Source organism: Pristiophorus japonicus, unplaced genomic scaffold (genome assembly GCF_044704955.1).
Source record: "Pristiophorus japonicus isolate sPriJap1 unplaced genomic scaffold, sPriJap1.hap1 HAP1_SCAFFOLD_1574, whole genome shotgun sequence".
NCBI classification, from domain to species: Eukaryota; Metazoa; Chordata; class Chondrichthyes; family Pristiophoridae; genus Pristiophorus; species Pristiophorus japonicus.
In genome coordinates, this window is record NW_027251251.1 from 1 (window position 1) to 57,124 (window position 57,124).

The 57,124-nt window shown below is 47.1% G+C and overlaps 1 protein-coding gene across 1 annotated transcript; it reads left to right on the plus strand.

Annotated features, from left to right (window-relative positions):
- Positions 1 to 8,328: 8,328 nt before the first annotated feature.
- On the plus strand, positions 8,329 to 38,509 carry LOC139243022 (polyamine-transporting ATPase 13A3-like; the record flags this gene model as incomplete). Its single annotated transcript, XM_070870610.1, has 8 exons — positions 8,329 to 8,401; positions 9,583 to 9,756; positions 20,294 to 20,485; positions 29,484 to 29,554; positions 29,784 to 29,864; positions 33,118 to 33,187; positions 34,946 to 35,067; positions 38,308 to 38,509. Coding segments are annotated over 8 exons (985 nt in total), but the record flags the coding sequence as incomplete, so codon positions are not given.
- Positions 38,510 to 57,124: the final 18,615 nt, after the last annotated feature.

Here is a 57,124-nt window from a genome sequence, read left to right on the forward strand (position 1 = left end):
ATTCCAGCGAATGTAGTTCTAGCCTGGCGCGCGTCGTGAGGCCATTAGGCCTGGGATAGGGGCGGCAGTACGCACACAGAGGCTGGGGGCAGGAGCTACTACGCGTGCGCGAAATCTCCAGTGTCCATGCGGAGAGCTGCTGGCACTGTTTTTCACGCAGGGCCCAATGAATGGTTACAGCACACAAGGAGGCTTTTTGGCCCGTCGAGCCTGTACCGGCTCTCTGCAAGAGCACTTCAGCGAGTCCCACTCCCCCGCCCTTTCCCCGTAGCCCTGCAAAAAATTTTCCTTCAGGTACTTATCCAATTTCCTTTTGAAAGCCACATTTGAATCTGCCTCCACCACCCTTTCAGGCAGGGACTTCCAGATCCTAACCACTCGCTGCATAAAAAGGTTTTCCCTCATGTTGACTTTGGTTCTTCTGCCAATCACCTAAAATCTGAATCCTCTGGTTCTCGACCCTTCTGCCAATGGGTTCAGTTTTTCTCTATCTACTCTGTCTCGACCCCTCACGATTTTGAACATCTCTATCAAATCTCTTCTCAGTCTTCTCTGCTTCAGGGAGAACAACCCCAGGTTCTCCAATCTATCCACATAACTAAAGTCCCTCATCCTTGGAACCATTCTTGTAAATCTTTTCAGCACCCACTCTTAAGGTCTTCACATCCTTCCTAAAGTGCGGTATCCAGAATTGGAGACAATACTCCAGCTGAGGCCGAACCGGTATTTTATAAAAGTTCATCATAACTTCCTTGCTTTTGTACTCTATGCCTCTGTTTATGAAGCTCAGGATCCTGTATGCTTTTTTAACCACTTTCACAACCTGCCCTGCCACATTCAACGATTTGTACACATATATCCCAAGGTCCCTCTGTTCCTACACCCACTTTAGAATTGTACCGCTTAGTTTATATTTCCTCTCCTCGTTCTTCCTACCAAAATGTATCACTTTGCACTTTTCTGAGTCAAATTTCATCTGCCACGCGACCGCCCATTCCACCAGCCTGTCTATGTCTTCTTGAAGTCTTATCACTATCCTCCTCACTGTTCATTATAATTCCAAGTTTTGTGTCATCTGCAGATTTTGAAATTGTGCCCTGTGCACCCAGGTCTAAGTCATTAATATATATCAAGAAAAGCAGTGGTCCTAGTACCTACCCATAAGGAACACCACAGTATACCTTCCTCCAGTCCGAAAAACAACTGTTCACCGCTACTCTGTTTTCTGTCACTTAGCCAATTTTGTATCCATGCTGCCACTGTCCCTTTTATTCCACAGGCTTCAATTTTGCTGGCAGGCCTATTATGTGGCACTTTATCAAATGCCTTTTAGAAGTCCATGTACACCACGTCAACCGCATTGCCCTTATCAACCCTCTCTGTTACCTCATCTGTGCCTTATAACCCATGTAATTTAAGTCATTAATAAATATAGTGAATGGTTGAGGCCCCAGTACAGATCCTTGTGGGACACCACTAGTTATTTCTTTCCAAGGAGCGTTCTAGTCAGTTTGTCATTTTTACGAAAAATACAGTTGCTTGTGTGTATTTTAATAATTTATTGGGAGCTGCTATGTTAGTTTGATTATCAACATTCGTAGTCCAAAATGTTGCAGTAATTAAAATGTACGTTATTTTACGAAAAGGAAAGTTGCAGTTGACTAAGTGCTATTCAATTATAAATGAAAATTCCAGTGTTATGGTTAGGCAGTGCTTTGACATTTTGATTCAAATAGTTTACTCTATGGGCTAGAAATTCGACAGATTTGCGACCGCCAGGGCAAAGTGATTTAAAAAAAATAAAAAAATTTGCGCTAAATCAGTGGCAGAACATTTTGCGCCCGGGCGGAAATTTCGGCAGTGGTTTTGCGCTGGTGCTAAAAGTTATCACCTGCCCGATTTTTTTTTTTAGCGTTTTTATGAAGTCAATCAGCATGCAAAGCTGCGCTATTGCCACGGGCGGTAAATTCGTCGATATCGCCAGTTTTATCGCCCACCCGGAAAAAACAGTCAGACCCAGGGCGCACCTGACGCTGACGGCGTCACCTTGAAAACGGAGCACAAGTTCAGTGCATCAAAGGATTTGGAGAAGGAAGGCTGCATTTCAAACAATGAAGTTTTATGTGAATTATAGGTCATTTTAAAGGATATTTAAGGACATTTAAAAAAAGAAAAATTGGGACTTTACTATGTCAGCCATTATTCCTGGCTGCTTTTTGTATGCAGCGTCAAGCTGGAAGAAGGCTTATTGATGAGCATTTTGAGCGTAATCGAAGAGCTCGCAGATATATGGGGAGGAGGCCTTACCCCGCCCCCCCCCACCAGTTTACAGGGAACAAATTTACAAGCAACAGCACCCATGCCTGCAGTTGGAAGGCTGCGCTTCTGAAAAGAGGTGGTCACAGAGATATGCCAGCTCATAAAGGCAGACTTGCAGCCTACCAGCAGCAACAGGACTGCTCTTCCCGTCGAGGTGAAGGTGACTGCAGCACTTGCCTTCTATGCCTCCAGCTCCTTTCAGGCATCAGCAGGGGGCATCTGCTCCACCTCGCAGTAATTTACATATCGCTACATTCGCCAGGTGACTACTGCACTGTACGCACGCTGGATGGAATTTATAAAGTTCTCCATGACCAAGGAGGTACACAATGAGAGGGTTATAGGTTTTGGATGAATTGCTGGCTTTCCCAGGGTTCAGACTGCCATTTACTGCATGTACATCACCCTGCGAGTACCTTTCATCAATCCAGAGGTTTAAAAAGGGATTCCATTCCCTGAACGTATAGATCATCTGCGACCTTACTCAGCACATTGGGCATTTACTGCCATGATTTCCAGGGAGCATCCATGATGCTTTCATCTTGCATGAGAGCAGCATTTTATGCCTCTTTGAGCATCAGCCACAAGGCCAGAGCTGGATGCTGGAGGACAAAGATTATGGCCTCGCCACCTGGCTCATGACCCCCTTCCGGAACCCTCAGACAGAAGCCGAGCATCGCTATAATGAGAGCCATGCAGCCACATGCAACATAGTTGAAAAGACAATTGGAGTGCTCAAGCAGCGCTACCGATGCCTGGACCACGCTGGAGGCTGCCTGCAATACACCCCTCAACAGGTCTGCGAGTTCATTGTGCTGTGCTGCATGCTACACAACTTGACCATCATGAGGGAACAGAATTTGCCATTGGGGACTGCAGGACCACCTTAGGAGAGAGGAGAGGAGAACGAGGAGCCTGGCGATGAACCCATGCCATCACCCCCACTACCACCACAGGGGAGGCCTTCTGGAACTTTTGCCACTTGGATCCATTGGAAAGGTTCGGCCTGGCTTCTGAGTGGCAAGCCTCTTGCTCTCAACCTCACCACTCGCAGGTGATATCGGTCTCGGTGTAACACTGGGAACTGTAGTGTCAAAGATTGAGACCATCAATTTCAATTGCACATGGGCATTGACTGCCTCGGTGGTTTCGTGGCTCGCACCAACAATCTGCGTCATGCCCTCCCTCATGTTCACAGTGCCACAATGCTTGTGGGAATACTACCAAAGACCTCCAGGAGCTGTCTGGTGAGCTGGATGCTCTCCCTGGACAGTCCCACCCGTTATATATGCAGACTATAGATAGTCACTGTATAGTTGCATAAACTAGAGACTTGTTTACCTGATGTACTATCAATAAGGTTTACACTGTGTATATACATGCTGGCACCACTAGAGGATGCAACTGATGGAGACCGGGATTTCCTGCTCTGGTGGCAGGGGCTGTATAAAAGGGGAGCCACCATGCGGCTGCCTCACTCTGGAGTTACAAATAAAGGACCAAGGTCACTCCAGTTTGAGTACAACACATTGCCTCATGGAGTCATTCATAGGTACATTACAGACATAACACTACCATGTTCAGCTGTGCGTCTGCCTATCTGTCAGCAGACCGGCTTTGCCAACTCACCCTCTGGAGAGACGGGATTCAACCCTAGTGGTGCATGCTGCACATCAGTTGTACCCGGGGCCTCGGATGGCTCAAAGTCCGAGAATGTTTCTTCCTCGGATGAGCTTAATGGCTGCAGCAAAAAGAGGTGTCGATTGCATCGGTCACCCCCACCCCCACCCCCACCCCCCCGGAATAGGTTGGTCAGTTTGCTCCTCCTGTGGAGGTTCCTCGTCCTTGGCATCGCTCTCGTCCCCCTCCTCCACCCCCACATGACGGACTGAGGTGGAGGCTTCCATTCGAGGATGTGGCGCATGCGACTCCTCATCTGGAAATAGAAAACAACAGACAAGTGGTTAGTAGCAGGGGAGGGGGCAGGGTGACATGAGTAAGGTCACAGAGCACATGCTCATTTGAAGGACCGCCACTCCTGCATTATATGTAGTCGAGAGACACTGCATCACATTGCCCGAACCCTAGTCCAGAGACATTGCATCACATTGCACGAACCCTTGTCCACAGACACTACATCACATTGCCTCAACCCAGCCCGGCGATTTTGCAGGACTTGCCCTCCGCTTCGAACGGGGGCACAGCGCCCCCACGGGTAGTTGACCTCCCTGAGGCACTGATCAGACCAGCCACTCTTTTCTCCAGATCTGTCAGGGGCATGGTTGTGGGTGGTCCGTCGCTGTTCCCGGCGGTTGTGGAACATCTTTTCCTGCAAAGATGACAATGGGAATGGTTACTAGAGGGCCCTTCTGCTCTTGTGGCACACACAGATAGCCATCAGAGCACTTATACCATACTGTCTGCATTTAATACAGTCCTCTGTTTAATGCCCCTGGAAGTTGCACATGGTTCATGAAGAAGACATCGAAGTGCAAAAACATTTTTTAAGATCTCAGAAAGTAGTCTTAATAATGTGTAACGATCATTCATGGCAAATAAGGTGCAACGCTTAGCGATACTAACATGTCAGATTTATAATTTTAAATAATGAAGGAGTGCATCAATAAAAATATTACTCTGAGGATCCTGCAATGGTCATTGCGGTACTGGATGTGGTCCTTCTGATATCGTCGACGAAAGACACCATCTCCGAAATGCTGGTCCAAAGATGCCTAAGAACTGCTGGGGAGGGGTTTATTTGCACCCCTCCTATTTAATTCCCCCATCTCCTCTCCACAGCTATGATTAGGGTCTCATTCGCTTCATTACTGAACTTCCTCACTCTCTGCCTGTTCCCCTCTCCTTCCATCGTGCTGCTATCTGTAAATGGCTGATTCAGCCCTGGGTGTACTGCGCATGTGTGGGCGCTCCCCGACAGCTGACCAGAAATGCAGGAAGAAAAAAAAAGACCAAAAAAAAGGAAAAACATTGTATGCGTGGAAAGTCCGTTTCTTTTTTCGATCGCAAATTTCGGCTCCAGGACACAAATTCAGTTGTGCAACAGCAGATTTATCACTGTTGCTATCACCAGACACCGTTTGGTGAATTTTGCTAGGTCCGGCGATAACGGTTTAAAAAAAAATTCAGCCGCGATTATTGCTCAAAAACAGGTGAAATAGCTAAAACCCGAACTTCTAGCCCTTATTCTTTTTCACTGCAAATTATTGCATAGCTGAGGATAAGAAGATATCTTGATCAAGGCTTTTGCCAGTGCTGCTCTTTTCGTAACTAACAGGAGGTGCATTTGAGTAGCCTGTTATGACTAATGTGGCAATTTTCCCTCTGTTCTGTCTCCACTTAGTGGCACTCAGCTGAGATTGAGAACCTCGTGTTAAAAATTGAGAGCAAGCCATGTTATATCACTGTGTGGCACATTCAACCTCATGACATCCAGGAAGTATACTCAAAAAGGAGTTAGATGAAGTCCTTACTACTAGGGGGGATCAAGGGGTATGGTAAGAAAGCAGGAATGGGGTACTGAAGTTGCATGTTCAGCCATGAACTCATTGAATGGCGGTGCAGGCTAGAAGGGCCGAATGGCCTATTCCTGCACCTATTTTCTATGTTTCTATACTCTATTTCAGGAAAATAATTATACCAAATATAAATTTAGCATGTTATAATTCCAATTATTGTGAAAACTTATTGTTTCACTTGGCAAATAATTATGTTGCGCAGTAGTTTGCCATGCAGATTTGAGAACGAAACCGCTAACAGCTGGTCACCTGGTCCTGAATTTCCTAACTTTGGCAAGTTCATGTCTATTTTGTCGCTGGCAATTTACACCAACGTTTCCTGTGGCCCTAATTTGACTATGCCGGAACATACATTCTGCATAATAAACCAGTGATTTAAATTTTGTTTGAAACATAACCAATGGAGCCTCACGGAGCTCGGGGAAAACATCAATCTTCAAGGTGAGGCTTGGATTTCATCGTAAATGACATACAGCTCTTTCTCATTTAAAAAAAAAGTTACTTAAAATCCTCAGTCGAGAGAGTTACCAGTATCTCAAAAACATCACCCTTCTCACAGATGACGACCCCACAGATTGATGGGAAATCTGGAAGGAAGGGCCCTGAGGACTTTGGAGTTCACCAGCTGCAATCTAGGGCTACTAGCGGGTCAAGCTTCAGATTTTGCAACACTGTTGAGCACTAACATCGCCTATGGAATGTTGGACCAATGCAGCAGGTGGCGGCCGAATTGTCGCATGCAGCAGATCCTCAGGCAGAGGACATTGAGGGTTTTCACCTTGATAGAAGCTCAGACTACAGTGCTTGAGGCCCTTGATGACAGATTGAGGGTTCTTTAAATCGTGGCTTCGAGTCTTGGGGTTAATTGAAACTTTGCAAGGTTTGATGGCTGCCATCATTTCAGTAACCCAGCTAATGAGTAATGCTGTCACTTCAGGCTGAAATGGAAAGGTGGCGGGTGTAGTTCACGTGCCTCTCCCTGACGATTCACTAGGCTGATTCCGGAGATGAGATATGATAGATTGAGTAGATTGGGTCTTTACTTTGTTGGAGTTCAGAAGGATGAGGGGTGATCTTATAGAAACATTTAAAATTATGAAAGGGATAGACAAGATAGAGGCAGAGAGGTTGCTTCCACTAGTTGGGGAGACTAGAACTCGGGGGCACAGCCTCAAAATATGGGGGAGCCAATTTAAAACTGAGTTGAGAAGGAATTTCTTCTCCCAGAGGGTTGTGAATCTGTGGAATTCTCTGCCCAAGGAAGCAGTTGAGGCTAGCTCATTGAATGTATTCCAATCACAGATAGATCGATTTTTAAGCAATAAGGGAATTAAGGGTTATGGGGAGCGGGCGGGTAAGTGGAGCTGAGGCCACGGCCAGATCAGCCATGATCTTGTTGAATGGCAGAGCAGGCTCGAGGGGCTAGATGGCCTACTCCTGTTCCTAATTCTTACGTTCTTATGTCAATGTTCAGATCTTCCCTCATGGCAAAGTTATGCAGTGCGCAGCAGATAACAACTGTCTTCACTAGCTTTTTCAGTGAGGATTGCAGGATATTCCCAGACACCTGAAGCGGCTCTTGAGAACCACAGTGGTCCTCTCGACTTCCTGTCTGCTAGCAGGATGGCATGGTCATATCTCTCCTCTATGTTCTGGGAGGTGTCGGCAGCCATGGAATCTAGGGGTATTCCATATCGCCAAGGATCTATCCTTCAACTCGCCTCAGCTGCCCACACATGTGTGCAATGGCTGATTCCGAACTATGCATCATGGCAGATCCTCGTGTGCCGGTCATTTTCCAGTAAATGTTGCTGCCGGGCGTCACAGAAACTCAGTGGATGAAAACTCTTTTTATTCATGTAATTCTCAGTGGGACCCTTGAATGTGATGTTCGAGCCATTGATCACCCTTTGCATTCGCGGGAAGCTGGATAAGCTGTAAAAAAAAATATTGTGCCATACTCTTTGCTCCATTACGGACATGAAAATTTGATGAAATCTGCAGCCCTTTTCAACAGGATCAGTGATTGTCTGAATACAGACTCTCACTACTCCCTGACTAATATTGCAAAAGCCAGGAAGGATCCAGCTACGAAGCTCCCGCACAGCTGACTCACCGGCTGTTAAATGGAGAAAACCACCCATGCACGTTATTTTGAATGGGCTGCCCACCCAAAAAAAAATTAAGCGAAGATTGATCCAGCGCCATATGAGTGAAGGGCCATAGTGACCTTAATTTCAAATTGTAACACCCTGCAGCATTTTGACATGGCTGGAGAACATCGTGGAGCATGTTGTAGAGTCGATGGACAGCTTTCATAAACCTCAGTTGTCGAGCACCTCCGACATTTCTTCATATGACAATTCAGCTTCTGTACTCTCCGGGGGTGGTGATGCCATCTGGGTTGGTGTCTTCGCTTGTGCCGTTTTATTCTCTGGGTCTTTTGCCTCTGCTGCTCCTTTTCCTCTTCCAGTGTTATGGCAAGCCAGGATAATGCCAACAGAAGGGTTAAAGAGGCCTGCAAAGTCGATTTGAAGATGCGGAGAGCAAGTACAGCCTATATGCTTCCTGGAACTACAGATTTGTGCCGAAATCAGGACTCTCTGCGCCAAGAATTCTGGTCCATTTCCCATGGGAATGGAGCCATGTTAATTAGCCATGAGCAACCCAGACACGAGACTCAATAACACGATGACCGGGTGTAAAAGAGCTAGGAGATTTGGCCGTAGAGTAAAACTGGGGATATATCATTTACACACAAATTTCCTCGATTTCTTAGACTGGAAATTGGCAGTGTGCCTCGATTACCTATCTTTTTGGATACAAAATCATTGGAAATTTCAGACCCTTTTTACAAATAATGTATTAACAACTTTTATTAATTGTACTATTGAAGTCATATTTTTTTAAGATTTCTTCTCCCATTCAACTCAATCATGTCATCTGACTCACTTTTAGCTATAATGGTAATGTAGTTCATAGGCCAAACGCAAAGTTTTCTTGCAAACATGTAATGCATACGAATTGTTGTGAAACTTAGTTTGGTAACAGAATCTGAGTAAACTGAGGAAGTATTCGGTGCTTTTATTAGAGTTCTCTGTAATCGGCAATAAAATCTTCTTAGACCTCTGTGCTCCGCCTATTCTGGCCTTTTGAACATCCTCTTTTAAATGCTCCACCATTGACTGTCGTGCCTTTTGCTGCCAAGGACCCAAAGCTCTCCACTTTTCTTTCCTCCTTTAAGATGCTCCTTAAAACCTACCTCTTTGACCAAGCTTTTGGTCATCTCCCCTGATGTCTCCTGATATGGCTCGGTGTCAAATTTTTGTTTTTATTGATAACACTCCTGTGAAGCGCCTTGGGATATTTTATTACGTTAAAGGCGCTATATAAATATATGTTCTCATAAATCAGATGTTGTTTGATTACTGGTAATTATGAATTACATCGATTAAGTATACTAACTGGTAAATACTTGTAATAAATTAATGATTTCCAGTGTGTTGTACTTTTAACATTTAATTTTATAACTTGACCCCTACAATTGAGAAAAGTTTGCACAATTTCTATTGTCATTATCCTGTGTTTGCTTTGCAAAATGACTGTAATCAATTATGTGACACATACAAACAAACCAATGACATGCTAATGTTTAAAATAGAATAACTTACTATATGAGCAAGGGTGAACCTTGTTACCAACTAATGACATTGCTTGTTTGTTGCAGGAGATTTATGGTTATAAGCGATGTCTTTGGAAGCTGATTCTGGTTGGAATTGGTGTTGTCTGCACTGGTGGTTTCCTTCTCCTGCTGCTTTACTGGATGCCTGAATGGAGTGTGAAGGCAACGTGCACCCAAACATCTCTTAAAGAGGCTGAAATTGTGCTGCTGAGGACCACAGTAAGTATATAACCAGTAAAAGTAAATTGTGGTCAGTGTATTTGGTTTGGTATTGGAGGAAATAGAATAACTATTTGCGGGATCTGTTTCAAAGGAAAACTCATGATAATTAAAGTTTTACTGCCATTAGAGGACTTTCCAAGTAGATACGGATAAAGAGCAATTTTTATTAGTGCCACATTTAGCTGCCAATATACTGATCTTGATGATTTGTGCAGCAGTGCAAGTTGTGGGAGTGAAGTTACATTGGGCTAGAATTTCCAAACAATCCGCCAGCGTCGGTGATTGCCACCCAAAATAATGCTAAGATTCCCAAAATTATTGCCGGCGAAAGATTCGCCCCAAAAAAGAAAAAAATCCACCCAGTGAAAAAAATGGATGTTACACCTCGATTCTCGGCGAAAAATTGGAATCTTGGGCCGATTGGGCGGTTCTTAAAAAAAAATGGGCGATAATTAATAAATTTACAAAAAATTTACCCCAAGGCTGCGAGTTGGGCCTAGGAGGAGAAAAACAAAATATTTTTTCAAAAAACATAAAATAAAAAATCATAACATTCTCAGGACCCTTTTCACTTAAATCACCAAGAGAATTTAAAAATAATTAGTAAAAAAACCAATTACTTACCTTTTTCTTGCGGGGCTACTTATCTACCACCCAACTCCGCTGATTCTCGTGGATGTGTTTTTTTCAACTTACCTATGAGTCACCGCTGAGCCAAAAATCGCGCCATGGCGATCTATGGGCGGTGCACGCCGGCGATCCGCTCTCCAGCGGTTCTTCGAAACCACCGGCGGAACTCAGCTGAGGAATTTTTTGTTGGCCCAGTTCTCGCCCAAACCGGGCAGTGGAGCACTGGAAATTCTAGCCCTTTGTCTCCTCGCTTCTCTATCAAGTGCCATCAGAAGGCTGTATTTACATGCATTCAGATACTTGCACAGAATTTGATTTGTTGGGTTAAGCTTGCTCACTATTTTGCAAATGAATTTAAAAGCAAAACAGCTCTCCCATCAGTAGAAAATAGGCAGTTTACAATTCTTAAAAAGAAGGCTTTGCCTGCTCTGTAGTTATACTTCAGTTGGAGCAACATGAAACTCAGGAGACAGAGACTGGGTTGTAAAAGATGGAGGAAAGGTGGCTGGTTGGGGAGCATTTGTGAAATCAATCTTCAAGATGATAAAAGTTAGCATTAGGGTTTTGACAATAGAGGAAGAGAGGATATGTATAAACAGGTTGTAAAGTCCTGTCCCCTCAGTACAGATTCACACGAGGCATGTAGTGAAGTCAAGGTCACTCTGGACCTGCACCTTTTATTTCACAGCTCTGGAATGTTGCACTTGCCTGAGACCTGTGCTTATATACCTGTCTCTTGCAAGTGCACCCCTGGTGGTAAGGTATGCTGGTGGTTACAGGTCATATCTTATTACAGTCATGTATAGCATGTTGGGATACAGTTATATATAATAATGTAAGATACATGACACAGGTAGTTTTGTGTAGGTGAAAAATTGTGATCTTTTGGATTGGCTGAATGAAAGATAAAATATTTGCTTCAGACTCGGTCAGAAACTCTTGATATTGCACACTGAGAGATTCAGTCTGAGGGGATAGCAAGGAAGATCCTCTGTGAATTGCCAGGGAGGTTGTAACACCACTGCAAACCACCTCGAAGGACTATGTCGAATTTGTATCTGAAATATCTCTTCCCTGAATGTTACTGTTTTATACTACAATCACCTTTTTCAATCTCAAATTACTGTAATTAGCTCTTCCTCAGGTGAGCATTTTACCTTCGATATTATCTGATTTCTTTCCATAATTACTCTAAATAATAACTTTTATTTATATAGCGCCTTTAACGTAGTAAAACGTCCCAAGACACTTCACAATAGTGTTACAAGACAAACAGATAAATTTGACACCGAGCCACAAAAGATGAAATTAAGGTAGATGACCAAAAGCTTGTTTAAAGAGGTAGGTTTTAAGGAGCGTCTTAAAGAAGGATAAAGAGGCGGAGAAGTTTAGGGAGGGAGTTCCAGAGCTTGGGGCCCAAACAGCTGAAGGCACGGCTACCGATGGTTGAGCAGTTATAATGAAGGATGTTCAAGAGGCCAGAATTTGAGGAGCGCCACCATCTTGGGTTGTGAGGCTGAAAAAGATTAGAGGTAGGGGGGGGGGCAAGGCCATGGAGTGATTTGAAACAACGATGAGAATTTTGAAAGCGAGGTGTTGTTTAACCGGAAGCCAATGTAGGTCAGGAAGGTGATGGGTGATCGTGAATTAAACGGAATTATGTTATGGTCGCTATTAGCTAGATCTCCTATCTTAATGCACTTCATACTTCATCCTATTTTATTTCCCAGAACCTGATCTAACACTGCCTTCTTCCCAGTTGGACTGGAGACACATTGATTAAGAAAGTTCTCCTGCATGTCAGAAATTTCTCTCCTTCCCTACCCTTAGCATTACATAAGAACATAAGAACATAAGAATTAGGAACAGGAGTAGGCCATCTAGCCCCTCGAGCCTGCTCTGCCATTCAACAAGATCATGGCTGATCTGGCCGTGGACTCAGCTCCACTTACCTGCCCGCTCCCCGTAACCCTTAATTCCCTTATTGGTTAAAAATCTATCTATCTGTGATTTGAATACATTCAATGAGCTAGCCTCAACTGCTTCCTTGGGCAGAGAATTCCACAGATTCACAACCCTCTGGGAGAAGAAATTACTTCTCAACTCGGTTTTAAATTGGCTCCCCCGTATTTTGAGGCTCTGCCCCCTAGTTCTAGTCTCCCCAAACAGTGGAAACAACCTCTCTGCCTCGATCTTGTCTATCCCTTTCATTATTTTAAATGTTTCTATAAGATCACCCCTCATCTTCTGAACTCCAACGAGTAAAGACCCAGTCTACTCAATCTAGCATCATAAGGTAAACATAGAAAATAGGTGCAGGAGTAGGCCATTCGGCCCTTCGAGCCTGCACCGCCATTCAATAAGATCATGGCTAATCGTTCACCTCAGTACCCCTTTCCTGCTTTCTCTCCATACCCCTTGATCCCTTTAGCCATAAGGGCCATATCTAACTCTCTCTTGAATATATCCAATGAATTGGCATCAACAACTCTCTGTGGTAGGGAATTCCACAAGTTAACAACTCTCTGAGTGAAGAAGTTTCTCCTCATCTCAGTCCTAAATGACTTAACCCTTATCCTTAGATAGAGTCCCCTGGTTCTGGACTTCCCCAACAACGGGAACATTCTTCCTGCATCTAACCTGTCCAGTCCCGTCAGAATTTTATATAGGTAACCCTCTCATCTCCGGAATCAGCCTAGTGAATCGTCTCTGTACCCCCTCCAAAGCTAGTATATCCTTCCTTAAGTAAGGTGACCAAAACTGCACGCAGTACTCCAGGTGCGGCCTCACCAATACCCTATACAGTTGCAGCAGGACCTCCCTGCTTTTGTACTCCATTCCTCTTGCAATGAAGGCGAACATTCCATTCGCCTTCCTGATTACCTGCTGCATCTGCAAACTAACTTTTTGGGATTTATGCACGAGGACCCCCAGGTCCCTTTGCACCGCAGCATGTTGTAATTTCTCCCCATTCAAATAATATTCCCTTTTACTGTTTTTTTTCCCCAAGATGGATGACCTCACATTTTCCGACATTGTATTCCACCTGCCAAACCTTAGCCCATTCGCTTAACCTATCTAAATCTCTTTGCAGCCTCTCTGTGTCCTCTACACAACCCGCTTTCCCACTAATCTTTGTGTCATCTGCAAATTTTGGTACACTACACTCTGTCCCCTCTTCCAGGTCATCTATGTATATTGTAAACAGTTGTGGTCCCCGCACTGATCCCTGTGGCACACCACTAACCACCGATTTCCAACCCGAAAAGGACCCATTTATCCCGACTCTCTGTTTTCTGTTCGCCAGCCAATTCTCGATCCATGCTAATACATTTCCTCTGATTCCGCGTACCTTTATCTTCTGCAGTAACCTTTTGTGTGGCAGCTTATCGAATGCCTTTTGGAAATCTAAATACACCACATCCATCGGTACACCTCTATCCACCATGCTTGTTATATCCTCAAAGAATTCCAGCAAATTAGTTAAACATGATTTCCCCTTCATGAATCCATGTTGCGTCTGCTTGATTGCACTATTCCTATCTCGATGTCCCGCTATTTCTTCCTTAATGATAGCTTCAAACATTTTCCCCACTACAGATGTTAAACTAACCGGCCTATAGTTACCTGCCTTTTGTCTGCCCCCTTTTTTAAACAGTGGCGTTACATTAGCTGCTTTCCAATCCGCTGGTACCGCCCCAGAGTCCAGAGAATTTTGGTAGATTCTAACGAATGCATCTGCTATAACTTCCGCCATCTCTTTTAATACCCTGGGATGCATTTCATCCGGACCAGGGGACTTGTCTACCTTGAGTCCCATTAGCCTGTCCAGCACTACCCCCCTAGTGATAGTGATTATCTCAAGGTCCTCCCTTCCCACATTCCTGTGACCAGCAATTTTTGCAATGGTTTTTGTGTCTTCCACTTTGAAGACCGAAGCAAAATAATTGTTTGAGGTCTCAGCCATTTCCACATTTCCCATTATTAAATCCCCCTTCTCATCTTTTAAGGGACCAACATTTACTTTAGTCACTCTTTTCCATTTTATATATCGGTAAAGGCTTTTACTATCTGTTTTACCCAGTCTATATTGGGGTAATTAAGGTCTCCTAATATTACTATATTTTTGTTACATGCCCTTGCAATTTTCCAACAAATTTGCTCATCTATCTATCTCATAGTTTAGAGCTCAATTTTAAAAAAACTTGCAGCAATGTATCTGTTCCCCCTCTGTTCCTTAACTCAAGCCAAATAGATTCAGTCCTAGAACCATCTAGTATATCTTTTCTATTTAGAACTCTAACATCAATACTGCCATGCTCACTTCTCTTTTTCCTTCTCTAACACTCCTGAATATTTTGGTAATATTAAGAACTTATTCCTGGCCTTGTTTGAGCCGTGTCTCTGTTAATGTAACCGCGTTATAATCCCATGTAGCAACTTGTGCCCGCAGCTTATAAAGCTTTCTTAGTTAAACTATGGACATTGATGTACATACAATTTCGTACCTCATTTTTACTTCGTTCCTCAACTGGTCCCTGACATTTATAATTTTACTGCTGTTTACATACCCCTCTGTCCTCTGATCTCATTGCTGATCCCGTCTGCTATTTTCTGGTTCCTGCCAAATTAGTTTAAACTCTACAACAGTATTAGTTAACCAGTTTTCAGTGGGAACATTGATCCCAGCTCTGTTCTGGTTCAAACCATCCATCTTGTACAGGTGCCCCATCCCCAGCACTGGTCCCAATGCCTCAGGAATATGAAACCCTCCTGCACCACTTCTCCAGCCAGGCATTTACCTGTGCTAACTTCCTGTTTCTATACTCGCTAGCACGCGGCACCGGGAGTAATCTTGAGATTACTACCTTTTTGAGGTCCTATTTTTAAAATCTTTTTCCTAGCTCCTGACTCTGCCTGAAGGACCTTGACATTTTGTCTTCCTTGGTCTATAGTCTTAATTTGTGAAAGACACATTTGAAAAATCTGTAATTTGCTGATTGTAATATCTCTATAATACCTTATAATTCCTATATGGATCTAGCATGCTCGCTACTAAATGCAATTGTTTTTATCAAATATCTTCGGATCTATACAACTTCTATCTATCATCTACCTTTAATTGTTACCTTCTTTATTGTTCCTTTTGGTTATCCTCAATTTATAGGACCCCCAATTTCTTAATACAACAGAAAGATGGAGAGAAATTAAAAAATACTGTCAAATGTCATAATAACAAGCATGTCCAAAAACACCTCTAGTTGGGAGAAATTTATTTTTTCTTTGAATTGCTCATTCTTCATACTAATCATTTTCTTTTGAAGATGGACACTTCACTACTTTACAAAGTCAGAGAGCAAATATATGCTTTGTAAAACTCTTTATCAATTTCACATAACAAAAGCACTTGAGTTGTGGAGCAGAAATTAGCCACATCCCCGTTTTTAGGACCAGGGCTTGAGATGGTGACATTTATTTTTAGAAACCCTAGGTGCCTGTTTTTTGAGAGCTTGATTTTTTTTTAGCATAGCTCTTCACCTGCTGTACTCATAAACCATAATCAATATAAGCCTTGATTTTATTTCAAAGACTGGGATCTAAGCAGGTCAATTTATTGATTCCTGTATAGTGTCTTGTTCTGCTGTCAATTATTTTTTATCACAGAGTGAGGTACTTAACTCCAGGCCGGACTGATTTGAAAAGTAGGGACCCAGTTCTATTAGAATCAACCCCTCAGTCGGATAATGTATTGTTTCTGTGTCCATCAGTGTACTCTGTATCTGGAGAACAGAACTTCAGTGCTTGAAATTAGCATTGGGCTTAATTTTATTGCAAAGAATAAAAATTTATTCCCAAAAGGTAGAAGTATAACATTTATCCTGTGCAATATTTGTGCTTTATATAATTGAAGGTTTAGTTCCTGTCACCCCTATGCTTTAAAAGCATCGATATATAAAAAAAATATTGCATTAAACATGCAATACTTGTAAACACAACTTTTTCTTTTTGTTTTGTTATGATTTTTGGTTATACTTTTGAGTGTATTTACCATTGTAAATTGCTAACATTTTCCATTCAATTTTGCTATGTCAGCCATCATGATGCAGTTGCAGGTTCGTGCCACTAGGTAACTGTGGAGCAAGTTTCTGAAGTCTCCCAACTCTGTCCATCTTGTATGTTAAAATTGTATTTATCAATGGGCAATGCTAGGTGAAATTTATTAGTGTAATTAATTTTGCTGATGGCACATATTTCCTCTTCACAAATCCTGACTTCCTGTGTAACAAGTTTACATTCTAAAATTATGTATAAACATTTCTAATGGTAACTCCAATGTTAAGTGACACCACTGACCTGTAATTATTACATATCATGATACTTTGTTGCATTTTTCCCCAGAATTACTAAAATGCTTTCTGAAAATCAAAAAGTCTAAATTTTTCTCTAACTAGAATTTCTGCTTTCTAAAATATGATTTTAAACAAAATAAAACATTCAAATAATTACATATTTCACAATTACATGATTACATTTTCCATTGTATTCTCTTTTATGCCATTTAATGCTTTCATGTAAGGCTTTACTTCAAGTTTTCAGCATCTTCCAAATGCCTGGGCCTCGACTTGATATTTTTACCCAGAGTTGTGACTTTATTATCTGAATGCAATTGTGCAGTCTGAGCAACTGCAGTGTATGCAATTTCCCAGGATGCATTTAGATAGTTGAACTGCTGGAATACTTTTCTTCAGCTTCTAGCAGTTTCCTGTCCCGTTGTTTCTCTAAATTATTTTAAGGGAAAATGGGCTAATTTCAAAAGCTTTATTCGGGAAAAGTTTATATTACATTTTTTAAACATAAAGATTGTGTGTGTGTAGGACAGTGAGGAAAAATTATAAAGTGTACTGATTATACTTGTGCTCTATACATTTCAGAAAGTGTATGAAGCAAAGAGAGTGTCTTTCCTCATCCTAATTTAATTTAATATTTCAAATATATATTTGGGATCTTTCAAATTAAAAAGCAAAGGAGTTGAATTTTGAAAGCAAACTTAAAAAGTTCCATCAGCTGCATTTTTATGATAGTAATTACAATATTTCTATTTTCATGCCAGAGAGGGACAGACAGACAGACAGGAAACAGGATCGAGATAACTAAACACAACCAGGAACTCGTCACAAAACACCAAATTTATTGTTTGCAGAGATGTCGTTCAATGCCACAAAAATCAGTGTTGCCAGAGACTGAATCCTGCACGGTATACGGTTTTCGGAACATTCCAGTTTTTGGAACTCCGGATTTCGGACACTCTATCTGTATTGCTACCAAGGAGCACGACGACCTCCAAAAACAGCTTAAAAAAAGAATCTGAATAAATGAGACCAGTGCTGACACCAGCAGAGATCCTTTATTTAAATTTTACTTCCTAATGGTCATACTTCTGGGAGCCAAGGAAAAGTTATGTTCTTTTAGAAAATGTGGCTTATGTATAATACTTTGATGGGGAAGCCATAACACAATGCTGCTATTTTGGTTATGCATTGTAGCAAGAAAATTCTCAGATATTAGTGAAGTCAATACATAGCTGTTTTTGAATGTTGGAGGGAAAGAATGATTGACTTTTATTTCTGGATGAGCAAAAATTTCCTCTAACTTAATATTGGGAAGACTGAAGCCATTGTCTTCGGTCCCCACCACAAACTCCTTCCCTTTCCCTGCCAAATGTCTGAGGATAAACCATACTGTTCGCAACCTTGGTGTCATATTTGACCCCAAGATGAACTGCCTACCACATATCATCGCCATCACTAAGACCACCTATTTCCCCCTCTGGAACATCACCCAACTCCACCCCTGCCTCAGCTCATTTGCTGCTGAAATCCCATCCATGCCTTTGTTACAGCTAGACTTGACAGGGGTCACAGTCTAAGGATAAGGGGTAAGCCATTTAGGATGAGGAGAAACTTCTTCACTCAGAGAATTGTGAACCTGTGTAATTCTCTACCACAGAAAGTTGTTGAGGCCAGTTCGTTTGATATATTCAAAAGGGTATTAGATGTGGCCCTTACGGCTAAAGGGATCAAGGGGTATGGAGAGAAAGCAGAAATAGGGTACTGAAGTTGCATGATCAGCCATGATCATATTGAAGGGCCGAATGGCCTACTCCTGCACCTATTTTCTATGCTTCTATTCCAATGCACTCCTGGCTGGCCTTCCATATTTTGCCCTCCGTAAACTTGAGGTCATCCAAAACTCTGCTGCCCGTGTGCTAAATGGCACTAAGTCTCATTCACCTATCACCTCTGTGCTTGCTGACCTACATTGGCTCTCGGTTAAGCAGTGCCTCAATTTATTTAAAAAAATTCTCATCCTTGTTTTCAAATCTCTCCATGGCCTCGCCCTTCCCTATCTCTAATCTCCTCCAGCGCCACAAACCTCTGAGATATCAGCGCTCCTCTAATTCTGGCCTCTTGCGCATCCCCAATTTTAATCACTCCACCATTGGTGGCCGTGCTTTCAGATGCCAATGCTGTAAGCTTTGAAATTCGTCCCTAAACCTCTCTGCTTCTCTACCTCTCTTTCCTCCTTTAAGACGCTCCTTAAAACCTACCTCTTTCACCAAGCTTTTGATCATCTGCCCTAATTTGTGGCTCTGTGTCAACATTTGTTTTATAACACTCCTGTGAAGTGCCTTGGAAGATTTTACTCTGTTAAAGGTACTATATAAATACAAGTTGTTATTGTTCAACTTCCATTTATCTCCCCAGCTAGGTGACTTGCGGCACCACCTGGCTGGGTGGGTAGGCAGCTACTCACCTCCAAATTTCTGGCAGTGCCATTCTGTTACTAGCTAATAGGAACTGAGCCAAGAAGCCTTGAGTGACTTGACCATAACACCTCATGGTGCAACATTTTATTGTATCAAATTGCTGTGGTGCTGAATTTTGGATTTGCGATATTTGATCTTGAAGTTGGAGATTTAACGTGTTTGAACTTCATGCTATGGTAAATAATGAAGAACAAACTTGCATTTCTATGGTGCCTGGCGCCTTTCATGACCGCAGGATGTCCCAAAACTTTACAGACAGAAAAGCATAACATGCCAGATTTTGCATTTCACGCTATACATCGTTAATTAGATTTGTTTGTGCATGTTTAGGTTTTTAAAATTTTTGCTAACAAAGTTGCTGGAAGTGCGAGTTGATAATGGTGCGGCGAGAGCAATAGTGCATCTGTAACCTTGGTGAACAACGGGACAAACATTGTATCTCCATAATCAATGAGGTTAAAGGATTGAGAAATAAACCGAGGAAACGCTGAGAAGGAGGGTGAATTAGAATGGGCGAATTCAATGTCAAATCAGATACAGAAAGAGAATTAAAGGGAGGGAAAGAGAGATTGGTTTAAGAGAGAGAAAAAAAAGACAAGGGAAAAGTAAGGATAAAAATTATTTAAAATTTGACATTTTTTAAATCTCCTAAAACAATTCACAACCTGAAGGAATGGGACTCCACATTTAATTGTTTACTTTCTGGGCAAGAAAGGTTGATTGGCAGTCATTAACAATTATCCAATTATCACATGGTTAAATGTACTTGAGCTTTTGGTTGCAAGACTTATTTTTCTGTGGCGAGTTTAATGACAATCAATGCGCAACATCAGCAGCTTCATGAAAATCACGCTCTCGCAAAGCTATCAGAGCGACGCAAATTGGCCAGAAACTGGTGACGATTCACAATTCACGGGGTTCTCTTCCTCTACAAGTTACTGGCCCATTTGCGCATTAATAATGGCGGACTTCTTTCAGACTTTATTTTTTCAGTAAAATCTGGCCGCAAAAGTTAATGTGTGTCAAAGCTTTAGTTTTTAGGTCAGAGTATTTGAATAATATCTTTTTTTGTTTCAGGATGAATTTAAGACATGGTTTCGGGCAAAGGTTTACACATTACTTTCTCCTGGGACAGATCCTATGGAGAATTTTGAATCCCGAATGAGTAAATCAGTGGAAAATGGACATGGAAACTACATTGCTGGGCATCCTGTTGACCACAACAAAAAGCTGCTGCTGGGAAAAATACCAGAGACTGAAGCAGTGCTAGTAAGAGATCGTAGAATCATATACATTATAGCACAGAAATAACCAGGCATCTTGTGCTGGTGCTAGCTCTTAAACTTCAGTTATCTACTCTAATCTAATTTCCTTGCCCTATTCTATAACCTTGTATATACCTTTTCAATACTTATAGAATTCTACTTTATGTGATGTTGTAGTCTCTGACTTAACAGTCTCTGAAGCATTCTATATTCTATTAATCCACTGTGGGAAAAGTTCTAATAACTATCCTATTTATCTTTCTAGTAAGAATCCTGAGGCTATGTCCTCTTATTGCTGATTAACCAACCAGTGGAACATTTTTTTGGTATTTACCCCCTCAAACTCTTTCTGAATTTTTGAAAATTTCTATTAGGTGTCTGGTGAGAAAACACAAATTTTCAAGACTTTCTTCATAGCTATAACTTCTTATTCCTGATATCTCACTAGTGAATCTTCACTGTACCCATTGGATGGCTCTGCTATCCTGCCTATAATGGAGTGCCCCAAACTGTGTGCAGTACTCCACACTGTAGCCTAACCTATGTCTCAAAAAAATTCAACATTACTTCCTTGGCTTTTATAATTAATGCCTGCATGTATAAATCCCAAAATTTCATTTGTCTTTTTTATGTTCTTTTTCTACTGGCATTCTCATCTTTAAAGATCTATGCACAGGTATCACCATTTCAAAATAATTTTGTTTCTCCACTCTGTTAAAAGTTATCATTTAGCATATATTTCCTTTTGTTATTTTTCCCAAAATGTACAACCTCTTGTTTCTTGGCATTGAAGTGCATCTTTTACCGGTTCAAGAATGAATGTTGACAAATACCTGTTCTTCAAAAAAAAGTGCCATGGAATAATTTATGCCCACCTGAAGAGGCAGACTAGGCCTTGATTTAACATCTGATTTGAAAGAAGACACCTCTGAAAATGCATCACTCTCAATACTGAAGTGCCAGCCTGGTTAGGTGTTGAAGTCCTGGAGTGAGATTTGAATGCACAACTTTCTGACTCAGATGAGAGTGCTACTACTAACCCAAGCTGACACTTCAGAGGTGAGAGAAGTATTAAGAATCACACAATAGTGGGGGGTGAGGGTTCAGCTCAGTGGAAATTAAAAAAGTCAAAGAGCAAGAAGGAGGCAATAGAGCAGGGTAGCGGTAGGGGAAATGGTAACCAGAGTGTGACAGGAAGGGACAGAATGCATAAAAATAAGGGTGTATCACAAAGTGGGGTCAAAGCAGGGAAAAATCGTAAAAAGACAAAATTAAAAGCTCTTTATCTGAATGCACACAGCATTCGTAACGAGATAGATGGTTGACGATAGATATAAATAGGTTTGATCTGATAGCCATTACAAAGACGTGGTTGCAAAGTGACCAAGACTGGAAACTGAATATTCAGGGGTATTTGACAATTTGGAAGGATAGACCTAAAGGAAAAGACATGGGGTAGCTCTGTTAATAAAGGATGAAATCAGTGCAGTAGTGAGAAATTATATTGGCTCAGAAGATCAAGATGTAGAATCAGTTTTGGGTGGAGATAAGAAATAATAAGGGGAAGAAGTCACTGGTAAGTGTAGTCTATCGGCCTCCTAACAGTAGCTACACTATTGGACGGACTATAAATCAAGAAATAATGGAGGTTTGTAAGAAAGATACCGCAATAACCATGGGCGATTTTAATCTTCATATTGATTGGACAAGTCAAATTGGCCAAGGAAGCCTTGAGGGAGAGTTCATAGAGTGTATACGTGATGATTTCCTTGAACAGTACGTTGCGGAACCAATCAGGTTGCAGGCTATCTTAGATCAGGTACTGTGTAATGAGAACAGGATTAATAAATTAACGAATTAACTGCGCAGATAGCAGTTAACGGGTATGATGTAATTGGCATCACGGAGACATGGCTCCAGGATGACCAAGGCTGGAAACTCAACATCCAGAGGTATTCAACACTTAGGAAGGATAGACAGAAAGGAAAAGGAGGCAGGGTGGCATTGCTGGTTAAAGAGGAAATTATTGCAAGAGTAAGAAAGGACATTAGCTTGGATGATGCGGAATCGGTATGGGTTAAACTGCAGAATACCATGGGGCAGAAAACACTAGTGGGAGTTGTGCACAGACCACCAAACAGTAGTAGTAAGGTTGGGGACAGCATCAAACAAATTAGGGATGCATGCAATAAAGGTACAGCAGTTATCATGGGTGACTTTAATCTACATATTGATTGGGCTAACCAAACTGGTAGCAATACGGTGGAGGAGGATTTCCTGGAGTGTATTAGGGATGGTTTTCTAGACCAATATGTCGAGGAACCAACCAGGGAGCTGGCCATCCTAGACTGGGTGATGTGTAATGAGAAAGGACTAATTAGCAATCCCTTGGGGAAGAGTGACCATAATATGGTAGAATTCTTTATTAGGATGGAGAGTGACACAGTTAATTCAGAAACTAGGGTCCTGAACTTAAGGAAAGGTAACTTCGACGGTATGAGGCATGAATTGGCTAGAATAGACTGGTAAACTGACGGTGGATAGGCAATGGCAAACATTTAAAGATCACATGGATGAACTCCAGCAATTGTACATCCCTGTCTGGAGTAAAAATAAAACAGGGAAGGTGGCTCAACCGTGGCTAACAAGGGAAATTAAGGATAGTGTTAGATCCAAGGAAGAGGCATATAAATTGGCCAGAAAAAGCAGCAGACCTGAGGACTGGGAGAAATTTAGAATTCAGCAGAGGAGGACAAAGGGTTTAATTAAGAGGGGGAAAATAGAGTATGAGAAGAAGCTTGCCGGGAACATAAAAACTGACTGCAAAAGCTTCTATAGATATGTGAAGAGAAAAAGATTAGTGAAGACAAACGTAGGTCCCTTGCAGTCAGATTCAGGTGAATTTATAACTGGGAACAAAGAAATGGCAGACCAATTGAACAAATACTTTGGTTCTGTCTTCACGAAGGAAGACACAAATAAACTTCCGGAAGTACTAGGGGACCGAGGGTCGAGTGAGAAGGAGGAACTGAAGGATATCCTTATTAGGCGAGAAATTGTGTTAGGGAAATTGATGGGATTGAAGGCCGATAAATCCCCGGGGCCTCATAGTCTGCATCCCAGAGTACTTAAGGAAGTGGCCCTAGAAATAGTGGATGCATTGGTGATCATTTTCCAACAGTCTGTCGAGTTGGAATCAGTTCCTATGGACTGAAGGGTAGCTAATGTAACACCACTTTTTATAAAGTGAGGGAGAGAGAAAGCGGGTAATTATAGACCGGTTAGTCTGACATCAGTGGTGGGGAAAATGTTGGAATCAGTTATTAAGGATGAAATAGCAGCGCATTTGGAAAGCAGTGACAGGATCGGTCCATGTCAGCATGGATTTATGAAAGGGAAATCGTGCTTGAAAAATCTGGAATTTTTTGAGGATGTAACTACTAGAGTGGACAAGGGAGAACCAGTGGATGTGGTGTATTTGGACTTTCAAAAGGCTTTTGACAAGGTCCCACACAAGTGATTGGTGTGCAAAATCAAAGCACATGGTATTGGGGGTAATATACTGACGTGGATAGAGAACTGGTTGGCAGACAGGAAGCAGAGAATCAGAATGGCAGGCAGTGACTAGTGGAGTGCCGCAGGACTCAGTGCTGGGACCCCAGCTCTTTACAATATACATCAATGATTTGGATGAAGGAACTGAGTGTAATATCTCCAAGATGACACTAAACTGGGTGGCGGTGTGAGCTGTGAGGGGGACGCTAAAAGGCTGCAGGGTGACTTAGACAGGTTAGGTGAGTGGGCAAATGCATGGCAGATGCAGTATAATGTGGATAAATGTGAGGTTATCAACTTTGGGGGCAAAGACACAAAGACAGAATATTCTCTAAATGGTAGCAGATTAGGAAAAGGGGAGGTGCAACGAGACCTGGATGTCATGGTTCACCAGTCATTGAAAGTTGGCATTCAGGTAAAGAAGGCAAATGGTATGTTAGCCTTCATAGCTAGGGGATTTGAGTATAGGAGCAGGGAGGCCTCACCTGGAATATTGTGTTCAGTTTTGGTCTCCTAATCTGAGGAAGGATGTTTTTACTATTGAGAGAGTGCAGCGAAGGTTCACCAGACTGATTCCCGGGATGGCTGGACTGACGTACGAGGAGAGACTGGATCAACTGGGCCTTTATACATTGGAGTTTAGAAGAATGAGAGGGGATCTCATAGAAACATGCAAGATTCTGATGGGACGGGACAGGTTAGATGCGGGAAGAATGTTCCCGATGATGGGGAAGTCCGTAACCAAGGGACACAGTCTTAGGATAAGGGGTAGGCCATTTAGGATTGAGATGAGGAGAAACTTCTTCACTCAGAGTTGTTAACCTGTGGAATTCCCTGCCGCAGAGCATTGTTGATGCAGTTCATTGGATATATTCAAGAGGGAGTTAGATATGGCCCTTACGGCTCAGGGGATCAAGGGGTATGGAGAGAAAGCAGGAAAGAGGTACTGAGGCCATGATCTTGAATGGTGGTGCAGGCTCGAAGGGCCGAATGGCCTACTCCTGCACCTATTTTCTATGTTTCTATTATCTCATAATAAAGGATTCTCTAGGAAAGAAAGAACATAGCATGGTTGAATTTCAAATTCAGTTGGCAGGTGAGAAAGTTGGATCTCAAAGCAGTGTCCTGATGTTAAATAAAAGAGACTACAAAGGCAGAGTTGGCTAAAGTGGACTGGGAAAATAGATTAAAGTGTAAGACGGTTGATAAGCAGTGGCAGACGTTTAAGGAGATATTTCATAACTCTCAACAAAAATATATTCTAGTGAGAAGGAAAGACTTTAAGGGAAGGGAGAACCATCTGTGGCTAACTAAAGAAGTAAAGGATGGTATCAAATTGAAAACAATGGCGTACAAAGTGGCCAAAATTAGTGGGAGGCCAGAGGATTAGGAAATTTTAAAAACCAGCAAAGGAAGACTAAAAAAATAATAGAGGGGGAAGATGGATTATGAGAGTAAACGAGCAAGAAATATAAAAACACATGGTAAAAGTTTCGACAGGTATATAAAAAGGAAGAGAGTAGCTAAAGTAAACGTTCATCCCTTAGAAACTGGGGAAATAATAATGGGGAACAGGGAAATGGCAGAGACTTTGAACAAATATTTTGTATCGGTCTTCATGGTAGAAGACACCAAAAACATTCCAATAATGGATAAGCAAGGGGTTAAAGGAAGGGAGGAAGTTAAAACAATCACTATCACTAAAGAAAAAGTACTCGGTAAAATAATGGGTCTAACCCTGGATCTGGTGGCTTGCATCCTCAGGTCTTAAAAGAAGTGGCTGCAGATAGTCGATGCATTGGTTGTAAAATTCCCTGGATTCTGGAGAGGTCCCAGCGGATTGGAAAACCGCAAATGTAATGCTTCTATTTAAAAAAGGAGGCAGACTGAAAGCAGGAAACTATAGACCAGTTAGCCTAACATCTGTCATTGGGAAAATGCTGGAGTCCATTATTAAGGAAGCAGTAGTAGGACATTTGGAAAAGCAAAATACAGTCAAGCAGAGTCAGCATAGTTTTATGAAAGGGAAATCATGTTTGACAAATTTGCTGGAGTTCTTTGAGGATGTAACGAGCAGGGTAGATAAGGGGGAACCGGTGTATTTTGATTTACAGAAGGCATTCACTCAGGTGCCACATAAAAGGTTACTGCACAAGATAAAAGCTCATGGGGTTGGGGGTAATATATTGGTATGGATAGTGGATTGGCTAACTAATGAAAAACAGAGAGTCGAGATAAATGGGTAATTTTCCGGTTGGCAAGCGGTAACTAGTGGGGTGCCACAGGGATCAGTGCTGGGGCCTCAACTATTTACAATCTATTAATGACATGGATGAAGGGACCAAGTGTAATGTAGCCAAGTTTGCTGATGATACAAAGACGGGTGGAAAAGCAAGTTGTGAGGAGGACAAAACAAATCTGCAAAGGAATATAGACAGGCTAATTGAGTGGGCAAACATTAGGCAGATGGAGTATAATGTAGGAAAGTGTGAGGTTATTCACTTTGGCAGGAAAAATAAAAAAAGCAAATTATTATTTAAATGGACAAAAATTACAATGTACTGCAGTACAGAGGGACCTGGGGGTCCTTGTGCATGAAACACAAAAAGTTAGTATGCAGGTACAGCAAGTAATCAGGAAGGCAAATAGAATGTTGGCCTTTATTGCAAAGGGGATGGAGTATAAAAGTAGGGAAGTCCTGCTACAACTGTACAGGGTATTGGTGAGGCCACACCTAGAATACTGCATACAGTTTTGGTCTCCTTATTTAAGGCGGGATATACTTGCATTGGAGGCAGTTCAGAGAAGGATCACTCGGTTGATTCCTGAGATGATGGGGTTGATTTGTGAAGAAAGGTTGAGCAGGTTGTGCCTATACTCATTGGAGTTTAGAAGAATGAGAGGTGATTTTATTGAAACATATAAGATACTGAGGGGGCTCGATAAGATAGATGCAGAAGAGGATCTTTCAGCTCATGGGGAATCTAGAACTAGGGGACATAGGGCCCAAGTTTCCACATGATTTGCGGCTGATTTTTAGGAGCAACTGGTGGAGAACGGACTATCTTAGAAATCGCAATTCTCCACATTTTTTTTTCTGCAGTTCTAGTCAGGTAGAACAGTTCTACTTTGGAACAGAATTTTTTTCTTCAAAAGGGGGCGTGTCCGGCCACTGACGCCTGATTTGAAAGTTTCCACAGTGAAAACGTACTCCAAACTAAAGTAGAATGGAGCAAGTGAAGATTTTTGTAGAACTGAAAAAATCTGTTCTACACATTAAAAAATCAGGCGCAGGTTACAAATCAGGCGTCCAGAATGAGGTGGGGGGGAGGGGAACTCATTAAATTCTACAATAAATCCTTATTTATACTTATACAATTATTGTACAAATAAATCCAACCTGAATAAACATTTATAAGCAAAGAAAAGATTAAACCATCTTCCTACCTGTGTGAAAGTGCTTCAGCCAGGGAGAATGCTGCAGCAAGCCTCACAAAACGAGGCAGCCGTTACCGAACGCGGACGGGAGGGAGGGGAGGAGGGAGCCGACCGAACGCAGGGTGGGGGGGAGCCGACCGAACGCGGGGAGGGGGGGGAGAGCCGACCAAATGCGTGGAGGGGGGGGGAGAGCCGACCGAACGCGGGGGGGCGGAGCCGACCGAACGCGGGGGGGGGGGGGGGGAGGGAGCCAACCGAACGCGGGGTGGGGGGAGAGCCGACCGAACGCGGGGAGGGTGGGGGGGGGGAGGGAGCCGACCGAACGCGGGGTGGGGGGAGCCGACCGAACGCGGGGTGGGGGGAGAGCCGACCGAACGCGGGGGGGGGGAGAAGCCGACCGAACGTTGTGGGGGGGGGGGGAGCCGACCGAACGCTGTGGGGGGGGGGGAGCCGACCGAACGCGGGAGGGAGAGAGCCGACCGAACGCGGGGGGGTGGGGGGGGAGGGAAAGGAGCCGACCGAACGCGGGAGGGAGAGAGCCAACCGAACGCGGCGGGGGGAGAGGGAAGGGAGCCGACCGAACGCAGGGCGGGGGGGAAGGGAGGGAGCCGACCGAACGCGGGGGGGGGGGGGGGGGAGCCGACCGAACGCGGGAGGGAGAGAGCCGACCGAACGCGGGGGGCGGGGTGGAGGGAAGGGAGCCGACCGAACGCGGGAGGGAGAGAGCCGACCGAACGCGGGGCGGGGGGTGGGGGAAGGGAGCCGACCGAACGCGGGAGGGAGAGAGCCGACCGAACGCGGCGGGGGGGAGAGGGAAGGGAGCCGACCGAACGCAGGGCGGGGGGGAAGGGAGGGAGCCGACCGAACGCGGGGGGGGCGCGAAAGAGAGAAGGCTGCAGGAAGCCTCAAAAATTGAGGAGCCATTTCCCGACGGCAAAAGGGGGAGGTCGTCGGGAAACGGCTGGCTCAACTTTCTGAGGCTTCCTGCAGCCTTCTCACTGCTGCAAGAAGCCTCAGTGCTGATGTGCTGATGGCAATGTACTTTTATAAAAAAATGTTCAAAAACTAAACAGCTACAAAGAACTACAAAAATGGCCGAGTGCCAATGTTTTTTTCACACTGCCCGTGCGCGAACGCTCCAACGCGCACGCGCAGCGTTGCCGGCAGGAAAAAAACTAATTTAAATAGTACCCGCCCCCTCCCACTTACAAAATTGGTGCGAGTGTAGGCTCCGCCCCCCTGGGCGCCGCGCCAGGCAGACAAGGAGCTGCAAAGCGCTCGAGAATCGCGAGTTTTTTTTTAGGCGCCGTTTTAGGCGCGAAAAACGGGCGCCCAGCTCGGAGGGGCGCCCGTTTTTTTTCGTGTGGAAACTTGGGCCCATAGTTTCAGAATAAGGGGTCGCCTATTTAGAATTCGATGAGGAGGAATTTCTTCTCTGAGTGTCGTAAATCTGTGGAATTCTCTGTCCCAGTGAGCTGTGGAGGCTGTGTCATTGAATATATTTATGATGGAGGTAGACAGATTTTTGAGCGATTAAGAGAGTGAAGGGTTATGGGGAGCGGGCAGGGAAGTGGAGCTGAGCCCAAGATCAGATCAACCATGATCTTATTAAATGGCAGAGCAGGCTCGAAGGGCCAAATGTCCTACTCCTGCTCCTATTTATTATGTTCTTATGCTATGACAAGTTTTTATTGTGTCCTATCCAGGAGTATAAGAAAGCTATTTGGATACAGAAACAGCATTGAAGTCACAGAGGGAACTTTAATCATCAAACAATTAGATTAATGTAAAACCGAGGGTAAAGGAGGAGGAGAGTACCAAAAGTTAAAAATGCCTATTGGATATGTATGTTTTATTTAATTTGTATAGGAACAACCCCAACAGCTTAACAATGTGTACTTTTAATGCTGCACTATTATGCATTTTATGTTGGGTATAGTTGGTTATTTTATTATTCATTTTAACACTTTATTGAATTTAATGTCAATATTCTTACTGTTGCTTTTCAGGTTCGTTATTTTGTACATTGCAGTGTAACATACTTCTGGAACAACTTCTTACAAAATTTTAAAGACCTAAAGTAAGATCATTTAACTTTTAAAAGGCCAATCTAAAAGTCTTATTGTACATCAATTGTACATATGACAACCGTTTTAATTGGTTTAGTAAATTAAAATCTGACCTCTTTAAAATGAAATCTTTGTCACATGACTGCAGCATGAATAATTTTATGTTTTGTTCATGAATGTTTAATAATAAATACATTAACCATAGAAAATTGTGATATTCTTCCTTTTTTAATTTCCCAGGGGACTGACTGAGGGTGTTTCATGGTCTGCTATTCATAACCATCACAGTAAAGGACTGAGTAAAGAGCTGGAGGAATATCGGTAAAGCATTATTAAATCTGTTCATAAATTTGCTCTTCTGCATTGTTCATCTTTAACATATTCAACAATTGGATTTACAATTAGTTTGATTTCCTTTAGTATTTTTTTAACACACCTGTGATTTGTCTTTACATGTTAACATTAGTAATCAGTAATTAGTTATGACCGGTTGCAGTTTCACTATTTACTTCATAGACTACTTTGAAACATCTTTATTACATTTTACATTAGTTACACTGTGTTGTCTCTTCCAGGAGGTTTTTACTATGTGTTAGCTTAGGTTAGAAAAGTAATTACAGCTGCCTCTTTTTAAACATGCAGCACCATATCTCCTCAGAGGCTACACTGTCAGCAGGTGTACACATACCAATTTACAAGCACCTCTTTCTGGCTTATGACCTGAATTAGACTATTGAAACTTGATTGATTTATGAAGATAGGCAAAAAAGTAATTCTATTCTACAGATTTGAGCACATTGGCAGACTTACATTTTTGCACCTTTGCACTTGAGACAGTGTTTCCCCTAGGTTATTATCCTGATTTTTTTTTGTAGTTCTTCATTTATTTGTGTTCATACTGTTTTATTTTTATAAAGCTATAATATTTTTTAGGTAATTGGTGTATTTTTTGAAACGATTTAATTTGTCCCTGTGAGCACAGCTCTCTGCTGGAAGCCTGGGATTGTGTGGTTATCTCCATAGTCTTTTGACACTACAGTGTTACGCAAGTAATCCTTTTTTCCTGCACCATATAAAGTACTGCCCTTCCAGCTTGGTTCAGTTGGTAGAACTCCTCCTCCTAAATCAGTAGATTGTGAGCTTAAACTCGACTGCAGAATTGACTACATAATCTATATGACACCTCAGTGCAGTACTTAGGAAGTGGGGGGGAATGAAGGGTAGAAACTTGCAAGCAATAATGTTAAGGTGCATTTTGGTCTGTAATTTAAAAAAAATTGTGTTGAATCAACTCCAACAACTTAATGTGTACTTTTTCAGAGGTGTTGTTTTTGAGATGAGGCCTATTCTGACAGTTCAATCGCTATAAAAGAGCCATGGCATTATTTGAAGAGTAGGTGCCCAGGCCAATATTCCTCTCCCTCAAAAAACACTATGAAAAACAGATGAACTGGCCATTCATTTCATTTGCTGTTTGTGGAACTTTTGCTGTGCACAAATTCAAATTGGGTGTTGCATTTGCCTGCATAACAACAGTGATTGCACTTCTAAAGTAAATTCACTAGTTATACAAAGCTTTGGAATGTCATGAGGACATAAAACGATATATAAAATGCAAATTATTTGTTTTGTTACAAGTGACTTTCCCCCATTATTGACATTTGGACACCCTCTGCTGCCATTTTCATGTGGAAAATTACCTTGGATTTTTTTTTTCTCAGTTTGTATTTCTAATTGTCAGAGGATTCAGGCTATGAACATTTTAAGTATGGCCAACATTTCTGATTCTCCTGTTTCTGAAGCTTTTTGCAGCATAGCATGGCTTTCTGGACCATCTGAGGTGTTCTGGGAGGAATCACTCCCAACTTTGCGGCAGTTCTGGGAGATGGATTCAAATCAGCTTGAGGTGGCAAGTCCAGACATGTGTGATGCAGCTACTCAAGGTCTGGCCAAGCACAATATGCTGCAACTTAACTGGTCAACTTTTTCCTGTGTTTTCAAAGGGAGCGTATTTATTGGAAACATAGAAGTTAATGTTATATGTAGGCCGAGTGCTGGCTGGCTGGCACAGCTCTAGTCAGTAGCCTATCAGTATTTATTGAATGTTTGATTCCATCTCTCTTCCCCAGAGCTTCATGTGCAATTGCAGTTATGATGTTAGTGTTCATCAGATATTTCTCTCGTGAATGCTTAAGTGCCCAATATATAGTCGTGTATTGTTACCCAGGTGTTTAACAGATATCCTCAATACTGTAATTAACTTACTGGAATTAACACAAGTCCTCTTGTCCTCCCCTATTCTTTGTATAGTGGAAGAATACACACTCTATTAGATCTTGTGACTTCAGATATATTAAAAGTGAAAATTAAACAGTAGCAGAAAATCAATACAGCAGATTTTAGTTGATATATAACTAAGCCACCTTGGGGACAAAAATAATATGGTTCAATGTTAATGAGCAAGGCATTGAAGATGTGTTTACACAATGAACAGGGACAATAGTTACTTATTTAGTCTCCGGCTTCCTCTAAACATCCGCATATATTATTGTTGGGATAATCTATTCATTTGAGCCCAGCATGGTGTATCCGCCAATGGTCCACTTTTGTGTGGTTGAGGGGATGCTGGTTTCATTGATGGGCAAGTCACTGAATGGGTTAGAGATTGGAGAGACAGCCCACCCACTTCTATGGTCCGAAGTAACAAAAAGAAGAGAAAAAGCCATGTTGGAGATCGGTCAGTCACTCGGTCTTCTTGGGTCTGGGAGCTCAGTGCTGGTCTGAAGCAGAAGGCTGACCAGGAAAAGTTAAGTTAGCCCACTAACTTAGGAAAATGATTCACAAGAAGTTAAGTGACGTGAGTTTTCATTATAACGTTTACTCTGGTATATTCACCTCCTGTATGCAAAATAAAGTAGCTTAATGATTCGTATCTGGCCTCATCTCACTGAAGTGTGTTCAGTCTGCATACTGAAATATTGGAGAAGTACACAAGGGCAGAAATGAAAGACACAATATCCAGTTTAGATCATAAGGAGGCACTGTTGTTATGTTCTCTGGTTATGCTATTATATGGTTAGATATTAGGCAGTATGGCCTGAATGCAAGTCATACGGCGGGGTGACCCGACTGCTGAACCCAAGAGAATATCAAAAGCAGACCAATGTTTTGCAGTCCATTACATACATTCACCATCCTTTGCATAAAGTAGCAGTCTAAACTGTTTTTTCACTCTCCTATGTTTGAGACTATACCCTCATACATGGGTACAAGGATAATTAGCAAATATACAAATATATTCCTTAACATATATAGATTAAACCCATACAGAAGAAACCCCAAGTTGAAAAATTAGGTTTATTGCACCCGTGGTGAGCAAATAGCGTCTCTTTTTCTTTAAGAAAATTGAAAGTATGCACTTCAAAAATGTTTGTAAACCAAATTGGTCATTAATTCTTAAAAATGAGCACAATATGGCCAGGTAGGAAATTGTGGCTGTGTACAAGTTGGAGAGTTTATGGAACATTGCTTATTATTATACTAAATTGTATGGTTGACTTTTATTTCTATGCAGAAAACTGTTTTTTGGTGTGAATGAAGTTGAAGTCAAAGTGCCTTCAGTATTTACACTCCTAATTAAAGAGGTGAGTATTTCAAAAAAATTTGCTGTAATGGGGACTTGTCCATTGATTTCCATTCCCCCAGCCCCCCAGTCATTAATACTTTTAAGAAATCCCAATGTGGTAGATAGATTGTTTGCTTATGATTGTATAGAAACATGGGAAGCGGAGTAGGCTATTCTGCCCATCTCTGCTCTGCTCTGCCATTTCAGTTAGGTATGGCAGCTCTTGCTATTTAACCTAATTTCCCTGCATTTTCTCCATATTCTTAATGTCCTTACTTTCTAAGTAAGTATCTTTCTACTTTTTAAATACCTTGTTGACTTTGCATATTTGGCCTTCTGGGACAATGCATTCCATGGCTATCAGCACTCACCGTTTTTCTGGAGTCAGTCGAGCAGCAATTTCCGGTGTCCGCACATACGCAGTTGAACCTGGAAATCAGGAAGTTGCTGTCCGAGTTGCCCTGCTCCTCCAGAACAGCAACATCGGTACCTCACCAAGTGATTCATCATTAAAATATGAAGGACGTAAAGTTGCAGTACTTATCCACTAGATACCCACTACACACCAGAAAAAGTTGGGGCTTGTCCATTTAAGTGTAAGTGAATTTTTAACACCGTGATAAGTCTTAATTACAGCAAACAACTTCTGTAGCACTGAAAATGTACAATTACAAATGGAGTCTCATTCCTTCAGATTTTAATTACAGTTGGAGAATTAAAAAAAATATATTTTTGACTTACTTTCTGTCTCTTTTATCTCTCTTAATCCCATCTTTCTTTCCCTCTCTTTATTTCCCTTGCTGTACATGATTTTATGTTGAATCTAACTTGCACTTCCTGGTTTAGAGTCTGCATGCCTCAGCAAGGATTCTGCAATCTGATTGGTTGAAGAGGTACATAGTTGCTTTCCCTGTTCACACTGGTCCCACGTCCCCTGTAGAGCGTGCCGCGCTGTATCAGACTCCCGATGACTGTAGGTTACCGCTCAAAAGCCCACGATATGTCTGTGGGCAGCTGTAAGCATAAAAACACTGTTCATTCACCGCTGACCACAAAATCGAGGCCAATATCTTCTCTCTCAATTTTTCATAGTAATTCTAACCATAGCCTAACCAGTGTTTTTTGTAAGTTCATCATATTTTTATTCTTGTCCTCTATGACCCTATTTATTAAACCCCAAATTCTCTTGGCCTTTTTATGGCTATATCTACTTGTGCTTGCATTTTCAGTTGCACTTGACCCTCTAGATCTCTCTCCACCCTTCAATGTCTTTCCATTGAGCATATAATCCCATTCCTTGTATTTTTTTCTCCCAAAATGTATTACCTCACATTTAGTCATGTCAAATTGCATCTACCACCTTCTGCTCATTCCACTAACATATCTGTCTTCCTGAAGTCTTTTACAGTCCACTTTACTGTTTGACAAACTGCTTACTTTGAGTTGTCAGCACATTTTGAAATCATGTTCCCTATACCCAAGTCCAAATCATCTTTTATAGAGTGAAAACAAATGTGAGGACAACACAGAACCTCGGGGCACGCAACTTCCAAGTCTTCTCAGTCTGAGCAACATCCATTTACTTCAAAGTCTTTGTTTCCTGTCTATCAACTAACTTTATATCCATGGTGCTACATTTCCCCTTATACCAAATGCCTGATGAGCCTCTTATGAGACACCTTATCGAACACCTTCTGAAGATCCAAATACATTACAACAATAACTTGCATGTATGCAGCGCCTTTAACGTGGGAAAATGTCCTATGGCGCTTCACAGGAGCGGAATCAGACAGAAATTGACACCATGCCAAAGAAGAAGGTATTAGAATGGGTAGCTGAAACCTTGGTCAAAGAGCTAGGTTTTGAGAAGCATTTTAAAGCCGGTGGAAAGGTGATGAGGTTTAGTGCGGGAATTACAGAGCTTGGGGCTTAAATGACTGAAGACACTGCCCCCAGTGGTAGGGCGAAGTGAGTGGGGGATGCACAAGAGTGCAGAGTTGGAGGAACGCAGAGTTCTTGGAGGGTTGTAAGGCTGGAGGAGGATACAAACATAGGGTTGTAAGGCCATAAAGGGTTTTGAGCATAACTCAGCATGCGCTGGTGATGGGTGAGCGGGACCTGGCATTGGTTAGGTTACTGGCAGCAGAGTTTTGGATGATCTCAAGTTTATGGAGTGGATGATGGAAGGCCAATCAGGAGGGCACTATAATCGTCCAGTTGGAATCTAATAATATAGATGGGGTGGAGTCAGCTTGGAGTACCGATGAACTAATGTCCAAGTTTGGAAACGGGTGTGGAGGGCGAGTGAGACCAGGAACTGTTTGAGGGGCAGAGTATTAGTGGGTGCACTGCTCATGGAAAATGGATAGCCAAGGAGACATGGAGACTCGACCATGAACCAGCATAGGTTGATCCAGGAATCGAGCGGAGGTGAGAAGTGGCCTTGGTGATTAGTAGTGCACATGAACGGATCCAGTATAGCAGTGGAATGGTGAATGTAATTAACGACAATTGAAAGCAGGCGTAAAACAGCAGCAAAAAGATCATTTGGCAACAGTGGAGCAGAAACCAGAACGGGATGGGAACCAGCAGAAACAGATCAGAACTAATGTGAAAAATTCCCAGCAGAGGAGCAGAAAACTGAGGATGCAGCAAGTCAGATACTAGAATCAAGATGACTCAGCAGAGAATACAGTCTCTGTAGAAATGGGCAGCAAAGTTGGAGATCAGTACATTGTATGGAAGCAGTGAAGAAATGCACTGGCCCAGGAGAAAGTGGATTTCTGTCCAGAACCCATGCAGCAGCAGACAAAGCTAAGAAATCGGCAGTGCACTGAATTAGTCAGAAGCTCAGCAGGTAACTGCAGTAGGTGGGGAATACCTTAAAACCTGAAATGACTAAGTAGTAAAGCAGAGTCACAGCCCCTGAGTCTTGCAGTGTAGTCCTGATGGCAGAGAAATCTAGGAATTGGGAAGTTAAATTTGAGCAGAGTTCCAGCTAGCTGTTAAATAGAGTACAGTGAAAACAAAAAACAAGCAGGGTCAGGGAATTGGGCAATGAGCCCTGCACAGGTAGCTTGAACTTGTAGTTTGGGCTAAAATGCATCCACAATGAGAACCAGGGAATCTTATGCAATGGAAGAGAGGAGATTGAAGGAGAGAGAACAAAGGAAGGCAATGGATAAGGTTAGAGTTCAGGGGAGAGGAGCTTAGTCAAGAGCTGCCAGGCCAGGAGCCATCTACCTTTCTATATACCTTTATCCAATTAGTCACCGCTTCAAAACAAATAAGTTTGTCAAATATGAGCGACCCGAAATTCAGTACCGCTGGAAAGTTGGTGCTCCCCCCCACCTTTTTGTGACCATTAGCGGCAAAATGTTTTTGTGGCTGGGCCACCCCATATTCAGCTCCAAAAGTGAACAAATGGGTTCCAGCGCCAATGAACCCTTCCAAAGTGGATTTTTCAGCGGTGTGGCTGTCTTAATTTGAGCGTTATCATCACTGAGAAATTCAACATGCAGGTAAGGGTTTCTAACAAGCCAGCTGCTCAAAGGCCAGGGTTTGCAGCAAGGCCCTGAGGTTGGAAGGATGGCTGGTGTAAGAGGTGCAAGGAGAGCCAACAGGTTTACTGATAGAGCTGGAGACACTGATGGACAGTGTGGAGAATAAAAGAATACTTTTTCCTGACGTGGGGAGACCTGGCAGACCGCCAGTACATAATGCATGGAGGGAGATTGCAGGGGAGGTGTCAGGCACCTCCATATATGTGAGGACGCATCCTCCCAGGAGGGTGCTGGCCAGTCTGCACCCGGCCCTTCCAGGCCCAGAGGTGTTCCAGACCATCTTAGAGGGCAGCTTTTGGTCCCAGACAACAACCACAGCAGCCTTCCCAGACTCATGTTGCAGCCACAGGGATGACAGTTCGGCGTAGTGTCAGGGTAGTCACGCATAACAGGTATTATAGAGAGATGCACATGGGTAAAAAATGACAACACTATTATATTGTTCTTTATGGTCTGTTTTTGCATTGAGTTGAATAAATTGATAAATCTTTATTTTTGGCACATCTATCTGGCCAGGTGTTTCATCTGGGAGTGAGCAATTCTGCATTAAGGCACTCATTGTGATGGCCATTGAAAGTGAGAGCTGAAGGGTCATGTGTGAATGGGGTTATCTGAAGTGAGCAACTATGAGACGCAGCTGCACCTCCCTGCCAGGGTTGCGGTGGGGACGTCGCCTCCTAGCTCTGGGGCGACGGGGATCCTCCTCCTCCTGCTGTGTCTCCTCATCCTCATCCACGACGACCACCACGACGCCGCAGCCAACCGCAATCCCGAATCAGGCCGATGAAGACGGCGAGCACACTGGTCTGGCGCAGAATGAATAAATCATGGCTGCTGCCTGGGTACCTCGCATCAACTGCCAGGATCCGACGCTGGTGGTCACATACGAGCTGCACGTTCACAAAGATCTCGGGATGATGATGTGGCACCCTCAGCCCAACGTGTGTGCAGTCAATGGCACCCGGCACCCTCGGGAATCCTGCCATTCGGGCAAATCTGGCCTGCCGCTCCACCTGTTTGTCCATTGACATCAGGAAGGATATATACTGGACCCTTCTCCTGCACAGTGCATCTGTGACCTGCCGGATGCATCGATGTGTCGAGAATTGTGAGACGTTGCCAATGTCTGCAGTGGCAGACTGGAAAGAACCCGTCGCGTAAAATTTCAAGGCAATGGTGACCTTGATCTCCATGGTGAGGGCGGTCCTGAGGCGTGTTTGAGGCTGCAGGTTCTTTCTTAGGACAATTCAGAGCTCCCTCAGTACTTCTGTCCAAAGTCGTAGCCTTCGCAGGCATTGCTCATCAGTGAGCTGGAGGAAGGCGAACTGAGGTCTGTAGACCCTTTTGAGGGTATGGCCTCCTTCCCCCACGTCTGCATTGGCCACCTCCAGCTGGCCATCCCTGGTCCTCCTCATTCTCAGGCTCCTGTGGAAGCTCTTGCTGGAAAGGCTTCACCCAGTATTTGGAGGGAGTGGGCAGCATCCCTCTACCTTCCTCTTGATGCCATCTACCTCCTGGCCACTTTCTCTAGCTGCAGGTCTGTGCACATCTGCACGCCCTTCTCTTGGTTGTGCAGCCATGACTGCTGCCTCCCTTGTCCGCTGTCTCTCTGCACGACGCTGATGGCGACGCCTTCTCCAGCGTGCCGCCCTGCTTCTGACCAGGTGTACGAGGTGTCGCCCTCCCAACACTCCTCCCATCCTCAGGGTGAACCCTGCAAGCAGGTCTCTGCAGCCCACAATGAGGCCTACAAGCCTCCACTAAACATCCAGAAGTGAAAGTTCTACAAAAGTCTGTCAAAACCTCTGAGCAGCAGTCAGCAGGTTTAATGAAGCCAAAACAATTACTCCAACTTATTTCACTTTAAATTCAAATCAAAACTTTATGAAACTATTTTCTTGCTAAAGGGCCCCGATCGCGACAACACTCCGGCGGTGTCGCATTCAAGCACCGACTTGAATACCTCGCGGGGCACTGCCTGAAGAAGTCCTACATTTTTATAGGTGGCCGTTTTCCAGTGGCCCGGCCGCTGCTTCCCTCACCGCACGAAAATCTTCCTTTACTCCGGCTTCACCCCACTGTTTCTGGCGGAAGTGAGCACTGCTGAAACCCCCCGCCCCAAGCAGAATATGGCTCGGGGAGGGAAAACTAGCCGACTGATTTTTTTTCGATCGGCTGCCCAAAACCCACGGTAGCTGTCTCTTTGGGGACGGTGAATTTCGACCCCGAGTTGATTGTCCTTAATTGATATTAGATTAACTGATCTGTAGTCACTCAGTTTATGCTTCTCTCCTTTCTTGAGCAAGCGTGTTGGATTGGCTATTCTCTAGTCCCTATGGATAATTTGTATTATTGAGGTTTGCAAATTTGTGGCCAGAGCCATTAGTAGCCTCAGGTGTATGCCATCAGTGCAACATAATTAAAAAAAAAACATTCTCGGGATATTGGCATCGCTAGCAACATCAGCATTTATTGCCCATCCCTTTAGACGGTGATGGTGGGCCACCTTCTTGAACCATTGCAGTCCATTGAAGGAACTCCCATGATGCTGTTGGGTAGCGAGTTCCAGGATTGTGACCCAACGGTGATATTTTCCAAGTTGAGATAGGGTGTGACTTGGAGGGGACCTTGGAGGCAATGATGTTACTATGGACCCTGCTATCCTTGTTCTTCTAGGTGGTGAAGGTCATAGATTTGGGAGATGTTATCAGAGAAGCCTTGGCGAGTTTCTGCAGTGCATCATGTTGATAGTACACATTATAACTGCAGTGGTCGATGATTGAGGTGGTGGATGGGTGGCTGATCAAGTGGACTGCTTTGTCCTGGATGGTGGTGAGCTTATCTGGTATTGCTGCAGTTGCACGCATCCAAGCAAGTGGAGCATATTCCATCACACTTTCTTGTAGAGAGACTAGACAGATTGGAGAGGCTTTGGGGAGTCAAGATGTGAACCACTTGCCACCGAATAGCCAGCCTCTGACCTGCCCTAGTAGCCACGGCATTTACGCGACTGGTCCAGTTGAGTTTTACTGGTGACCCCCAGGATGTTGGATAATGCCATTGAATATCAAGGGGGGACGGTTAGACACTCTCTTGTTGGAGATGGTCATTTCCTGGAACTTGTGTGGCAAAATGTTACTTGCCACTTATCAGCCCATGTTGTTCTGGTCTTGTTGCATGTGGACATGTATTGCTTCATGATCTGAGGGATTGCAAATTGAGCTGAACATTGTTATCAGCAAACAGTACCACTTTCTGAACTTGTGATGGAAGAAGGTCATTGATGAAGCAGCTGAAGATAGTTGGGGCTAGGATGCTGTCCTGAGGAACTCTTGGAGCTATGTCCTGGGGCTGAGATGATTGGCCTCCAACAACCACAACCACCTTCCTTTGTGCTGGAGAATTTTCCCACTGATCTCCATCAACTTCAGTTTTAATAGGGCTCCTTGGTGCCACACTCTATCAAATTCAGCCTTCAAAACCAATTCCTGTTCTACAGTTACTTCTAGCTAATATTCTGTATCCTTGTCCAGTACACTTACGTTCTCAATTTCACCATGGTTTGGAAAAATGGATGCAAAATATTTATTTAGTTTCTCTTTCATACCTTCATCCTCTGCTATTAGACTGCCTCCTTCATCCCTGAGCAGTCTTACCCTCTCTTTAACTACAAAAATAATAGCTTGCATTTATATAACGCCTTTAATGTAGAAAAATGTCTAAAGACACTTCAGGTAGGCATAATTTTAAAAAAAGGATACTGATCCTAAGGAGACAATATTATGAAAAGTGACCAAACGTTTGGTCAGAGGTGGGTCTTAAGGAGAGCCTTAAAGGAGGAAAGGAAGCTGAAGAAGCAGAGGGGTTTCGGGGGAAATTCTATAGCATAGGACCAAGGTGACAGAGGAGAGGACATAGCTTCTAATAGTGTAGCAAAGGGAAGGGCGATGCACAAGAAGTCAGAGCCAGAGGAGTGCCTTGTGGGGAGAGAGCAGAGTTTGTGCCAGGGGCCGAAGTTGATGTATTTGATCTTCCCAATGTTTAGTTGGAGAAAATTCTGGCTCATCCAAGACTGGATGTCAGACTAGCTGTCTGTAACACCACCAAGGCAGGAGAGGTTGAAAGGGATGGCAGAGGTAGAATTGGATGTTGCTGGTGTATTTATGGAAGCTAACCCTATATCTGCAGATGCTGTCGCCAAGGGATAGCATGTACATGAGGAAAAGGAAGGGGCCCAAGGACCGATCCTCAAGCGACTCTGGAGGTAATGGTGTGGGGGTAGGAAGAGAAGCCTATGTTGGAGATTGGATAGATAAGAATGATACCAGGTGAGGGTACTCTCGCTGAGCTGCACGATAGATGGCTTTGGAGGGGGATGGTGTGATTGACCATGTCAAAATCTACAGAGAGGATGAAGAGGGATAGTGCACCACAATCACAGTCACAGAGGATATCATTTGCAACATTAATTAGTGCTGTGTTGGGGATAGAAATGAAAACATAAGTGTGGGAAAGATGGGCATAGATTTGGAGAACAACATGTTCAAGGTCTTTGGAGAGAAAAGGTAGATTGGAGATAGGGTGGGTTTTCTTCAGGGTAGTGTTGGTGTTGAAAGAAGAGGACATTAACTGAGGAATGGGGAATCATTTACAGTGTCCGCTACCATGGGATCGGTAGCAAAGTTCGGTGGTCAATGGTTTAGTGAGAGTAGGGTCATAGGAACAGGAGGGGTCTAATAGATGGGATGATCTCAGAGAAGGTATGATGGGAGATAACAGAAATTAGAGAAAGATAGGGATCCAGGGTTGGAAACTTGCGGGAGGTTTGACTTGGTGGGCAAGAGGAAGGGGATGGGGCAGGTAGAAGCCGAGCCAGTTGAATGGATAGTTTCAGTCTTGGTGACAAAGAATCCCATGAGCTCCTTGCACCTGTTGTTAGAAGTATGTTTTAGAGGGGGCAGGAGAAAGGGATTCAAGGAGACGGATGGTACTGGAGAAAAGAAGTTGGGGCTATCTTTGCTCTCCAGGATGATGCAAAAACAATTGTATATTAACTCTTAGAGAGTGAAGGTGGGGATCATTATCAGTGGAAACAACCAGGATGAGAGAGAGTAAAAGTTTTTCTGGCAACAAATGTATCAAAGTTGAAGGTGAAGGAGTGGTTGAGCAAATTGACAGCTCCAAAAATATTGGAATCTGGTTAAAATAGAAGGCCAAAGGCTAGGCAGTTGGAAGTTTGAAAGTGATGTTGCAAGTGATTTGTAAAGAATTTGGAATTGACTCTGTTTTTGCATTGTGCATCAATTGTTTCAACAATTGCAACACAGTCAAGTCTAGATTCACACGAGGTATCAAGTGGCCTTCCCACAGAAAGCATGGGTGTATGGCAAAATGTCTGAACTTTTATTTCATTTTAAATCCAAAGGTATCTTTAGTGCTGGTGAATTAGGCCTTTTTTATAAGTTGCATCTAAGCAGAAAAATGTTGAGGTGTGAAAAAGCTAAGTAGTGAACTACCATCACGGCTGATACTAGTACAACTGCAGACTAAAGAAAGCAGCTGCAATATTGGCAACTGCCGTGATTCTATTGCGAGAGATGCGATTTCGCCGTGAAATAAAGCAAGAGGATAACTAAACAAAGATTAGGGCCTATTGGAGACCAAAAAGGTAACGTGTGTGTGGAGGCGTAAGAAGTGGGTATGGTTCTTAATGAATGCTTTGCATCTGTCTTCACAAAAGAGAGAGACGATGCAGATACTGCAGTTGAGGAGGAGTGTGAAATATTAGATGAGATAAACCTAGTGAGAGAGGAAGTATTAAGGGGTTTAGCATCTTTGATGCTCGGATGAAATGTATCTCAGGTTGTTAAGAGAAGTAAGGGAAGATAGCGGAGGCTCTGACCATCATTTTCCATTCCTCTCTGGCTACAGGTGTGGTGCTGTAGAACTGCTAATGTACCATTGTTGGAAAAGGGGATAGACCAAGTAATTACAGGCCAGTTAGCCTAACCTTGGTGGTGGGAAAATTGTTGGTAAAAATTCTCAGGGGGCAGTATTTATTTTCATTTAGAAAGGCACGGATTAATTGACGACAGTTAGCATAGATTTATTAAGGGAAGGTCGTGTCTGACTAATTTGATTACATTTTTTGAGAAGGTAACAGGAGGGTCGATGAGGGTAGCACATTTGATGTAGTCTTCTTGGATTTTAGCAAAGCTTTTGACAAGGTCCCACATGGCAGACTATTCAGAAAAGTAATAGCCCATGGGATCCAAGAGAAAGTGGAAAATTGGATCCATAATTGGTTCAGTGGCAGGAAGCAAAGGAAAATGGATGATGGGTGCTTTTATGACTGAACATAAGAACATAAGAACATAAGAATTAGGAACAGGAGTAGGCCATCTAGCCCCTCGCGCCTGCTCCGCCATTCAATAAGATCATGGCTGATCTGGTCGTGGACTCAGTTCCACTTACCCGCCCTCTCCCCGTAACCCTTAATTCCCTTATTGGTTAAAAATCTATCTATCTTTGACTTGAAAACATTCAATGAGCCAGCCTCAACTGCTTCCTTGGGCAGAGAATTCCACAGATTCACAATCCCTCTGGGAGAAGAAATTCTTTCTCAACTCGGTTTTAAATTGGCTCCTCCGTATTTTGAGGCTGTGCCCCCTAGTTCTAGTCTCCCCCACCAATGGAAACAACCTCTCTGCCTCTATCTTGTCTAACCCTTTCATGATTTTAAATGTTTCTATAAGATCACCCCTCATCCTTCTGAACTCCAAGGAATAAAGACCCAGTCTACTCAATCTATCATCATAAGGTAACCCCCTCATTTCTCGAATCAGCCGAGTGAATCGTCTCTGTACCCCTTCCAAAGCTAGTATATGCTTCCTTAAGTAAGGTGACCAAAACTGCACGCAGTACTCCAGGTGCGGCCTTACCAATACCCGATACAGTTGCAGCAACACCTCCCTGCTTTTGTACTCCATCCCTTTCACAATGAAGGCCAACATTCCATTTGCCTTCCTGATTACCTGCTGCACCTGCAAACTAACCTTTTGGGATTCATGCACAAGGACCCCCAGGTCCCTCTGCACCACAGCATTTTGTAATTTCTCCCCATTCAAATAATATTCCCTTTTACTGTTTTTTTTCCCAAGGTGGATGACCTCACACTTTCCGACATTGTATTCCATCTGCCAAACCTTAGCCCATTCGCTTAACCTATCCAAATCTCCTTGCAGCCTCTCTGAGTCCTCTACACAACCCGCTTTCCCACTAATCTTAGTATCATCTGCAAATTTTGTTGCACTACACTCTGTCCCCTCTTCCAGGTCATCTATGTATATTACAAACAGTTGTGGTCCCAGCACTGATCCCTGTGGCACACCACTAACCACTGATTTCCAACCGGAAAAGGACCCATTTATCCCGACTCTCTGCTTTCTGTTCGCTAGCCAATTCTCTATCCATGCTATAATACATTTCCTCTGACTCCGCGTACCTTTATCTTCTGCATTAACCTTTTGTGTGGTATCTTATCGAATGCCTTTTGGAAATCTAAATACACCACATCCATCGGTACACCTCTATCCACCATGCTCGTTATATCCTCAAAGAATTCCAGTAAGTTAGTTAAACATGATTTCCCTTTCATGAATCCATACTGCGTCTGCTTGATTGCACTATTCCTATCCAGATGTCCCGCTATTTCTTCCTTAATGATAGTTTCAAGCATTTTCCCCACTACAGATGTTAAACTAACCGGCCTATAGTTACCTGCCTTTTGCCTGCCCCCTTTTTTAAACAGAGGCGTTACATTAGCTGCTCTCCAATCCGCTGGTACCTCCCCAGAGTCCAGAGAATTTTGGTAGATTATAACACATGCATCTGCTATAACTTCCGCCATCTCTTTTAATACCCTGGGATGCATTTCATCAGGACCAGGGGACTTGTCTACCTTGAGTCCCATTAGTCTGTCCAGCACTACCTCCCGAGTGATAGTGATCATCTCAAGGTCCTCCCTTCCCACATTCCTATGACCAGCAATTTTTGGCATGGTTTTTGTGTCTTCCACTGTGAAGACGAAAGCAAAATAATTGTTTAAGGTCTCAGCCATTTCCACATTTCCCATTATTAAATCCCCCTTTTCATCTTCTAAGGGACCAACATTTACTTTAGTCACTCTTTTCCATTTTATATATCTGTAAAAGCTTTTACTATCTGTTTTTATGTTTTGCGCAAGTTTACCTTCGTAATCTATCTTCCCTTTCTTTATTGTTTTTTTTAAATTTTCCCAATCCTCTAGTTTCCCACTAACCTTGGCCACCTTATACGCATTGGTCTTTGATTTGATACTTTCCTTTATTTCCTTGGTTATCCACGGCTGGTTATCTCTTCTCTTGCCGCCCTTCTGTTTCACTGGAATATATTTTTGTTGCGCATTATGAAAGAGCTCCTTAAAAGTCCTTCATCTGTGCTATCCTGTGATTCGTACCCTGACTAGCACGTGGCACTGGTAGCAATCCCGAGATTACTACTTTTGAAGTCCTACTTTTTAATTTAACTCCTAGCTCCTTAAATTCGTCTCGTAGGACCTTATCCCTTTTTTTTAAACCTATGTCGTTGGTACCAATGTGCACCATGACAACTGGCTGTTCTCCCTCCCTTTTCAGAATGTCCTGCACTCGCTCGGAGACATCCTTGACCCTTGCACCAGGGAGGCAACATACCATCCTGGAGTCTCGATTGCGGCCGCAGAAACGCCTATCTATTCCCCTTATGATTGAATCCCCTATCACTATCGCTCTCCCACTCTTTTTTATGCCCACCTGTACAACAGAGCCAGCCACGGTGCCATGAACTTGGCTGCTGTTGCTCTCCCCTAATGAGTCATCTCCCTCAACAGCACTCAAAACAGTGTATCTGTTTTGCAGGGGGATGACCAGATGGGACCCCTGCACTACCTTCTTTGTACTACTCTTCCTGCTGGTCTTCCATTCCCTAGCTGGCTGTGGATCCTTCTCATGCGGTAAGACCAGCTCACTACACGTGCCACTTATGTCATTCTCAGCATCGTGGATGCTCCAGAGTGAATCCACCCTCGGCTCCAATTCCATAACGCGGTCCATCAGGAGATGGAGGCGGATACACTTCTTACACACGTAGTCGTCAGGGACACCAGAAGTGTCCCTGAGTTCCCACATGGCACAGGAGGAACATATCATGTGACCGAGCTCTCCTGCCATGCCTTAACCCTTAGATACACTTAAATTGGTAATAATAATGTTACAGTTTACTTACTGATATAAAAATAAAAAGAAAAGCTACTCACCAATCACCAGCCAATCACTTACCCCATTGGCTGTGACGTCACCTTTTGATTCCTTTCTACTTCTTTTTTGCTTTCTCTCCCGCTGTAGCTGCACCGGTCGCCTTTTATAGGCCGCTCCGACGCTGCTCCCACCTCTCGCCAACTGCCGCTGACTCTCGAGCTCCCGCTGGGCTTTTTATAGGCCGCTCCGACGCTGCTCCCACCTCTCGAAAGGCTGTTTTCTAGTGGGGTTCCATTCTAGGGGGCCAAGTTTCAGGTGGAGTTGCTCCAATTTTCTAGGAACAACTAGTTTAGTTTGGAGTATCTTAGAAATCGCAATTCTCAGCACTTAGTTTGCTCCAGTTCTAGTGAGTTAGTTTAGGTTCATTTTAGTTCAGGTATTTTTTTTCAAAAGGGGGTGTGTCCAGCCACTTCGGCCTGTTTTGCAAGTTTCGGCAGCGAAAACTTACTTCAAACTAACTTAGAATGGAGTAAGTGTCCACTTTTGTAAGTTCTGAAAAACCTTACCTAGAGATAAGTTTAGTGCAGGCACAGCCAGAGCTGGGGGTGGGGCGGGAGCATTAAACACAAAGGACACATCAACCTCGCAACAAGGATGGGAGGGGGGAATGGAAGTTAGAGGATTTTCCATAAACACCTTCACAACAACATTAAAGAAGCAAAATGCATTTAAAGCAATAAGCACAAAACAAAACAGTACCTTTACGAAGCACAAAAAGTAATAAGCAATTAATTAATAAAAAATAGAAGGAACCCTGCACCTAAAGCACCAAGACCAAAGTAATAAGCAACCAATCAATAAAAAATAAAAAAATAGAAGTCCAATCTTTATGTGAAGGGAAGGTGTTTCTGTCAGTGTCTCTGTCAGTGTCTCTCTCTTTCTCTCTCTATCTGACAGTGAGGGGTGAAGGTGGGGGTTTTGTGGGGTGGGGGCGTGTGTGGGGAGGGCTGAACCGGGGGGTGTGTATGTGTGTTTTTGTGTGTGTGGGTGGGGCGGGGTGTGTGTGTGTGGCGGGGTGTATGTGTGTGTGTGTGTGTGGAGGAGGTGTGGGTGTGGTGGGGGGGGTGGTGTGTGTGGGAGGGGGGTGTGTGTGTATGGTGTGGGAGGGGGGTGTGTGTGTATGGTGTGGGAGGGGGGTGTGTGTGTGGGGGGGAGGGGTGTGTGTGTATGTGTGTGTGGGGGAGGGGTGTGTGTGTATGTGTGTGTGGGGGAGGGGTGTGTGTGTATGTGTGTGTGGGGGAGGGGTGTGTGTGTATGTATGTGTGGGGGGGGCGCGTGTGTGTGTGTGGGGGGGGGCGCGTGTGTGTGTGTGGGGGGGGGGGTGTGTGGGGGTGTGTGTGTGTGGGGGGGGGTTTGGGGTGTGTATGGGGGGGGTTGGGGTGTGTGTGGGGGGGGGTTGGGGTGTATGTGTGTGTGTGGGGGGGGGGGTTTGTGTGGGGGGGGGTTTGTGTGGGGGGGGTTGGTGTGTGTGTGGGGGCGGGGTTGGTGTGTGTGTGGGGGCGGGGTTGGTGTGTGTGTGGGGGCGGGGTGTGTGTGTGTTTGGGGGCGGGGTGTGGGTGTGTGTGTGTGCGGGGTGGGGAGGTGTGAGTGTGTGTGTGTGGGGTGTGTGTGTGGGGGGTGTGTGTGTGTGGGGCAGGGAGTTGGGTTGTGTGTGTGCAGGGTGGGGGTGGGTGTGTGTGTGGTGTGGGGGGCTGGTGTGTGTGTGGGGGGGTGGTGTGTGGGGGGGAGGGGTTGGTGTATGTGTGTGTGGGGGGGTGTTGGTGTATGTGTGTGTGGGGGGGTGTTGGTGTATGTGTGTGTGGGGGGGGGGGTTGGTGTATGTGTGTGTGGGGGGGGGGGGTTGGTGTATGTGTGTGTGGGGGGGGGGGTTGGTGTGTGTGTGGGGGGGGGGTTGGTGTGTGTGTGGGGGGGGGGTTGGTGTGTGGGGGGGGGGGTTGGTGTGTGGGGGGGGGGGGTTGGTGTGTGTGTGGGGGGGGTTGGGGTGTGTGTGGGGGGGGGGTTGGTGTGTGTGTGGGGGGGGGTTGGTGTGTGTGTGGGGGGGGGTTGGTGTGTGTGTGGGGGGGGGGGTTGGTGTGTGTGTGGGGGGGGGGGTTGGTGTGTGGGGGGCGGGGTTGGTGTGTGTGTGGGGGGTTGGTGTGTGTGTGTGTGGGGTAGGGGGTTGGTGTGTGTGTGTGTGGGGTGGGGGGTTGGTGTGTGTGTGTGTGGGGTGGGGGGTTGGTGTGTGTGTGTGTGGGGTGGGGGGTTGGTGTGTGTGTGTGGGGTGGGGGGTTGGTGTGTGTGTGTGGGGTGGGGGGTTGGTGTGTGTGTGTGGGGTGGGGGGTTGGTGTGTGTGTGTGGGGTGGGGGGTTGGTGTGTGTGGGGTGGGGGGTTGGTGTGTGTGTGTGGGGTGGGGGGTTGGTGTGTGTGTGTGGGGTGGGGGGTTGGTGTGTGTGTGTGTGTGGGTTGGGGGGTTGGTGTGTGTGTGTGTGGGGTGGGGGGTTGGTGTGTGTGTGTGTGTGGGGTGGGGGGTTGGTGTGTGTGTGTGTGTGTGGGTGGGGGTGGTGTGTGTGTGTGTGTGGGGTGGGGGGTTGGTGTGTGTGTGTGTGTGGGGTGGGGGGTTGGTGTGTGTGTGTGTGGGGTGGGGGGTTGGTGTGTGTGTGTGTGGGGTGGGGGGTTGGTGTGTGTGTGTGTGGGGTGGGGGGTTGGTGTGTGTGTGTGTGGGGTGGGGGGTTGGTGTGTGTGTGTGTGGGGTGGGGGGTTGGTGTGTGTGCGTGTGTGTGTGGGGTGGGGGGTTGGTGCGTGTGTGTGTGGGGTGGGGGGTTGGTGTGTGTGTGTGTGGGGTGGGGGGTTGGTGTGTGTGTGTGTGGGGTGGGGGGTTGGTGTGTGTGTGTGTGGGTGGGGGCTTGGTGTGTGTGTGTGTGGGGTGGGGGGTGGTGTGTGTGTGTGTGGGGTGGGGGGTTGGTGTGTGTGTGTGTGGGGTGGGGGGTTGGTGTGTGTGTGTGGGGGGTTGGTGTGTGTGTGGGGGGTTGGTGGTGTGTGGGGGGGTTGGTGTGTGTGTGGGGGGGTTGGTGTGTGTGTGTGTGTGGCGGGGTGGGGGGTTGGTGTGTGTGTGTGTGTGGCGGGGTGGGGGGTTGGTGTGTGTGGGGGTGGGGGTTGGTGTGGGTGGGGGTTGGTGTGTGTGGGGGTGGGGGGGGTGTTGGTGTGTGTGTGGGGAGGGGAGTGTGTGTGGGGGTGGGGGGGGTGTGGTGTGTGTGTGTGTGTGTGGGGTGAGTGTGGGGGGGGACGCTTGGGGTGTGTGTGTGGGGGGGGGGTTGTGTGTGGGGGGGGGTTGGTGTGTGGGGGGGGTGGTGTGTGGGGGTGGGGGGGTTGGTGTGGGGGTTGGTTGATGTGTGTGCGGACGGTCACTTGGTTGATGTGTGTGCGGACGGTCACTTGGTGTGTGTGTGTGTGTGGGGGGGGGGGGCACTTGGTGTGTGTGTGTGTATGGGGGGGGGTTGGTGTGTGTGTGGGGTGGGGGTTGGTGTGTGTGTGGGGTGGGGGTTGGTGTGTGTATGGGGGGGGGTTGGTGTGTGTGTGGGGTGGGGGTTGGTGTGTGTGTGGGGTGGGGGTTGGTGTGTGTGTGGGGTGGGGGTTGGTGTGTGTGTGGGGTGGGGTGGGGGTTGGTGTGTGGGTGGGGTGGGGGTTGGTGTGTGTGTGGGGTGGGGGTTGGTGTGTGTATGGGGGGGGGTTGGTGTGTGTGTGGGGTGGGGGTTGGTGTGTGTGTGGGGTGGGGGTTGGTGTGTGTGTGGGGTGGGGGTTGGTGTGTGTGTGGGGTGGGGGTTGGTGTGTGTGTGGGGTGGGGGTTGGTGTGTGTGTGGGGTGGGGGTTGGTGTGTGTGTGGGGTGGGGGTTGGTGTGTGTGTGGGGTGGGGGTTGGTGTGTGTGTGGGGTGGGGGTTGGTGTGTGTGTGGGGTGGGGGTTGGTGTGTGTGTGGGGTGGGGGTTGGTGTGTGTGTGGGGTGGGGGTTGGTGTGTGTGTGGGGTGGGGGTTGGTGTGTGTGTGGGGTGGGGGTTGGTGTGTGTGTGGGGTGGGGGTTGGTGTGTGTATGGGGGGGGTTGGTGTGTGTGTGGGGTGGGGGTTGGTGTGTGTGGGGTGGGGGTTGGTGTGTGTGTGGGGGGGGGTTGGTGTGTGTGGGGGGGGGTTGGTGTGTGTGGGGGGGGGTTGGTGTGTTTGTGTGTGGGGGGGTTGGTGTGTGTGGGGGGGTTGGTGTGTGTGTGTGGGGGGGTTGGTGTGTGTGTGTGGAGGGGTTGGTGTGTGTGGGAGGGGTTGGTGTGTGGGGGGGGGGTTGGTTGTGGGGGGTGTTGATGTGTGTGGGGGGGGGTTGGTTGTGGGGGGTGTTGATGTGTGTGGGGGGGGGGTTGGGGTGTGGGGGGGGGGTTGGTGTGTGTGGGGAGGGGTTGTGTGTGTGTGGGGGGGGGGGTGGTGTGTTTGTGGTGGGGGGTTGGTGTGTGTGTGGGGGGGGTTGGTGTGTGTGTGGGGGGGTGGTTGGTGTGTGTGTGGGGGGGTGGTTGGTGTGTGTGTGGGGGGGTGGTTGGTGTGTGTGTGGGGGGGTGGTTGGTGTGTGTGGGGGGGTGGTTGGTGTGTGTGGGGGGGTGGTTGTTGTGTGTGGGGGGGTGGTTGTTGTGTGTGTGGGGGGGGTTGGTGTGTGTGTGGGGGGGGTTGGTGTGTGTGTTTGTGGGGGGGGTGGTGTGTGTGTTTGTGGGGGGGGTTGGTGTGTGTGTGTGTGGGGGGGGTTGGTGTGTGTGTGTGTGTGTGGGGGGGGTTGGTGTGTGTGTGGGGGGTGGTTGGTGTGTGTGTGGGGAGGGGGTGGTGTTGGTGTGTGGGGGGGTGTTGGTGTGTGGGAGGGGTTGGTATTGGTGTGTGGGGTGTGTGTGTGTGTGTGTGGGGGGCGGAGTTGTGTTGTGTGTATGTGCAGGATGGGGGTGGGGTGTGGGGGGGGGTGGGTGTGTGTGTGGTGTGGGGGGGTGGGTGTGTGTGTGTGGGAGGGTGGTGTGTGTATGTGGGGGAGGGGTGTTTGGGTGTGTGTGGGGGGTTGGGTGTTGGGTGTGTGTGGTGGGCGGGCGGGGTTGGGTGTGTTGGGGGGGGGTGGGTGTGTGTGTGGGGGGTGGGGTTGGTGTGTTGGGGGCGGGGTTGGTGTGTGTGTGGGGGAGGAGTGTGTGGGTATGTGTGTGTGCGTGTGGCGGGTCTGGGTGTGTGTGTGGCGGGGGTGTGTGTGTGTGTGTGGCGTGTGTGTGTGTGGGGGGTGGTGTGTGTGTGGTGGGGGGGGGGTGTGTGTGTGGTGTGGGGGGGGAGTTGGTGTGTGTGGTGGGGGGATGGGGTTGGTGTGTGGTGGGGGGATGGGGTTGGTGTGTGTTGGGGATGGGGTTGGTGTGTGTGGGTATGTGTGTGTGTGTGGGGGGGGCGTGTGTGTGTCGGGGGTCTGTGTGTGTGTGTCGGGGGTCTGTGTGTGTGTGTCGGGGGTCTGTGTGTGTGTCGGGGGCGTGTGTGTGGGGGGGGGGGTTGGTGTGTGTGTGGGGTGGGGGGTTGGTGTGTGTGTGGGGTGGGGGGTTGGTTTGTGTGTGGGGTGGGGGGTTGGTTTGTGTGTGGGGTGGGGGGTTGGTTTGTGTGTGGGGTTGGTGTGTGTGTGTGTGGAGTGGGGGTGTTTGTGTGTGTGGGGGTTGTTTGTGTGTGTGTGTGGGGTGGGGGGTGTTTGTGTGTGTGTGTGTGGGGTGGGGGGTGTTGGTGTGTGTGTGTGGGCGGTGTTGGTGTGTGTGTGTGGGGGTTGGTGTGTGTGGGGGTGGGGGTTGTTGGTATTGTGTGGGGAGGGGGGTGTGTGGGGGGTGGCTGGTGTGTGTTGGGGTGGGGGTTGGTGTTGGGGGGCGGGTTGGTATGTGTGTGGGGGGGGGTGTGTGTGGGGTGGGGGTTGATGTGGGGGTGGGGGGGGTTGGTGTGTGTGTGGGGGGGGTTGGTATGTGTGTGGGGGGGTTGGTGTGTGTGGGGGGGGTTGGTTGGTGTGTGTGGGGGGGTGTTGGTGTGTGGGGGGGGGTTGGTGTGTGGGGGGGGGTTGGTGTGTGGGGGGGGGAGTTGGGGTTGGGGGGGGAGTTGGGGTTGGTGTGGGGGGGGGGGTTGGTGAGTGTGTGGGGTGGGGGGTTGGTGTGTGTGTGAGTGTGTGGGGTGGGGGGGTTGGTGTGTGTGTGTGTGTGGGGTGGGGGGGGTTGGTGTGTGTGTGTGTGGGGTGGGGGGGGTTGGTGTGTGTGTGTGTGTGGGGTGGGGGGGGTGGTGTGTGTGAGTGTGTGGCGTGGGGGGGGTTGGTGTGTGTGAGTGTGTGGGGTGGGGGGGGTTGGTGTGTGTGAGTGTGTGGGGTGGGGGGTTGGTGTGTGTGAGTGTGTGGGGTGGGGGGTTGGTGTGTGTGAGTGTGTGGGGTGGGGGGTTGGTGTGTGTGAGTGTGTGGGGTGGGGGGTTGGTGTGTGTGAGTGTGTGGGGTGGGGGGTTGGTGTGTGTGAGTGTGTGGGGTGGGGGGTTGGTGTGTGTGTGTGTGTGGGGTGGGGGGTTGGTGTGTGTGTGTGTGGGGTGGGGGGGTTGGTGTGTGTGTGTGTGGGGTGGGGGGTTGGTGTGTGTGGGGGTGGGGGTTGGTTGGTGTGTGTGGGGGTGGGGGTTGGTGTGTGTGTGCGGGGGGGGCGCTTGGTGTGTGTGTGGTGGGGGGGGTGTGTGTCTGGTGGGGGGGTGTGTGTCTGGTGGGGGGGTGTGTGTGTGGTGGGGGGGTGTGTGTGTGGTGGGGGTGTGTGTGTGTGTGGGGGGGGGGTTGGTGTGTGTGTGCGGGGGGGGCGCTTGGTGTGTGTGTGGTGGGGGGGTGTGTGTCTGGTGGGGGGGTGTGTGTCTGGTGGGGGGGTGTGTGTCTGGTGGGGGGGTGTGTGTGTGGTGGGGGTGTGTGTGTGTGTGGGGGGGGGGGTTGGTGTGTGTGGGTTGGTGTGAGGGGTGGTTGATGTGTGTGCGGACGGTCACTTGGTGTGTTTGTGTGTGGGGGGGGGGTTGGTGTGTGTGGGTTGGTGTGAGGGGTGGTTGATGTGTGTGCGGACGGTCACTTGGTGTGTTTGTGTGTGTGTGTGGGGGGGGGGGGTTGGTGTGTGTGTGTGTGTGTGTGTGTGGGGGGGGGGTTGGTGTGTGTGTGTGGGGGGGGGGGTTGGTGTGTGTGTGTGTGGGGGGGGGTTGGTGTGTGTGTGTGTGGGGGGGGTTGGTGTGTGTGTGTGTGGGGGGGAGTTGGTGTGTGTGTGTGTGGGGGGGGGTTGGTGTGTGTGTGCGTGGGGGGGGGGTTGGTGTGTGTGTGTGTGGGGGGGGGTTGGTGTGTGTGTGTGTGTGGGGGGGGGTTGGTGTGTGTGTGTGTGTGGGGGGGGGTTGGTGTGTGTGTGTGTGGGGGGGGGTTGGTGTGTGTGTGTGTGGGGGGGGTTGGTGGGTGTGTGGGGGGGGGTTGGTGGGTGTGTGGGGGGGGGTTGGTGGGTGTGTGGGGGGGGGGTTGGTGGGTATGTGGGGGGGGGGTTGGTGGGTATGTGGGGGGGGGGTTGGTGTGTGTGTGGGGGGGGGTTGGTGTGTGTGTGGGGGGGGGGGGTTGGTGTGTGTGTGGGGGGGGGGGTTGGTGTGTGTGGGGGGGGGGGTTGGGTGTGTGTGGCGGGGGGGGTTGGTGTGTGTGTGGGGGGGGGTTGGTGTGTGTGTGGGGGGGGGTTGGTGTGTGTGTGGGGAGGGTTGGTGTGTGTGTGGGGGGGGTTGGTGTGTGTGTGTGGGGGGCTTTGTCTGTGGGGGGGTTGGTGTGTGGGTGGGGGGGGTTCGTGTGTGGGTGGGGGGGTTTGGTGTGTGTGTGGGGGGGTTTGGTGTGTGTGGTGGGGGTTTGGTGTGTGTGTGGGGGGGTTTGGTGTGGGAGGTGGGGGTTGGTGTGTGTTGTGGGGGGGTTTGGTGTGTGTGTGGGGGGGGTTGGTGTGTGTGGGGGGGGGTTGGTGTGTGTGGGGGGGGTTGGTGTGTGTGGGGGGGGGTTGGTGTGTGTGGGGGGGGTTGGTGTGTGTGGGGGGGGTTGGTGTGTGTGGGGGGGGGTTGGTGTGTGTGGGGGGGGGTTGGTGTGTGTGTGGGGGGGGGTTGGTGTGTGTGGGGGGGGGGTTGGTGTGTGTGGGGGGGATTGGGGTGTGTGGGGGGGGGGGGGTTGGTGTGTGTGGGGGGGGGTTGGTGTGTGTGTGGGGGGGGGTTGGTGTGTGTGTGGGAGGGGGTTGGTGTGTGTGCAGGGGGGGGGGGGGTTGGTGTGTGTGTGGGAGGGGGTTGGTGTGTGTGCAGGGGGGAGGGGGGATTGGTGTGTGTGTGGGGGAGGAGTGTGGGTATGTGTGTGTGCGTGTGGCGGGTCTGAGTGTGTGTGTGTGTGTGGGGGGTGGTGTGTGTGTGTGTGGGGGGGGGGTTTGTGTGTGGGGTGGGGTTGGTGTGTGGGGGGATTTGGTGTGTGGCGGGGTGGGGTTGGTGTGTGTGTGGGGGGGGTGGTTGGTGTGTGTGTGGGGGGGGGGGTGGTTGGTGTGTGTGTGGGGGGATGGTTGGTGTGTGTGCGGGGGGGGTTGATGTGTGTGTGTGGGGGGGGGGTTGGTGTGTGTGTGTGTGGGGGGGGTTGGTGTGTGTGTGGGGGGGGTTGGTGTGTGTGTGTGGGGGGGGGTTGGTGTGTGTGTGTGTGTGGGGGGGGTTGGTGTGTGTGTGTGGGGGGGGTTGGTGTGTGTGTGTGGGGGGGGTTGGTGTGTGTATGTGTGGGGGGGGTTGGTGTGTGTGTGTGGGGGGGGTTGGTGTGTGTGTGTGGGGGGGGTTGGTGTGTGTGTGTGGGGGGGGTTGGTGTGTGTGTGTGGGGGGGGTTGGTGTGTGTGTGTGGGGGGGGTTGGTGTGTGTGTGTGTGGGGGGGGGGTTGGTGTGTGTGTGTGTGGGGGGGGTTAGTGTGTGTGTGGCGGGGGGTTGGTGTGTGTGTGGCGGGGGGGGTTGGTGTGTGTGTGTGGGGGGGGTGGGGGTTGGTGTATGTGTCGGGGGGGGGTTGGTGTGTGTGTGGGGGGTTGGTGTGTGTGTGTGGGGGGGGTTGGTGTGTGTGGGGAGGGATGGTGTGTGTGTGTGTGGTGGGGGGAGGGTGTGTGTGGGGCGAGGGGTGTGTGTGTGTGGGGCGAGGGTGTGTGTGTGTGTGGGGGGAGGGTGTGTGTGTGTGTGGGGGGAGGGTGTGTGTGTGTGTGGGGGGAGGGTGTGTGTGTGTGTGGGGGGAGGGTGTGTGTGTGTGTGGGGGGAGGGTGTGTGTGTGTGTGGGGGGAGGGTGTGTGTGTGTGTGGGGGGGGGTTGTGTTGTGTGTGTGTGGGGGGGTTGGTGTGTGTGTGTGTGTGTGGGGGGGTTGGTGTGTGTGTGTGTGTGTGTGGGGGGGGTTGGTGTGTGTGTGTGTGTGTGGGGGGGGTTGGTGTGTGTGTGTGTGTGTGGGGGGGGTTGGTGTGTGTGTGTGTGTGGGGGGATGGTGTGTGTGTGGGGGGGGTAGTGTGTGTGTGGGGGGGGATGGTGTGTGTGTGTGGGGGGGATTGGTGTGTGTGTGGGGGGGATTGGTGTGTGTGTGGGGGGGGTTGGTGTGTGTGTGTGGGGGGGGTTGGTGTGTGTGTGGCGGGGGGGGTTGGTGTGTGTGTGGCGGGGGGGGTTGGTGTGTGTGTGGCGGGGGGGGTTGGTGTGTGTGTGGCGGGGGGGGTTGGTGTGTGTGTGTGGGGTGGGGGGTGGTGTGTGTGTGGGGGGGTGGGGGTTGGTGTGTGTGTCGGGGGGGGGTTGGTGTGTGTGTGGGGGGGGGGTTGGTGTGTGTGTGTGGGGGGGGTTGGTGTGTGTGTGGGGGGGGTTGGTGTGTGTGTGGGGGGGGTTGGTGTGTGTGTGGTGGGGGCTTGGTGTGTGTGGGGAGGGATGGTGTGTGTGTGTGTGGCGAGGGTGTGTGTGTGTGTGGGGCGAGGGTGTGTGTGTGTGTGGGGGGAGGGTGTGTGTGTGTGTGGGGGGAGGGTGTGTGTGTGTATGTGGGGGGGGTGTGTGTGTGTGTGGGGGGGGGATGGTGTGTGTGTGTGGGGGGGGGGGATGGTGTGTTTGTGTGTGGGGGGGGAGGGTGTGTGTGTGTGTGTGGGTGGAGGGTGTGTGTGTGTGTGTGGGTGGAGGTGTGTGTGTGTGTGGGGGGAGGGTGTGTGTGTGTGTGGGGGGGATGGTTTGTTTGTGTGTGGGGGGGGGATGGTGTGTGTGTGTGTGGGGGGAGGGTGTGTGTGTGTGTGTGGTGGGAGGGGTGTGTGTGTGGGGGGAGGGTGCGTGTGTGTGTGTGGGGGGAGGGTGCGTGTGTGTGTGGGGGGGAGGGTGCGTGTGTGTGTGTGGGTGGAGGGTGTGTGTGGGGGGAGGGTGTGTGTGTGTGGGGGAGGGTGTGTGTGTGTGTGGGGGGAGGGTGTGTGTGTGTGGGTGGAGGGTGTGTGTGTGTGTGTGTGGGTGGAGGTGTGTGTGTGTGTGGGGGGAGGGTGTGTGTGTGTGTGGGGGGAGGGTGTGTGTGTGTGTGGGGGGAGGGTGCGTGTGTGTGTGTGTGTGGAGGGTGTGTGTGTGTGTGGGGGGAGGGTGGTGTGTGTGTGTGGGTGGGGTGTGTGTGTGGGGGAGGGTGTGTGTGTGTGGGGGAGGGTGTGTGTGTGTGGGGGGAGGGTGTGTGTGTGTGTGTGGGTGGAGGGTGTGTGTGTGTGTGGGTGGAGGGTGTGTGTGTGTGGGGGGGGGTGTGTGTGTGTGTGGGGGGAGGGTGGTGGTGTGTGTGTGTGGGGGGAGGGTGTTTGTGTGTGTGTGGGGGGAGGGTGTGTGTGTGTGTGTGTGTGTGTGTGTGTGTGGGAGGGTGTGTGTGTGTGTGTGGGGTGGGAGGGGTGTTTTGTGTGTGTGGGTGGAGGGTGTGTGTGTGTGTGGGGGGAGGGTGTGTGTGTGTGTGGGGGAGGGTGTGTGTGTGTGGGGGGGTGTGTGTGTGTGGGGGGGAGGGTGTGTGTGTGTGGGGGGAGGGTGTGTGTGTGTGGGGGGAGGGTGTGTGTGTGTGGGG